Source organism: Cervus elaphus, chromosome 19 (genome assembly GCF_910594005.1).
Source record: "Cervus elaphus chromosome 19, mCerEla1.1, whole genome shotgun sequence".
NCBI classification, from domain to species: Eukaryota; Metazoa; Chordata; class Mammalia; order Artiodactyla; family Cervidae; genus Cervus; species Cervus elaphus.
Window position 1 is genome coordinate 6035238 of NC_057833.1, and position 72089 is coordinate 6107326.

General features: G+C 39.3%; 1 non-coding gene and 1 pseudogene across 1 annotated transcript; one reads left to right on the plus strand and one right to left on the minus strand.

The window, feature by feature from the left end:
• The first annotated feature begins 18192 nt into the window (after positions 1-18192).
• Positions 18193-18264, plus strand: TRNAC-ACA. The gene has a single exon. It is a non-coding gene; the product is annotated as a tRNA-Cys (tRNA).
• Positions 18265-44571: 26307 nt separating this feature from the next.
• Positions 44572-44871, minus strand: LOC122676290 (annotated as a pseudogene).
• Between the last annotated feature and the right edge of the window lie 27218 nt (positions 44872-72089).

The following is a 72089-nucleotide window of genomic DNA, read 5'->3' on the forward strand; positions in this document are numbered from 1 at the left end:
AGAGAAACTATATTTAGTCTGTGATGATTTCTAGGGCTGGACTTGTCTGGTGGTTAGAAGGGAATTGAGATTCAGTTCCAGAGAAGAGCAAACTTTCTTTCCTATGATTGAAAATTGGTTGCCTTGAAAAGTAATGTGTTCACCTTCATTGGCTATGCCGTGTGTTGTTGGAAGTACTAATATTGTAAAGAGTGTGCATGTCTTAGATGGGCTAGGATAACCACTAGGTTTCCTCCTACTTGGAGATTTGATGATCAAAGGTGCTCCTCTTAGCATAACAGAGGCCTAGAAAAAAAATTAATCCTGACCTTCAGGCACCTGAACTTAGTTTGGAGAGTCACACAAAAAAGAAAAAAATCATTTTCCTCATGCTAAAAAGCACCTTCTCTTATGTTCAAGTTGTCACTGATCTCTCAGAGTTTCTCTATGCCATTTAAAATTATATAGATGGTATATCAGCTAACAGAGTGCTTACTATTTATAGGATCTAGTGATTCTAATAGTCCACATGTATTAAATCACTGAATCCTCCTAACAAATTCACAAGATAGATATTATTATCTTCTTTTTACAACGTAAGACATCAAGGTACATGAAGGGTACATATTCTACCAAGAGTTACTGAGTCAGTAAATGATGATGAAAGGGTTTGAACCTAATTGTCTGTCTGGCTCCAGAACCTGTACTCCGGCCATGCAATGGAGGTGATGATGATAATAATAGAATTAATATTAGCTACCAAAAACCAGTTATTTTCTGTTTGTAGAGCTAAGCCCTGTACTATGTTCATGATGCTTATCTTCTCTAACCTTATCCACAATCCTGGCAGATATAGCTAAGGAATCTGTATCATAGCATAGCTATGTATTTTGTCTCAATGAATGGCTGATGGATGAAGGATTTGAACCCAGCATGTGTAATTTCCAAAGTCTTGTCCTTAAATACTGTGCTCTTCATATCATTTAAGGCAGCTGTGGTCTACCTATTTCATGTCATTATCTTCTTCTGGTGTGGTCCAACTCTATTTTGTTTCCTCTGTCCTAGGTAAACCTACTTCCAATGTTCATCCATGCTGGTTTAACAAACTGGCAACCCCAAAGTCAATCAATACATAAGATCTTGAACAGCAACTCTGCCTCATGGGATCACTCCCAGCATCTTGTTCTGGTTCTCTTTTAAGCAACTTTGTACCAATTTCTGGGCGACATTACCTCTCAAGAAGAAATAGTCAATTGATTAGAGTTCAAAACTCTAACCTGAAGGGAAAACAAAGGTGGCGTAAGATTTTAGGCATGAGTCAATCTCTTATTTTATATTCCTAAGACCACAAAATTTATAACTGGTTAGTATTTAGATAATTTATTATATATAATCTGGCTCTGACTACCAAATTCCTTTTTACTGCTACCTTAAGATTTGATGATATTGATAAATCTCTCCACTCATTTTTCCTTTTCTTGGCTGCATGGCATATGGGATCTTAGTTCCCAGGCCAGGGATCAAACCTTGCATTGGAAGCACAGAGTCTTAACCCCGGACTGACAGGGAAATCCTCATTTTTCCTTTTCATCACTGTTTAACAATTGGTTTTTAATAGCCAGCGCTTGGTCAAGTCTACTGTTCTGATGTTGCAATTCACGAAAGAAAAAAAACAGGTAAAAAACAAACCAAGAAAACACTAACAAAACAGCAGCGTTCTCACTTCTTTTCTAGTGTAGCTCTAGAGGGTGAGGTACTGACGTGTCCTTGCAGACTCTGGTGGCCAGGACAACAACCAATCCCACGCCAGCCATGCTGAGCATGTTCATCAAGAGTGCTGCTGATAAGGCTTCCTGTTTCACCTTTTAGTATTTTCGTCTTTCACCAGAAACTGATGTTCAGTAATAATCAGTTGTCAACAGAATCTTTCTTCTTGATTTTCTTTGCTACATTAACTTGTCAAGGTTGAGACTAATGATTTTCTCATGACTCTGAATTTCCTGGACTTGTTTACTCAGACCAATTGAACAGGTCATTTCTACAGAAATTTTAGAATCTCAGTAAATAAAACTGTGTTAGTTGACAGTGCCAAAGATTATGAATGCAATTGATAAGGAATACAAAAAATGAGAATATATAAGCATATTTTCACCATCTGTGCTCCTAGATGAAGGAATACCACAGGCAATACTATTCAAAGTGAAACATGAATGAAATTTGAATTATATGATGTTTTAACAACAGATTTTCCTTCCTTGAAAATGCCATACTCCAATATTAAAATTAATTTGCATTCTTTAAAAACAAAGAGACTGGCATAGGTGGCAGTGTATTTTACTAGATGGGGATAAAAAAAAAATTGCCTCAGGGTTTGTGATTATCTTAAATAACACACGCATACAGACTCTCATGAAAATCAACAACTTGGTGTAGTTTTTCTTAGTTTATATATAATATGTCTTAATTTCTACATCATTACACAAGTCCAAATTAAATCAATTTTTTACATATGTTAAAAACTCTATTTTTTAAATTGATTAATTAATTTTAATTGGAGGATAAATTGCAATATTGTGATGGCTTTTGCCATGCATCGACATGAATCTCCCACAGGTGTACACGTGTACCCCCATCCTGAACCTCTCTCCCACCTCCCTCCCCACCCCATCCCTCTGGGTTGCCCCAGAGCCCTAGCTTTGAGTGCCCTGCTTCAGGCATGGAACTTGCAAAAAAGGAAAAACTCTTCCCCTAGGCACCCAACTGAGAGAAGATCTAACAGTGACTCACAGACATGGGGCTCATACTTAAGACAAAAGAAGCTAAATCATAATATTGAAAGAAAGCCAAGGGTCAGGGGAGCCTAGTAAAGTTCAGAAACGGAAGGCCAGCACTTGACTGTGAATCAGGGAGCACCGTCACCTCTGGAAAGTGCCCACACACTCAGAAAGCTGGAATAGGTCAGGGGGCTCCTACCCAGGCTTAGAAGGTATCTGCTTCAGATCCTGGCTCAGTCAGGAATACCTACACAGCTAGGGCCAAGTGATTAAATCTTTCTCAGGCTCATATTCCTCAGATGGTTGTTGTTCAGTCACTAAGTCGTGTCCGGCTCTTTGCAACCCCGTGGACTGTAGCATGGCGGACTCCCCTGTCCTTCACTCTCTCCTGGAGTTGGCTCAAGATCATGTCTATTGAGTCAGTGATGCTATCTAACCATCTCATCCTCTCTTTCAATGAATATTTAGGATTGATTTCCTTTAGGATTAACTGGTTTGATCACCTTGCAGTCCAAGAGACTCTCAAAAGTCTTCTCTAGCAACACAATTGGAAAGCATCAGTTCTTCAGTGCTCAGTCTTCTTTACGGTCCAACTCTCACATACTGTATATTGAGTAGGGATAATAACACACCTTTTCAGCTCATTATGAAAATTGAGTAAATGAGTTCTAAGTGCCAGACATCATGGAAACCCGAAACGGTTACTCTCTCTTACCAATAAAAAAACAGAAGAAGCCAATTGAGTCCAACATGGGATAGTAACTTACACTTTAGCAACTTAGTATGGGGTATTTTACAGTCTCTAACTTATTCACAACCACTTTTGCATGACTCAAAACACTGAGTTGTCCAAAGTAGCTTGTGTTCCTCAGGAGAATATTCCAATAGTGAAGCCTCGTGGAAGGTGGTGCCTAGGAAGGGAATGGATACTTACCGAGTTTGGCTTGTCTATTCTCTATTCTGTACATTGTTTTTACTAGCTTATGGACCACTGAAAACCCCACGAGGCAATGCTGTTATGTCAAAAGTGGGGTTCTAAGAGTAGCTGAGACATTCAAAGTTAAGGAAGAGTGGAATTCAAAGAGTTGTTCCCAAGGCAAGCCATACCATCTCTAACATGAATGACTATAATGCATAACCCATTTTTATAAAATCATAGATCACAAGATTGTAGAAAATTACAGTAATGCTTAATTTCAAAACCAATATTGACAACAACCAAGGGTAACATGTTTTATTAAAATATAAAAAACTAGTTTAAAACATAAATATGAATAACTGAAACTTTTTTAAGATTTAAAAAAGAGCTAAGAAACCTGAATGTCTTCTAACTGCAAACTGTTAAGACTCTGCCATTAACTAAAGCTGTATTTTCACTTTTGTTCTTCTTTTGGTGAACTTTTGTCTGAATTCAGATAGCAAGATTTCTGGACTAAAGGAAAGTCTGAGTCTGAAAGGGGTAGTGAGTTTGTTCATGAGAAATTCTTAGTCACTGATGACCTTATCAGAGCAAATCTAGATACACTCCTGATATCTACTAACCAAGAGCAAAGTCTCTGCCGCTCTGCAGCAGCCCCAACTTCCTCTTACAGACAAACATTTTTCAGCCCCAGCCCAGCCCCAGATCCAGCCCCATCTCCAACTTAAATCTAGGCCCAGATATACTGCAGAATGAGGCACAGTCCCAAGCCCAGGCTTAGGACTGGACTTGGTCCCAGCCCCATCACAGGTCCTGGTCCCAGTGGCAGTCTCTCCCAGCCCAAGTCCACCCTAAGACCTGGGCCCAGGCCCAGGCCCAGTCCTAGACCCAGACCCAGACCTCTTAGACCCAGGCTCAGTATCCCCAGACCCAGACTCAAGCCCAGTCTCAGGTACAGGCTCCAAGCTTGGCTCCTGAACTCTAGACTCTTTTCTTTGTCTTTTGACTTGGGATTCATTATGCTCAGGCAAACAGTGTTTTTAAGAATGGACTGGGGGAGAGATAGGGGTGTAGTTGAATTAGTTTCATTTAATTTCCTGAAAAATTCAATGAAAATAAGACAATTTTTAAAAATTTTTGGTAATTTTGGAGGAAGCTATACAGGTGTCTTTTCTGTTTATGGGTGTTTTGTACATTTGAAAGTGTTATATATTAAAATTTCTTCACAGATGTTTCAGTGTTTTCGTTCAACGTGACACCTGACTCTACATAAGCTGTGGTTGTTTTTGTGAGCCTGACCACTCAGAGTATGTTTATATCATTTTAGTGGCACTGATTCTGTTTGGCTTTATTCATTGCACACAGATCTGGGATCAGTGCAGGTGGGGAGGAAAGCTGAAAGCTCCCATTCTCAGATAACATAAACCTTTAAGCCCAGCCCTGTGTCCTATAAGACTCTCCCCCAAGCCACAGGTTGAACTTCTTTCTCTTTTGATTGAGAAAACTATCCTTAAATCTTCATTTTTTTTTTTCTTGTGGTTTCTCCTTTGATATCTTTTACTTCTTATAACTCTGACTCCTGTCCCAGTAAACTCTGGCTTCCATTATTCTTATTTGTGCAATTAGATTTTTTAATCATGTGTAGGGACTAATTGACAATTTATCTCCAACTCTATCTAACCCCCCTTCTGTGGCAATAGATGCCTGTATTCCATGATCGGGGCATCAGAATATTTGGGGAGGTGTTGGGAAATTTCAGACATCTCCAAAATGCATCCAACCACATTTACCTCTCTACCTCCTGTTCAAAGAATATTTACTTTTCTGTTTACCTGCCCATTTTTAACACTTAGATTGTCAAAACTACTGTTTTTGTTCAGAATCTATTTCTTGAAAACATCCTCATAACTAGGCAAGAGTTTGTGGATCATTGAATGATTTCTCACCTCCCTCCTCTGGAGGTCACTGCGTATTTATATAGAAGGCTTATGAGACTTTTCTTCATTTCTTTGGGGTAAATAGTCGATTCCAGGTTGTTTTCATTGCTTTCTGCTCTTTTTCTTCACAGCATTGATGAAGATTATTTCGGGGAAGAGATTCCGTATATACTGGTATTTGTTGAAGAGCAGATGCACTTACTTCTCTTCACATCCTTTTAGACCTATGCTGGGGTCTACTGCTACTTGTTCATCCGCTCCTAGCCCAGTTATACCCACTGCTGCAATATCCGCCTCCCCCTTGAATCTTGCTCTGCCATGTCGAAGATCACTTCACATCCTACGTATCCCACTTGTAAGGACAGTCCAGATTCCCAGGCAACTCTCTTCTGTCTCTTCTCAAGAACACAGAAACCTTTTGAAAACTTGTCTGTGTTAGTCTGAATTAGTGAGGGACTTGGCATACTGTATCTGTGACCATTTCTGATGAAATGTCTCTGATTCTACCCTTCTATTGCTAGATGATGATGATGATTTTGGTTGGGAACAGTTACACTGAGAGGACATCTCTGTGGTTTAAACTCTCTTGGGCTTCGAGGAAAATTTGTCTTCTCTGATCCAAACCTCCCTGCAGTCTGCATTTGCCCCATCCAAAGCTTAGTTGGGCTGACAATGGGGTACTGTGTGTTGTTTCAGTCACCCTCAGTTTCTATACTCTACCTCCTTCTCCTCAGATAACACTCACCTCAGATAACACTTCCCCTCAGATAACAGTCACTTATTAAACTTCATCTCCTTTAGCGTGGGAAAATACATTTTTCTTAGCAAGCTCCTCTCCACCTCTAACTTTATCCTCAAGACTCCATGTTCAACAGTCTCCAGAGGCTTAGCCTTTCGTGGCTTAAAAATACTTTGTGATCTCAAAAACTTGGCTCATGAAAGTCTTGGCTTTCAAAATGCCTGGTTCAGAGGAGTTTTAACATATCTCTTCAGGACCTCGATTGATTTTTGCCTTCTCAGCTGCACGTGTCCCTCTTCGAAAGGATGAAAGTCACTTACTTGAGAGGTGGAAATAGGGGCAGCAACCACAACATATAGGAGGAAAAAAACAATGATCTTTTCCCCAAAATTATATCCCACAACAAAAGGTAAAAAGCAGAGTATCAAGCACTTGGTAGCTAAAAAGTACTTGTTTTATCTACTCCCCACCTTTTGCTCAAATTCCTAAATAATTTGCATTACTCTTAAGATAGCTAGTGTTTATAATGAGTCAACTGCCCAACTTCTTGCCATAGAACACTGTCCCAGGAAACGGAAAATTTTTTTCTACTCAGTTCAGTTCAGTTCAGTTCAGTCTCTTAGTCATGTCCGACTCTTTGTGACCCCATGAACCACAGCATGCCAGGCCTCCCTGTCCAACCACCAACTCCCGGAGCTCACTCAAACTCATGTCCATCAAGTTGGTGATGTCATCCAGCCATCTCATCCTCTGTCATCCCCTTCTCCTCCTGCCCCCAATCCCTCCCAGCATCAGGGTCTTTCCCAATGAGTCAGCTCTTCACATCAGGTGGCCAAAGTATTGGAGTTTCAGCCTCAGCATCAGTCCTTCCAATGAACACCCAAGACTGATCTGCTTTAGGATGGACTGGTTGGATCTCCTTGCAGTCCAAGGGACTCTCGAGAGTCTTCTCCAACACCACAGTTCAAAAGCATCAATTTTTCGGTGCTCAGCTTTCTTCACAGTCCAACTCTCATATCCATACATGACCACTGGAAAAACCATAGCCTTGACTAGATGGACCTTTGTTGACAAAGTAATGCCTCTGCTTTTTATTATGCTATCTAGGTTGGTTATAACTTTCCTTCCAAGGAGTAAGCGTCTTTTAATTTCATGGCTGCAATCACCATATGCAGTGATTTTGGAGCCCAAAAAAATAAAGTCTGACACTGTTTCCCCATCTATTTCCCAAGAAGTGATGGGACCAGATGCCATTAAGTTAGTTTTCTGAATGTTGAGCTTTAAGCCAACTTTTTCACTTTCATCAAGAGGCTCTTTAGTTTTTCTTCACTTTCTGCCATAAGGGTGGTGTCATCTGCATATCTGAGGTTATTGATATTTCTCCCAGCAATCTTGATTCCAGCTTGTGCTTCTTCCAGCCCAGCATTTCTCATGATGTACTCTGCATATAAGTTAAACAAGCAGGGTGACAATATACAGCCTTGACATACTCCTTTTCCTATTTGGAACCAGTCTGTTGTTCCATGTCCAGTTCTAACTGTTGCTTCCTGACCTGCATATAGGTTTCTCAAGAGGCAGGTCAGGTGGTCTGGTATTCCCACCTCTTTCAGAATTTTCCACAGTTTATTGTGATCCACAAAGTCAAAGGCTTTGGCATAGTCAATAAAGCAGAAGGAGATGTTTTTCTGGAACTCTCTTGCTTTTTCTATGATCCAGTAGATGTTGGCAATTTGATCTCTGGTTCCTCTGCCTTTTCCAAAACCAGCTTGAGCATCTGGAAATTCATGGTACATGTATTGCTGAAGCCTGGCTTGGAGAATTTTAAGCATTACTTTACTGGCATGTGAGATGAGTATAATTGTGTGGTAGTTTGAGCATTCTTTGGCATTGTCTTTCTTTGGGATTAGAATGAAAACTGACCTTTTCCAGTCCTGTGGACACTGCTGAGTTTTCCAAATTTACTGGCATATTGAGTGCAGCACCTTCACAGCGTCATCTTTCAGGATTTGAAATAGCTCAACTGGGATTCCATCATCTCCACTAGCTTCGTTTATAGTGACGCTTTCTAAGGCCCACTTGACTTCACATTTCAGGATGTCTGGCTCTAGGTGTGTGATCACACCATTGTCGTTATCTGGCTCGTGAAGATCTTTTTTGTTCACTTCTTCTGTGTATTCTTGCCACCTCTTCTTAATATCTTCTGCTTCTGTTAGTCCATACCATTTCTGTCCTTTATTGAGCCCATCTTTGCATGAAATGTTCCCTTGGTATCTCTAATTTTCTTGAAGAGATCTCTAGTCTTTCCCATTCTTACCACTAGTGCCATCTAAATGCTAAATAGCAAGATTCCTCATTGATTGATTGGAAAATATGAATTAGGAATTATGTCCTTTGAGGGTCATAGTCTTATAAGGAAGATAATACATGTAAAATGGTATATGGACTGTAAGATATATATCAGCAATAATACCTGACAGGGCTTGTTCTGCCCCACCTAAGTTGGTCTCCAACAAGAGTCCTCCTGCCCAATGTTGTTCAAGCCAACAGGACAAGGGTAAGTTGCCTCCAAAACAAAGGAAATCTTTATTTTTATGTCAGAGAATGAGGGGGCACCAGCTGGAGCTGTAGAGCCCAGGATCTCCCCAGACAGGCTGTGGGTGGGGCTGCTTCACCAGGGTCCTTTCAGCAGTTTGGGGGAGGGGGGGTGGCGGTTTCTGTGGGGCGGGTGTAGCTGCAAAGCTCATGTTCCAGATCTCCTAGTGTTAAGCACAGCGTCTCTGCACACATCAGGCCTGCTGCCGCCATCATAAATTGAGTGTGTCTTGGGCAGCTCTTCTGCCCTTGCCTGATGAGCTGAAGTGTCTGGCAAAGCTCTTTCACACTAGGAACTCTGGCCTGAAGTTCACCAAGAAAGGCCTCTATGAGCAAATGAAACAAGATGAAGCACAAAGGAAAAAATAAAGAAGGCTAGACTTTATTACCTAGATTCTATTTTTATTTCCTGGGAATTGTTAGTGGGGCCTGCTGGTGACAAATTTGAGATGTACCCCCTCATTACCCATGTCTTTAGGGTATGCCTGCTCTCCCACGTTGCTGGGTTGACAATTTTTATTTGCTGTCAGGATGACTGAGTTATCACCTGAACCTTATGTCTGCACACATTTTGACCTTAAGTCTGCCCACATTTTGACCTTAAGTCCTTCCATAACCTTCCTGAGGTTGGTCCCGTTACCCTAGGTGTTCCTACTTACTTTTATTAGATATTGACTAGAAAAGGAAAGTGGTGTGGGTATCTAATGAGCTACTTAAGACTGCAGTACTTCAGGTCTGGGGTCGTTTGGATGCAAGTAACAAGAGATTCTCATAAAGTACTTCAGGCAAAATTGAGAAAATTATTAAGAAGGTGTAGGGGCTTCCCAGGTGGGCTCAGTGGTAAAGAATCCACTTGCCAAGCAGGAGATGTGGATTTGATCCCTGGGTCAGGAAGATTCCCTGGAAAAGGAAATGGCAACCCACTCCAGTATTCTTGCCTGGAGAATCCTATGGACAGAAGAGCCTGACTGACTCTAGTCCACGGGGTCGCAAGGAGTCAGATATGATTGAGCAACTCAGCATAGCACAGAGTTATTTCATGGACCCAGAGGAAGAGCATTCAGGCTCAATGAGAAAACTACCTAGTGTTTTATCTACACACACTGGAAGAGGGCTGGTTTTTGCAGCTTTCACTGAATTTAGCATGAGCAAATCTAGAGTTTATCTTTAAAATGAGGAGACGCTGGCCTGGATGAAGCACAAGCTGGAATCAAGGTTTCTGGGAGAAAGATCAATAACCTCGGATACGCGGATGACACCACCCTTATGGCAGAAAGTGAAGAACTAAAGAGTCTCTTGATGAAAGTGAAACAGGAGAGTGAAAATGTTAGCATAAAACTCAACATTCAGAAAACTAAAACCATAGCATCCGGTCCTATTACTTCATGGCAAGTAGATGGGGAAACAATGGAAACAGTGAGAGACTTTATTTTTCTGGGCTCCAAAATCACTGCAGATGGTGACCGCATAGAAGTTAAATAAGCAGGGTGACAATATACAGCCTTGACATACTCCTTTCCTGATTCGGAACCAGTCTGTTTTTCCATGCCCGTTTCTAACTGTTGCTTCTTGACCTGCATACAGATTTCTCAGGAGGCAGGTCAAGCGATCTGGTATTCCCTTCTCTTTAAGAATTTTCCACAGTTTGTTGTGATCCACACAGTCAATGGCTTTAGCATAGTCAATAAAGCAGAAGGAGAGGTTTTTCTGGAACTCTCTTGCTTTTTCTATGATCCAGAGGATGTTGGCAATTTGATCTCTGGTTCCTCTGCCTTTTCTAAATCCAGCTTGAACATCTGGAAGTTTTGTTTACGTACTGTTGAAGCCTCATTGGAGAATTTTGAGCATTACTTTGCCAGCATGTGAGATGAGTGCAATTGTGCAATAGTTTGAACATTCTTTAGCATTGCCTTTCTCACAGCCACTCTACTTGTTTTTACTGGTGAATTTAACCCATTTATGTTAAGGGAGATACTGATAAATGAAGACTTAGTACTGTCATTTTAGCTTTCATTTTCCTCTAATCTGCATTGTTTCTTTTCCCCTGTGTTTATTTCTATTTTGGCCTGGCAGTTTTCTATAATATTTTGTCAGCTTCCATTTTATGTTTTGTGTCTCTGCTCTAGATTTATGTTTTTTGATTACCATGAGATTCACATAAAATGTCTCATGGGTAAGATAGTCCCTTTTCTGGTGATAGCATCTTTTCTTCAGTTGCCTGCATGGCTTCCATCCTTTTCCTATTTGCCTTTTATGCTTTCTTGTCTCAAATAACCTCCTTCTAAGGCTGAGTTTGTTACCAAATGAAGTAGCTATAAAAACAGAAAAACGGAAGCAAAATATCATAGAAAACTGCCAGACCAAAGTGGCAGACACAAACAACCAGGAAAAGGAAACAATGCAGATTAAAGGAAAACAAAGGCTAAGGAGGACGTCAAGGCTGTATACTGTCACCTTGCTTACTTAACTTATATGCAGAGTACATCATGTGAAATGCTGGGCTGGATGAAGCACAAGCTGGAATCAAGATTGCTGGGAGACATATCAGTAACCTCAGATATGCAGATGACACCACCCTTATGGCAGAAAGTGAAGAGCAACTAAAGTGCCTCTTGATGAAAGTGAAAGGGAGTGAAAAGTTTGGCTTAAAACTCAACATTCAGAAAACTAAGATCATGGCATTTGGCCGGATCACTTCATGGCAAATAGATGGGGGAACAATGGAAACAGTGAGAGTTACTTTATTTTGGGGGGCTCCAAAATCACTGCAGATGGTGACTGCAGCCATGAAATTAAAAGACACTTGCTCCTTGGAAGAAAAGCTATGACCAACCTAGACAGTGTATTAAAAAGCAGAGACATTACTTTAACAACAAAGGTCCATCTAGTCAAAGCTATGGTTTTTCCAGTAGCCATGTACAGATGTGAGAGTTGAACTATAAAGAAAATTGAGTGGCGAAGAATTGATGCTTTTGAACTGTGGTGTTGGAGAAGACTCTTGAGAATTCCTTGGACTGCAAAGAGATCCAACCAGTCAATCCAAAAGGATATCATTCCTGAATGTTCATTGGAAGGACTGATGCTGAAACTGAAGCTCCAATACTTTGGCCAGCTGATGAGAAGAACTGACTCATTGGAAAAGACCTTGATGCCAGGAATGATTGAAGGCAGGAGGAGAAGGGGATGACAGAGGATGAGATCGTTGGATGGCATCACCGACTTGATGGACATGAGTCTGAGTAAGTTCCAGGAGTTTGTGATGGACAGGGAAGCCTGGCGTTCTGCAGTCCGTGGTATGGAAGAGAGTCAGACACAACTGAATGGTTGAACTGAACTGGTAGTTAATTTCACTGCTTTTTTCCTCCTTAACCTTTATGCTATAATTAAATGTTTAACAAGCATTCTGATATTGTTTGGTCACTAAGTCACATCCTACTCTTTGCAACCCCGTGGACTGTAGCCGCCTCCCAGTTCCTCTGTCCATGGGGTTTCCCAGGCAAGAAGAGTAGAGTGGGCTGTCATTTCCTTTCACACCCACATTCCTGCTCTGGCAGCTTCATTGCTCAGTCACCGGGGAAGCCCATTCTGATACAGAGCTGTGGGGTTTTTTGGTGTTGTTGTTTTCTTTTTTTAATTGTCTTTTTATCATCTACTCAAATTTTCTGTTCTTTTACCCTTTTGTTTCTGGTGGAAGAGTTCCTTCCCACATTTTTTGTAAGGCAGGTCTAGTGATGATGAACTCCCTCAGCTTTCATATATCTGTTAAAACATTTCTCCATAATATCTGAAAAATAAATGCTGGGTAGAGTATTCTTGGCTGATAGCTTTTACCTTTTTTAATTTTCTCTATGTCATTCCACTCTCTCCTGGCCTGTAGAGTTTCTGCTAAGAAATTTATTGATAGATTAATAGGAATTCCTTTGTGGGTTACTGTCTTTTTTTCCCCTGGTTGCCTTACATTTTTTGTCATTGACATTTGATAGTTTTCAAATAATGTGTCTTAAGAAGGTCTTTTCACATTGACTAAATAGTTGTTCTTAGCATCATGAGCTTGTATATCCAGTTTCTTCTTCAGATCTGGGAAGATCTGAACTGTTATTTCTTTAATAAACTTCCTGTCCCGTCCTTCCTCTCTTCTCTTGGGATAACTGTTATCCTTAGGTTACCTTTCTCAATGACGTCAGGTAGTACCTGTAGAATTTCTTCGTTTTTCTTTAGATCTCAGTTATATCTCCTCTTCTACCTGAATTATTTCTAGATTTTTACTTTTCAGCTTGATAGTTCTTTTTCCCTATGGTCTGCTCTATTTTCTATGTTTTCTAATGCTTTCTTTATCTCATATTTTTAGTTCTTTCATTTCATAATATCTGTTCAGGTTTTTATCAGAGTTTCAGTCTCTTTGGCAAAGCATTCCTTCTGTTCATTAATATTATTCATGAGCTGATTGAATTGCCTTTCTGAATTTTCCTGTAACTTGTTGAGCCTCACAACTATGTTGAATTTTCTCTCAGTTAGACTGCAATGTTCCATGCTTTTTAAGTTTGGCTTCTGAAGAATTGTCATTTTCTTTTTTATGGCACGGTGTTACCGTGGTTCTTCATGGTGTTTGATAAGCTGCTGTTCTGCTGATGGTCCCTTTTAAGTAGTGAAAACATTTCCTCTCTAAGTAAAGTGTTTTTTGCTTTTTTTTTTTACTTGTTTCTATTTATAACAATCCAACAGATGGGTAATTAGCGGCCTTTCTTTTCTCTTTCAGCAGATGGCACTATAGCACAAATTGTTGATTCTCTTACCTGGGCTTCCTCCGCCTGCTCTTTGAGAACCAGAACTTTCCGCCCTCCAGCACTTCCGTCAGAGGCGTCACTGTGAGATGCCCTCGTCGTCACTGCCTCTGGCCCAGGATTGCTGGCTTCCTGATGTGCCAGTGTCGCTGCTGGCACTGGCGTTGCTGCCGGGGACCCCAGGATGGCAGGCACCTCCGCTGCGACCAGGATTGCCTGGGCGGAGGGAACCAGGCGTAGGGGAGGGAGAAAGGTGTGCAGGGAGCCGGGGTCACGGGTCGTTGTGTTCACAGATGCCACCTCTGCAGGCGCCACTGCAGTTGCAGGGATGGGGGTCCCAAGTCCCACTGCTGCTGCCGCCCGGCCCCTGTGGTCGTGAGCGCCGCTGCAAGCGGGAAGCTGGCGTCGCCTGCACGGCTTCCCTGTTGCCCCTGGGTTCTCTGGGACTGCAGGTTTGCCTGATATGGCAGGGAATCCAAGGTTTCGGGCCCCACTTCTACATTTCCCCGGGTTCTGCCTCTTCCATGTGTTCAGTCCACCCACCGCTTGATATACAGATGTGCGGAACTCACCAATGTCCTGGTACGAGGAACTTTCGTTGAGTAATGGATGTTTTACTCCTTATGTGAAGGGGAGAGACAGAATGTCTCACAGTACCGTGATGCTGGTGTCACACCCAGGAAACTCTCTTTACCAAGACATCACCATTTGAATTCTACTACTTTCAATAAGCATTACACATCATATGTGGCTACTGGCTCATGAGCCTTACCAGGAGTATTATATTTTTAAAAATTAAATATGTGGACAAAGAAAACACTGCCATTTGCTAGTCGTGGCTAAAAGCTCAATCTCTCATTCATAAGCTAGACTTTTTGGACCTGAAGTGGGGTACATGGTTAACTTCAACGTATACATTTGGAGAGTCTTTCGAAGAGTAGACTGGTAACATTCCTTACTTGTCCTAAACTGGATGGGATAATACTATAGATTTAGTATTTATAGTATTACCTAGCCACAAGTTCAGTTCAGTTCAGTCACTCAGTCATGTCCGACTCTTTGTGACCCCATGAACCGTGGCACACCAGGCCTCCCTGTCCATCACCAACTTCCGGAGTTTACTAAAACTCATGCCCATCGAGTCAGTGATGCCATGCAGCCATCTCATCCTCTGTCATCCCCTTCTCCTCCTGCCCTCAATCCCTCCCAGCATCAGGGTCTTTTCCAGTGAGTCAACTCTTCTCATGAGGTGGCCAAAGTATTGGAGTTTCAGCTTCAATGTCAGTCCTTCCACTGAACACCCAGGACTGATCTCCTTTAGGATGGACTGGTTGGATCTCCTTGCAGTCCAAGGGACTCTCAGGAGTCTTCTCCAACACCACAGTTCAAGGAGCATCAATTTTTTGGTGCTCAGCTTTCTTTATAGTCCAACTTTCACATCCATACATGACCACCAGAAAAAACATAGCTTTGACTAGATGGACCTTTGTTGGCAAAGTAATGTCTCTGCTTTTAAATATACTGTCTAGGTTAGTCACAACTTTCCTCCCAAGGAGTAAGCGTCTTTTAATTTCATGGCTGCAGTCACCAACTGTAGCAGTTTTAGAGTCCAGAAAAATAAAGTCTGACACTGTTTCCACTGTTTCCCCATCTATTTGCCATGAAGTGATGGGACCAGATGCCATGATCTTAGTTTTCTGAATGTTGAGCTTTAAGCCAACTTTTTCACTCTCTTTCACTTTCATCAAGAGGCTCTTTAGGTTCTTCTACACTTTCTGCCATAAGGATGGTGTCACCTGCATATCTGAGGTTATTGATATTTCTCCCGGCAATCTTGATTCCAGCCTGTGCTTCTTCCAGCCCAGTGTTTCTCATGATGTACTCTGCATGTAAGTTAAAAAAGCAGGGTGACAATATACAGCCTTGACGTATTCCTTTTCCTATTTGGAACCAGTCTGTTGTTCCATGTCCAGTTCTAACTGTTGCTTCCTGACCTGCATATAGGTTTCTCAAGAGACAGGTCAGGTGGTCTGGTATTCCCATCTCTTTCAGAATTTTCCACAGTTTATTGTGATCCACACAGTCAAAGGCTTTGGCATAGTCAATAAGGCAGAAATAGATGTTTTTCTGGAACTGTCTTGCTTTTTTGATGATCCAGTGAATGTTGGCAATTTGACCTTTGGTTCCTGTGCCTTGTCTAAAACCAGCTTGAACATCTGGAAGTTCACGTTCACGTATTGCTGAAGCCTGGCTTGAAGAATTTTGAGCATTACTTTACTAGTGTATGAGATGAGTGCAATTGTGTGGTAGTTTGAGCATTCTTTGGCATTGCCTTTCTTTGGCATTGGAATCAAAACTGACCTTTTCCAGTCCTGTGGCCACTGCTGAGTTTTCCAAATTTGCTGACATATTGAGTGCAGCACCTTCACAGCATCATCTTTCAGGATTTGAAATAGCTCAACTGGAATTCCATTACCTCCACTAGCTTTGTTCGTAGTGATATTTCCACTTGACTTCACATTCCAGGATGTCTGGCACTAGGTGAGTGACCACACCATCGTGATTTTCTGGGTCATGAAGATCTTTTTTGTATAGTTCTTCTGTGTATTCTTGCCACCTCTTCTTAATATCTTCTGCTTCTGTTAGGTCCATACTGTTTCTGTCCTTTATTGAGCCCATCTTTGCTTGAAATGTTCCCTTGGTATCTCTAATTTTCTTGAAGAGATCTCTAGTCTTTCCTATTCTATTGTTTTCCTCTATTTCTTTGCATTGATTGCTGAGGAAGGCTTTCTTATCTCTCCTTGCTATTCTTGGAACTCTGCATTCAAATACTCTAGCCATAAGAGGATGACTTAATCATTTGTGTTGTCCAGAGTTCAGCCAGAAAAGGCACATGCTCTGCAAGACAGTTTTGACCCTCAGACCACTGACACCCTCCACTGGGGTATAAATTGATTGGACCTCTGACATTTGCGGTGGACAGAGACCTGACTGAAAGTCTGGGCCTTCCTCCAGAGGTTTTACCAACAGCAGGTGAGGGTTTTACAGCTTTACTTCTAGTATATATCTAGATAGAAAGGCAGAACACAAAAACAGATAGCCTTTGGGAAGATTTGCAGGTACAGATGAGAAATGAGCCTTCCTGACATCTTTCCTCAATGTGTGAGAACCCTATTGTTAGAATGGGAGAAGTTATCATTAATGAAAAGTAAATGATGATGTACTAATGCCCAATGCACGGGCTATGGAAGCAATTGATATTGCTTCAGAAATACTGCTCCTTTGTACTGAGAGTGACTCATGATGATTTGAAAGTGGTACAAGATTATTTCAGTGCTTCAGGGAAGAAACACATCAGGGCTGATCAGAAGGTGTGTTTTGGCTCCATTAGGGCAGAGGATATTTATGCAAAATGTGACTCCCTCCCCCAGGAAAAACTGCATGGCTGAGTTATACACACACACACACACACACACACACACACACAAATAACACCCAGTTAAGTCAGCCTATTTAGAAAATGATCCAGTTCTCAAATTCTGTGATCAGTATGCATTGATTTTCTTTCTTTAGTAGCAAAAAGACAAAATCTGGACAGATGTTTCCAAGTTGTGAATCACTTTATAATTGCTATGTCCAGGAAATTCCAAATTGAAATCCACCCTATCCCCTATTTCCTTTCCAACTAAATGGGATTTTTTTTTTTTTTTAACTCAGTGAACTTAGGAACTTTTTTTCCTTGATAGAGATCTAAGTGTCCCCTTCATTCTGAAAGGGGTTCATAACCTGAGAGATTTAATAAGATTTTATTAATCATCCTAGGAACTCTCCAAGGGGGGAAATAAAAAGGAGGGGACAAAATTCCACATTAAGACATGAAGTGTCGCTGAGAATGCGGTTATTGGCTTCCCTTTTCTATCCATTAATGGAACAAATGGAGTCTGACATCCACCCACTTCTCTTTGTGGGCTGTTTGTCACTCACTGAAGGAGAAGCTAAAAAAGGTTTTTGTCTGTTGGCTGTAATACTGATTCCTCATAGCAACGAGATAGAAAAAATGCAAGACGCCCTAAGCAAAGCTTTGTTATGGAATTTAGTTTTGAATAGGCATCAAATAGTTTATGGGTGAAATGGAACCCCTTGTCAAAAAGTGTGTAAGTTTGGACTTCATCCTGTACCAACTCCACTGTGGATATCATGGAGCCAGAGACTCAGCTATGAGGGGTGTTTCTATGAAAGAGGTTCTTAAAAGCGATCTATCAACCAGGAACCTTCAGGGAAGAAGCTCCACAACCCCACTATCACCCAGAAGCTCAGGAAACTTGCACAAAACCCATGACAAAACTTTATTATCACCCATCTTCACAAAATCGTCTGTGTCATTAATTTGCATATCAATAGAACTTAATGATGGTTCCTAGACAAAAGAGATGCTCAGAATATTTGAATGGAATTTTTCTATCGATGAGCTTCCCTGGTAGCTCAGATGGTAAAGCGCCTGCTTACAATGCGGGAGACCCAGGTTCGATCCCTGGGTTGGGAAGATCCCCTGGAGAAGGAAATGGCAACCCACTCCAGTATTCTTGCCTGGAAAATCCCATGGACTGAGGAGCCTGGTGGGCTACAGTCCATGGGGTCGCAAAGAGTCGGACACGACTGAGCGACTTCACTCTCACTTTCACTTTCTATCGATGAGGTTATTAACATCTTTATAGAATTGGTGCTACTTAAAATGTTTCTCAAGTATTTTAGTTTCAAAATCTCTCCCTTTAAATAAGAATTTGTTGTTATAAATGATGTGGTTGAGCACTGTCCCGGGACTCTGCTTCTGCCGAGTTTCTTAAAAGGCTGAGAACAGAAGAGCAGAGAGCAAGAACCAGCAGTTTTCAGAGGTTAAACCCCTTTGGAGACCCTGCATAGGAGAGCCAAAACCTGAGGTTTAGATCCTCAACTCCTCATTCCTCTCGAGGATATAAAAGAATTGAGGTGAAGAAGTCAGGGAGTTAGACGAAGGGTTGATTTGACAATTATCTGGAGGAGGGGGAGTTTCAAGGAGAGCTTCAGTGAGACCATTGCCATTTAAAACAACAGAATCATCTGACTCATGCTTGAGGATAAGAGTTTCTGGGGAGGGTTTGGCTCCACAGAGCACTTGTAGCACTAGTTTAGAGGTTTCCAATCGCTGCACTTCCCAAAGTGATTGCTTTTCTACAACAAAAGAACCTAAGCAGGGATATTGGCTTGTGGTCTCAGTTCATGGAACCCCGCCCAAATTGGTTTCTGCTGTAGGGGTAATCTGACCAGAAAGAGGCTGAGGGGGAGATTGTAGATTTTCAGCTGGAGAGGCACTGCCCAGCAATGGAGCTGAAGCTGGAGTGGCTCAGTTAGGACTTGCTTTGTAATTTACCGGGTCCTGGCGCTAGTGGTAAAGAACCTACCTGCCCATGCAGGAGATGCAAGCGATGGGGGTTCAATCCCTGGGTCAGGAATATCCCCTGGAGGAGGGCATGGCAATCCACTCCAGCATTTTGCCTGGAGAATCCCATGAACAGAGGAGCCTGGAGGGCTACAGTCCATAGGGTCACAAAGAGTTGGACATGACTGAAGCAACTTAGCACACAAGCATGCAGTGAAAAAGGAAAATGCAGGGTGCTCTTGTTCAAAATTTAAAAATTTCAAGATGGTGATGACAAGGCATTAAACCAAGCTTGAGGCCCCCCTAAGTTTGTGGTCCTGAGAATCTGCACAGGCCTCACACCAGTTAAGCTGGCCTTCGACCTAGTGGTAAAATCACACAGCTCTCAAGGTTCCCAAAAGTTCACTCAAGAGAAATTAGGCATAAACTTCTTCCACAGCCAGAGAAAATCAGTGCGGATCACAGATTTCAGTGAAAGACATCTCTGTACCTCTCTTCCCTCTCTTTCTTTCAATCCTCCAGGAGTCAGAGGCAGCCTAGCAAGCAGCCAGATGAGCAGAAACTAGGCAGAGAAATCAACCTGAACGTGTGTCCCCACCCCACCACCTCTCCCCACTGCAAGAGCAGACAAAATGGAGACAATACACGAAGTTTGGAATTTTTAATATTTTATAAGATGGACATTTTACTCACTGAAATGAGATAAGTTGAGAAGGAAACAAAATAACTTGACAATTTTTTTTTAACTTCTGAGAAATTATGGGACTTGTCCAAGATTTATCCAAGATGGTCATGAAAAAGAGGTCAGTTTTGACAGTGAGTTTACAGGACAGTGATAGGAAAGAATAAAGATACTTTATGAATGTGCCTCCAAAGAATTCTGCTGGCTCACTGTATGGTTACATACAGTATTTTATTTACTCACTCAAACTTTTCTGGATAAGCACACATGCACACAACCATGGGTGTCCACATACATAGATGAATTTGGGGATATACATCCATGAACCTAATAGGTTATTTGAGGAGAAGACATTGAACTTATGACTTAGTTGAGCAATGTTTCAGAATTATATCATTACAAGCCACAGCAAAAATAGAGCTGATAAACAAACAAAAATGTGTGCATCGAAAATAATTGTTGTTGTTTTTCCTACATGGAGAAGTTGTCTAGGAATCTGAACTGTGGAGGTGAGGTGTGACTCTAGACCAAGGAAGAAATACTAAAAGGGCATTTTGGTGGTGTTTGAGTTAAAGTTATAATTAAATCAACTGCAACAAACAAGAAATGTGCTTTCACTGCCCTCAAGTGGTTTTGGTTTATCACTGCACGTTCTCTATTTCAGCTACCAGGGAAGCCCTCAGTAGTCAATATTTCCATCAAATTCACATCACAGAGACTATTTGAGAGAAGAAATCTGAAAAAAAAAAAAAAAACTTTAATTCTCAAATATTTGATAACCAAATGTTATTAAGCAGCTTTATGTAGTTGTGTTAAAATATGTGCACTCTCTAAAACAATTTCAAAATTGTTGGTTTTGTCATCTTTTTAAATTTGTGTGTGACTGCTTCATGAGCTCCAAGTTAACTGGTTAGGGTTTAGGTAGGGAAGGGGTGTGGGTATAACTTTATACCCACATGTTTCCATGTTAAACATGAAAACAGTCTTACTCTATGCAAACATTCCGAGAGCTTATGCTTCCTTCCCCTTCTATCAACACCTCACCAGAAGCTCACTGGTACCCTCCCTGGGTGCCGGTATGTGCAAAACTGGCTGGTCAGTCCACCTTGTTGCTGCCTTGGCTTCCCCTTGATTCTTTCAGATGCTGCCAACCCCTTGAAAACCCTGGTTTAGGGGAGTTGCTTGTGGCTTCTACTCCCTGCGCATCTATTCCAGACTCTGAAAGGACATTCTAAGTCTTCTGGTTTTCTTTTTTTTTTACAAGCATTTTTATTTTTTCTTTTTCCCCTTTCTCAACTCCCTCCCCATCCCACCCCTCTGGGTCATCCCAGTGCACCAGCCCCGAGCATCCTGTATCATGCATCGAACCTGGACTGCCGATTCATTTCACATATGGTAATGTACATGTTTCAAGGCCATTCTCCCATATCATCCCACCCTCGCCCTCTCCCACAGAGTCCAAAAGACTGTTCAATACATCTCTGTCTCTCTTGCTGTCTCGCATACGGGGTTATTGTTACCATCTTTCTAAATTCTGGCTTTCAGTAGCCTTCTTCCTCACCCCCTTCCCTATACCAAAGAAGCACAGGAAACATCTAGATGCCCTTACATCACAGAAAAGCCCCTGTTAATGCAAAGGATCTGTCTTGGGCTCTGTTTTTTCCTCAGACTTCTTGTGCCTCAACTGTTAGCTCCATCAGAATTTCCTGGAAGATTTGTTAAAACACTAATGTCTGGCCCCACGCTAGAGTGTCTGATCAGTAGTCCTGAAGTGGATTCCAAAGACTTGCATTTCTAACAGGTTCCCAGAAGATGATAATGCTGCTTATTCCAGAACCCACCTTTGTGAACTACTGGCTTAAACCAGTATTTTCTCAATTGTTCACCTTAAGGTACAGGGAAAAACCAATAAAATGTATATTTTACACAGGGGTCAACCTCAGCTGTAAGCCTTTATTGTAGAGAAAGCTCTTGGTCTATTTTGTTGGTTGGTCTTCCCACCCACTCTGGCCAGAGCCACGGGAGATCTTTCTTAGATCTACATCATGAGAGCCAAGTGGTGAAAGCCATAACAATGTTAAGACCTCTCTGAGAGGTCCATGGCTCTCAGGACTTTCTCACTAGTCCACACCCAGCTTCCAGCAATTTGTAAAAATTAGCGTTTTGATGTTCCAACCAGCTGATGGGGCTTCCTGGTGGTACAGACGGTAAAGAATTTGCCTGCAATGCAGGAGACCTAAATTCAATCCCTGGGTCAGGGAGATCCCCTGAAGAATGGAATGGCAACCCTCTCCAGTATTCTTGCCTGGAGAATTCCATGGACAGAGGAGCCTGGTGGGCTACAGTTCATGAGGTCGTGAAGATTTGGACACGACTGAGCAGCCAACATACGTACCAGCTGATAGCCCTACTGGTTTCTGCTCCAGGTATGACTCTCTGGATTCATCCATGTTTTATTTTCCTATTGCTTCTGTATCAAGGTGCCACAAGTGTGATGTCTTAAAGCAACACATGAAATTTGTGTGGGTCTCACTGGGCTAAAATCATTGAGCTATTTTTTTTTTTCCCCAGTTTTCTCTTATTCTAAGGACAAGAGCAACGACTTCTAAGTTCTTTATGTAATCTCGACCAACACTAAAAGTAGTAATTTTTCATACTGGATCCATCGTTCTCACATAGCAGTAGCTGATTCTCATAGTTTTTGTCTTCAGCATTAGACACATAAGTTTAAGAGAGAGGATGTGAAAGGAAGATGATCTCTCCATTATAAAGACTTTGCTTTAAATCTGAGGAATTTAGAGCAAAAAGTAGGCTATAAAAGATTTACATTTCACAGAAATCAAAAGTAGTCTTTCACCTAGTCTTTTGAAAATAAGAGGACAGTTAAAGAAGACAAGAAGACTTATCACTGAATCATAATGTGAAAGTTATGTGTTGTATCATCTATTACATGCTTTTCATTTCAATGAAAATGTATATTCTATTTCAATTAATTGGGTTAATCTGGAAAACTTAAAATCCTAGAGCACATTATTTCAGGGAAATTTTTAAAAATGTGTGTATATCATTTAAATTACTTTCTAGTCATAGTCAAAGAGCATGTTTAAATACAATCTAAAAGCTAAGGGTTTAGTGGTGACCTTAGAAATAGGGGAAAAGATTTGAAAATTATGCCTGTACTGTACTATTGCTGTACATAATGAAGAAAACAATTGCAAACTTACATGTGGGCGTGCAGGTGTGCTGGGGACTTAATATGATTTCACTGAAGTATGAAAGGCATTATTGCATTATTGTGCATGCATTATTAATCACCAGGATTCATCATTTGATGATAATTGTTCAGTTCAGTTCAGTCGCTCAGTCGTGTTTGACTCTGCGACCCCATGAATCGCAGCACGCCAGGCCTCTCTGTCCATCACAAACTCCCAGAGTTTGCTCAAATTCATGTCCATCGAGTTGGTGATGCCATCCAGCCATCTCATCCTCTGTCATCCCTTTCTCCTCCTGCCCCCAATCCCTCCCCACATCAGGGTCTTTTCCAAAGAGTCAACTCTTCGCATGAGGTGGCCAAAGTATTGGAGTTTCAGCTTCAGCATCAGTCCTTCCAATGAACACCCAGGACTGATCTCCTTTAGGATGGACTGGTTGGATCTCCTTGCAGTCCAAGGGACTCGAAAGAGTCTTCTCCAGCACCACAGTTCAAAAGCATCAATTTTTCGGCACTCAGCTTTCTTCACAGTCCAACTGTCACATCCATACATGACCACTGGAAAAACCATAGCCTTGACCAGACGGACCTTTGTTGGCAATGTCTCTGCTTTTTAATATGCTGTCTAGGTTGGCCATAACTTTCCTTCCAAGGAGTAAGCGTCTTTTAATTTCATGGCTGCAATCACCATCTACAGTGATTTTTGAGCCCAGAAAAATAAAGTCTGACACTGTTTCCACTGTCTCCCCATCTATTTCCCATGAGGTGATGGGACCAGATGCCATGATCTTAGTTTTCTGAATGTTAAGCTTTAAGCCAACTTTTTCACTCTCCTCTTTTACTTTCATTGTTAGGTCGTTAGAATAGGAATAAGGAGTCCAGAATGGTGGTGGCTAAAGGCAAGGAAAGGAAAAGTTCAAGAAAATAGAACAAAGGAAGTTCCGAACCGGAATGAGGACCTCAGGTAAAACAAACAGCACTCCTGGATAGTGCAATTTACATAGGGCAGGCCCAGAGCGGGGAGAAAAGACATATAAAAAGAGGAGCCAAAGGGCCGGGGGTCTCTCTCTTCTCTTCACGCCTTTTGGGTCAGCATGCCCTCAACGCCTCAAGGATGTATTTTCCTTTGCTTTCTAAATAAAATGGAGCTGTAACATGGAGCCGTAACACTGGTCCTTCCGAGAGCTGAAACACTAGTCTGTCACCTCAAATTTTTGTTGTGATGAGACAGAACCGAGGAAATTACACACTCCCCTGACATCTATGGTGCCATTTCTCGGATCTAACTCGGCTGAAACCACCCCAGTGTGGCCCTTGCAAAGCGGAGGCCAAGCACAGCAGGAGCCCCACTGGCGACAGCTCCTGCACTGGAAGCTGAACGCGAAGAAAACCCAGCGCAGGGGAAGTGACAAGAAGGCCAGCGTGCTGGAAATGAGGACTGCGGCAAATGAACTCAGCAGAAGGCTCAGGCAGCTCAGTCTCAGATTCCAGAAGACTGAAGGTGGGAGGCCCTCGCTCCTATGGCTGGAAGGACATATGCCTAATAAAATCTTAATTCTTTTACAATCTCTCATTTCTTGTTTCCTCGAATCCCCCGCAAACAGGCGAGTGTCAGCGGGGGCAATTGAGGGACTCTGGAGAGGTTACTCCTCAGCGTGTCCTAAAGGCTCCACTATCTGCTGGGCTCCAATAGCTGTTACCCAAGCTGGTAGGGGTTCTTCTGTCCTTAATCTTCTTTGTGCCAAGGATCGGGCCAATGAAAACTGTGAGCACAGGTCAGGTATTTAGCAGATTTTCCGGCAGGTTATGAAGGGGATTCCTCAGCATGTTTTTCCCACTGCTTTTTCCTTCTGCCCTTCAGTTCCTCTCTCCCAGGACTTGAGCCTGGACAAAACCCATGATGCCTGGTTTCAAGACCTAATGAAGCTCAGGCTCTGATGTCTCATTGCAAAAAAATTCAGTTAGAGACACAGCAATAGGTAAGAGAGATGGATTTGTTAGGATTCAGAGAGAAGCACATTCCGCAGGGTGTGGGCCATTGCAGAGGGCAAGTGCTTTGGCAGTGGAATGTGGTGTGGCTAGGTTTTTACAGCTAGGTGAATTCATATGCTAATGAGTGGGAGGGTCATCCCGACCACTGGAGAACCACCCATTCCTACCTCCTTCTTTTGACAGTGCCTTGGAGCTGTCCTGCCCCTTGGGCATGTCAATTGGCTTGCAGATTGGGGATTAAGGTTTAGTTGAATTGGACTTGTCATCTTAGACCCATCTGATTTTAATTGGTTTATGTTATGTCCGTGCTGTACGTCATTCTTTCAAAAGTTGTGCCCTGCTCCCTTCCCTCCCATTTCATGCTCTTCCTGAGCCCCACCCGGGCCCACAAGTTTGCCTCTACAATCTACTGGAGGGACAGCCAAAGATAGCTGGCCCCTGAGAGGGAAGTACTACGTAACATCCAGTCCTAGATGTTCAGGCCCTCATCTTCCATGTTTCCTACAACTGTGCAAAAACAGCATCTCTCAGTGGACCCGCTAGGGCTGTTGACAGGCACACAATGCCTGCTAGAAGTCCATCTGTTGGCATCCCTTCAGGGGCAATTGGGCTTCTGAGGATAGTGTTTGCCAATTTGGGAGTTAGCCCTGCAGGCCATTTGGGCCCAAACCCTTGCCACCTTTCTCCTAAAGTTACAAACATACCCCTGGATCAAATCTCCACTCCACTTTTATAGAACATCTCGTCTGTTGCCTCTTATCAATTTGTTCTTAAGCCACTTACTAACTCCTACAACAAGGACCCTGCCCCTTTGTAGGCAACATAGCTCCACCCTGCTTATTATTAAAATACTCTTAATGTCCCTGACAGGACCAGATAACCCACACCTTTGTCATTACTTCTGCTATCACCTAAAATGGGTCTATGACAGTGAAATGTTTACCACTGGAGACACCCTAACCCACTCTTACAGAGGACTAGGGGAGGAAATCAGTGACTTATATTTCCTTAGAGCAGTAAGAAGATAAGGCTTATTACGGCTGCTTCATCAGCTTCCCAGTCTCAGGGCACAGGCTTGGATTGCTTTACATCATGATATCTATTCCCACCTGTGGTGGACAAACTGGCAATGAGTTAAAATTACAGCCCCTTAATCCTACCCAGTACTGGTCACACTGGAGACCTTGGGGATGCCCAACTCCAGTCCAGGGGTCCCAGGAGGTCGACCTGCCTTGACCTGCCTAGGGATCTGGTCCTAAAAGATTGTCATGCTTCAACCTGCTTGGGGACCTGGCAGTCCAAGGGTCCCAGGAGGTTGACCTGCCTTGACCTGCCTAGGGATCTGGTCCTCAAAAGGTTGTCATGCTTCAACCTGCTCGAGGATCTGGCAGTCCAAGGGTCCCAGGAGGTCGACATGCCTCGATCTGCCCAAGGACCCAATTCTCGGGAGGCCGACATGCCTTGACCTGCCTGGGGATTCGATCTCCAGGAGGCTGTCATGCCTCAGCCTTCCTGGAGATCTTAACCCTGACCCGGGGATGCCTGGCTCTCAGGTTGCAACAGTACTGGGTAGGATAAGTTTCTAAAAGAAGTCCACCCATGGAAATTGAAGGAGGCCTCTTAGTTTTTTTCTTTTTTCTTTTTCTCCCTGTCATGACTGTCTTTCAGATGGGAAATAACCAATCCACTTCCTGGCAGACACCCTTGAGATGCACCCTTGATAACTGGAAGCTATTTGATCCTCTAATTTTATGGAGAAGTCACTTAAAATTCTTTTGTGCCATTGCATGGCTCTGGTATCCTCTGGGGGACAAGAAACACTGGCCTGAGGATGGACATTTAAATTACAATACCATCCTGCAGCTAGAATTATTCTGCAAAAGACAAGAGAAATGGACAGAGATCCCCTATGTCCAAATTTTCTTCTGACTAAGAGATATGAAGGAACTCTGCCATAAGTATGGGATTGTTGTAAAAGTGAGCCTACTAGGCAAATGGTGTTAGGCACAGACAACCAAGAGAAGGAACCCCCCTCCCCCGTGAAGGCTCACCTCCCACAGCTCCTGAGTTGCCTGGTACACCTTCCTTGTATCCAAACGTGCCCCCATATCTGGGAGCACCCCCTCCACAAAAGCCAACTCGAGTATGTCCCTTAGTTGAAACTGGAGGAGAATTCGGACCAACCAGGGTCCATAAGCCCTTCTCCCTCTTAGAACTAACATAGATCAAACAAGACCCGGGAAGCTATACAGATGACCCAGGCAAATATATAGATACATTCCAAAACTTTACCTTGGCCTTTGACTTGATGTGGAAGGACATCATGGTCATATTTAATCAAACTTTATCTGACTCTGAGCATACTAGGATATTAAAGGAAGCCTGAAGGTATGCAATAAGGCTTCACATGTCAAGTGATAAATACCCAGTAGGGGAAACTGTAGCCCCTTCCTCAGATCCTAACTGGAATTATAATGACCCTGAGCACATCATTTTCTGATCTGTGTGAAGGCAGGGCTGAAAGCAGCCCAGCAAAAAGTAATCAGCTATGCCCGGGTCTCAGCAATAACTCAGGAACCCAATGAGAACCCCATTGCCTTTCTGGAAAGCCTAAAAGAGGCTCTACAAAAGTTTACCAATCTGGACTTAGACTCTTACGAAGGACAGGCAATTTTAAAGGACAAATTCCTGCCCCAGTGTGCATCAGACATCAGGATAAAGTTACAACAGCTACAGCAGCAGGACCCTGCCGCCTCTTTAGATGAGATGGTCCAGACAGCCACCAGTACCTTTTATAACAGAGAACAGGAGAGGGAGGCCAAGGCCCAGGAGAGGGAGAAAAGGAAAGAGACAAGGCATGCCCAGATGCTGGCTGCCCTCCAGAGAAGGAGGCACACCCCGAGTCCTTGAAGGACAAGGCACGAGGCAAATGCCTAATCTGTAGACAGGCAGGGCATTGGACCAAAGAGTATCCAAACCGTGACAAGTCTCCTACAACAGCTTGCTACAAATGCCATCAATTGGAACATTGGGCGGCACTCTGCCCTCAGGACCCAAGAGGCTCAAGGTCAAGCACCAAGTCTTCCCTCACGATGATTCAACAGAACTGAAGTGGCCCACTCCAGCCAGCCTGCCTGTCACAGATAACCATCACGGGGCTGGAGCCAAGGTTGCAACTGGATGTGGCAGGTAGGTCCAAGAATTTCTTGGTTGACACGGGGACTACCTACTCTATCCTGACCTCCTACTCTGGAGCCTTCTCCTCCCAAACCTGTTCCATTTTGGATGCTACAGGAAAACAGTTACTAAAAGATTGACCGAGTACTTCTTTGTTGCTGGGATGGACAAGTATTTTCCCACCAGTTTCTGGTGGTCCCTGACTGTCCTACTCCCTTATTGGGAAGAGATATACTCACTAAACTGGGGACCACCCTTGTGATGGGAAGCTTTTCAGCCCCTAGAGCCCTACAGTTTCTGGTTACTACTGAAGAACCCATTACACCCTCTCCAATAGAGAGGAACCAAAAACTATGGGAGGACAAAATTAACCCCCAGGTGTGGGACCAGGGGACTCCTGGAGGAGCCCACCAAGCTGAACCAGTCAACATTGTTCTCAAGATCCCACTCAATTTCCTAATGGGAGATAATATCCGCTCAGAGGAGAAGCTCGGGAAGGACTACAGCCTCTAATAAATAAATTTCTTGCCTGTGGGCTATTGGTCACCACCAATTCGCAGTGTAACACCCCCAATCCTCCCTGTAAAATAAAAGGACGGAACCTGGTGAATGCTTCAAGATCTCCAGATCATAAATGAAGTTGTAGTCCCCCTCCACACCACAGTACCCAATCCCTATGTAATCGTGGGAGAAATCCCACACAGTGCCAAGTGGTTTATAGTCTTGGATCTCAAAGATGCATTTTTTTTTTCATACCACTGGCTAAAGAATCCCAATATCTTTTTGCCTTCAAGTGGGAGGCTCCAGGAGAAAAACACCAATAGATGACTTGGACAGTATTACCTCAGGGGTTCAGAGATATCCCCCGCCTGTTTGGACTGGCTCTTAGCCGGGATCTCCTAGATCTGGACCTGGGACCTAATGGGGAAATATTACAATACATAGATAAACTACTAATCTGCTCTCGAGATGAGAAAAATGCTCAACAACATGCAAGTTTTGGCAGAGAGGGGATATGAAGTCTCCCGTGCTAAGGCACAGATGGTCGAGACAAAGGTCACTTACCTGGGAGTTCAGATTATCTCCAGTCTTCAGGAAAAGTAGAAAGGGCCAACCAGTTCTTAAAATCAGTGATAAAAAAGATAACCCAGGAGACCTCCCTGGGATGAAAGGTGGCTTTACCAATAGCTCTCCTCCATACCCATATTGCCCCTAAGGAACAGGTTGGTCTTAGTCCTTATGAGATGCTATATGGGAGACCATTTGTTAATGTCAATGACCTCTTCCTGGATCAAGAGGCTCAGACCCTCCAGTCTTATATCATGGCCATTGGGCAATTCCAATAGGATATATGCTTGTGGGGTATTAAATAGGACCCAAAAGATTCTAAAGAGTCACCACTATATGCTCCAGGGACTCAAGTCCTAATTAAAGTCTGGAAAGATGGGTCACCAAAGGCTCCACTCCAGCCCACATGGAGGGGCCCCTTCCCTGTAATACTTTCTACCCTCACAGCAGTCGAGGTACCAGGACATGACTCCTGGATTCACTACTCATGAGTCAAGCCATGGAAGAAAACAGAAGAGGACACTCAATACACCTGTGAGCCCCTGGGAGATCTCAGATACCTATTCACCACCACAAATAAGTGCCATTCTAATGAACATCCCCAAAATAAAGTTTCTGGGGATAAGGTTTCTCAGGACAGCTCTCAAGGGTCAACACAGCTTGGCAGGGGTTGTACTCCAAAACAGACAGGAAGTAGATCTTCTGATTTCTGAACAAGGAGGGACTTGAGCCATCTTGAATGAGACATGTAGTTTCCGGGTAGATACCTCCAGCTAAGTTAAAGAAAGTATCACTGTCCTCAAGAAAAACATTCAGACCCTACAGGATCTCAAAGAATGAGCTGAAGTGTTCTCAGGGTGGCCACAATCTCTCTTTGGGGGATCCTCCTGGTGATGGAAATTTGGAGTTGGCTAATGCCCCGACTAGTCCCTGTCATCACCATATTGATGCTGCTTGTGATTTCTCCGTGTATTATCAATTGTCTAACCCATTTTGTCTCTGCCCAGGTCAACAAGCTACAACATGCAGTGCCAGTTCAACAAGGATATATAAAACTACAGCCGACCACAGAAAATATCACTCACCCTTAGATGGACAATGATAGAAGGACTCTGAGGCCTGAGACTAGCAAGAGGGGGGAGGCCCAATGCCCCTCGCCATCCCAGTTCAGCAGGAAGTAGCCAGAGAGACCTCGTTGCCCCTATTCCCAATTGGGCCTCCCATCTCTTGAGGGGGAAATGTTAGGTAGTTAGAATAGGAAAAAGGAGTCCAGAATGGCAGTGGCTAAAGACAAGGAAGGGGAAAGCCTGAGAAAATAGAACAGAGGAAGGTCCAAGGACTGGAGTGAGGACCTCAGGTAAAATAAATAGCACTCCTGGCTAGCCCAATTTACATATGGCAGGCCCAGGGGGAGGAGAAAAAACACATAGAAAGAGGAGCCAAAGGGCTGCGGATCTCTCTCTTTTGTTAGCATCTTTTGGGTCAGCATGCCCTCATGCCTCAGGATGTATTTTCCTTTGCTTTCTAAATAAAATTGAGCTGTAACACGGAGCTGTAATACTGGTCCTTCCGAGGGCTGAAACACTGATCCGTCGTTTCAAATTTTTGTTGTGATGATACAGAACTGAGGAAATTACACACTCCCCAGACATAATTATGCTCTTTTTTTTTTTTTTTTTAATTTTTGACGTGTTGATATACAGTTTTCATTTACTTCTGATAAAATATCTCAAAGTCTTCCCTCTCTTGTCTTTCTAAAGTATAACCACATAGTTGGCTGGGGACTTAGGAAATGTGATAAACTCTGATGCATCTGTTTCTTTACCAGAGTGTATTTCATAACCTATATATTGTATCAGAGGGTGCAAACTGACAGCCTCAGATAAAGTTTAGTCTGCAGATACATTTTCTTTGGCCCATGTCTTTTTTTTTTTTTTAAATAGTTTCTAGTGTTCAACAAACAGAAGGCTGCAATTTTTAAGTTTTGGATTTTTAGCTTTTGTATTCAGACCATACTTCCACCAATTAAGAAAAGACTGATATGAGGATGAAGTCCCTTCTTGGGGAGGGGCCCAGGTGGGCCCTCCTTCCCCTTGGGAAGGCACAGGTGGGTGTGCCTCTTTGATTGGCAGCATGCCTACTACTCTGTATTGTATGGCATCCAGTCTATGAATTAATATCCCTGTAGGCATTAGAGTTTGTATAGCTGACGCTTTCTTCTACCGCCTCAGTCACTGGTGAGATCACTAATATCTAGCAATATCTTATACTTGGGGATGAGGGTAGACTTACATAGAAGAGCCCAGCCATAGAAATTTAATTTTCACAAACAGCTGAATCTTTATCAGCTTGTAATTCTGGGTATGTATGTGTGTGCACATACATGCTCAATCATGTCTAACTCTTTCCACCCCATAGACTGTAGCCCACCAGGTTCCTCTGTCCATGGTATTTTCCAGGCAAGAATACTGGAGTGGGTTGCCATTTACACCTCCAGGGGATCTTCCCAACCGGGAGATTGAACCCGTGTCTCTTGTGTCTCCTGCATTGGCAGGCAGATTCTTTACCATTGTGCCACCTGGGAAGCCCCTTGTGATCATTGGTATGCTCTAAAACTGTTAAGCCACAATTGAAAGGAAGTCCTATAGCCAGATAATATCTGACTCTTTTTTTTTTTTTTTTTTTGTAGTATGATTAGTTATACTATAAAAAGTATTTTTAAAGTTCAGTCATGATTCTTTGGACTCATAAACACAGACATTCAAACCCAGATGAGTTTAAAGCTAAAAGCCAGGAGTGAGGGTTGGAAACTAAGAGACATTCAAGAAATAGTAAGTAATGAGAACAGCTGACTGGGTACTGGCTGCATCCAATCTCATGCAAAGTATCCCTGCTTCTGAGAGGATTTCTTACAATGCCTCTTCTTCACCCACCCACCCCACCTCTATTTCAGTTAGTTTCTCCTCCCAATCGTAATCTTCTCACTGTGGCTACTCCAGCCCCTGACCTTTGTCAGTCTCCATTGGTTGGTCGTCTGAGGAAGGTCTCGGATTGGTCTAGCTCCTCTTTCAAAACCAATTGCATAAATCATAAAGCAATGTACAACTTCTGGATTGTTTGCTTTGGGCTAAGCTTTGGGCCTTGATTGCCTTGTCCAATTAATCACAGCCAATGATGTGTTAACATCCTTATAATCATCATCACTGTCATCTCATATCATCACAGTCAATACCATTGCTAGCACTTAATAGATACTTACTATGTGCCAGACAACCTCCTAAAAGCTCTAGACATGATTCATTTAATCCCAATAACAACTTGGGAGGCAGACACTATTTTGACCGTATTTTATGGATGAGGCCAGAGAACATGGTTGTGCATACTGGGCAGGGACTTGAAGGCAATGGAATCCTCCCTTCCAACCAGCTGAGGATGGGACCAGCATTAATACACGTGTCTAGAACAAACCATTTTCCCTTTGGGCTTGCAAAATTGGTTCACAGAGAATTACAGGGCAATCCCTTCATTGAGAAATTACTAAAACTGGTTTCAATTCACTCTGTTTGCACAGTTGTGCATCTCTCTAAGTGTTTTATGAGCTGGTACAGTCAGCGTTTGAGACAGGACAAATCCAGAGGCAGATTTTAAGGTATGTAAAGCTCTTTCACTCCCATCCCCTTTTTCTGAGCTCCCTCATCACATAGAACTCCTTTCTTCTCTCTTCCCCTTTCTTTAGCCTCTGCTGTTGCTAGCTCCACAGAGGCTGACACTTTAGTTCCCTTCTCTGAAGACTCCATCTCACCCTAAGATTTAGACCACATTGTGAACACAGGACTTGACAAGATCAGGCAATGGCCAGGCTGGGGTCACAGTTGAGAATAAAAGTTGCTGCTCAATCTAAAACACCTGGATAGTCACAGGTTTTCTGCAGATGTTGTGGTGAATTCAAAAAAAAAAAAAAAAAGAGGGAGGACCTCAGTTGAGGACCAGCAATCAAATCTGAGTCAAGGGCAGCTTGATGGGTGATGCACACATGTTTAGATGCTCCATGAGGGAGGAACTAAGGAGTAAGAGGCAAGTTGGAAGCCAGAGGGAACTTGGGGTGAGTGAACACAGTGGACAAATTCAGCTAAGAGGATGTTGTGTCAGCTATCTTATAACCACACTCAGCTGGGAGTATTGGGTGTTTGCACACATCACAGACAAAGCTTCTTAAAGATACCTACACACTCACTGGACTACTGAAAACCACACGCCCCCAAATTTCCTGCCACTAGTTGCTCTCAGGGGTCCTCCACTCTTCCTTCCTTCCTCCTTTTTCCCCCCTCTCTTCCTTCCCTTCTTTCTTCTTACATCAAATATTTATTAAGTCCTTAATATATACCAGATCATTCAGGTATTGGCAATCTAGTGGTGAATAAAACAGTAATACTCCTTACCCCAAGGAGCTCACATGCCAGAGATGAAGAGAGACAAGAAAAAAAAAGTCCTACTGCGATTCCTATTGCCAACATTTGTTTGATATACTTTTTGGACATCAAACCACACCTGACCAAGGAGCCTCCATTAATACAGAAGTTGCCTAGCAGCCTCTCAATAAGCCCAATGGGTAAGCATCACACTAGTTTACAACTTCCTCTGAAATACCTTCTTGTCCCATGTTTCTTGGTGGATGAATTATGCTTCCTGCCTAGTTTCTAAGATTTCTTAGCATCTTAAGGTTTTTTCTTCCTATCCTTTTTCTTCTTAGTCAGTCTTCAGAAAATAGTCTCATGTCAGCCATGTGTCCTTTAATATGAATTTGAAACACTGTATTGCCCCTCCTAAGGATTTGGCCATCTTCCTTCTTAGTTTGAAAGCTTGAATGAAGTGGCTTGTCCCTATTAAAGAAATTTGAGAAGTTGGGTCTTCAATGAAGTAAACAGCAGAGAGAAAGCCTGTCCAAATACACACCTTCTTTACATTTAAAGCTGGCCTTCATTCAGTATTTCCTCTGGTTTTAATTAGAAGCAAAAAGTACTTCACGCCTCCTAAAAATGCTCAAGGGTAATTCAGAACTAAGCTGCTTTTACCTAATACTACCAAGTTTATACTTCCTAATTAACAGCTGTTTGCCAGCAGTTCTTCATTAGCAGTACAGTGTCAGTTTCCAATAAGGGTGGAGGGGTGGGGTGGAACTCCTGACAGTGAAGCCAGTCTTTTAGGGAGGAGACAGCTCGAAATCCATGACCATTCTCACTAAAGGGACACTGAATAAATAGGAAAGGCATCCAAATAAGCTTAAATAAGCTGAAAAGAGCAGTGTCTGCCAGTGCCTTATGTTGAAGTTAGGGGAGAGCACACCTATTCATTCCTGACACTTTAAGCCTCATTAACTAGATACTGCTTAGGCCAAATTAATTGTGTTAAAGGAGAAAGCACCCGTCAATGCATTTAACTGTGTCCCTATTATTAGAACCTTTACATCTTATATTCTGTGTACGGTGGAGACAAGACTTTATAAATGATCAGAAAGGTATTTCTTGTATGTTTAAATCAGACTAAAAAGTGTCCAACTATGTCCTAATAGCAACCCAGTCTCTGAAAATAAACTCTGTCTGTTACTTGCAATGCTGGCTTCACTGAGAGTCTATTTTATGTGGTTTTTTCCATGCCTAGAAAAAAAGAGGTGTGGTTCTTCCTGCAAACACTTTTGAAGATCTATTTGATGATTTTGTAGGATCTATAAAGTGCCTAAGGATTACTCATGTATTGCTGGCTTCAGAGTAACTAAGATGACTGTAGTGATTGTTTTTTAACTCTCTACAGATGTTAGAAAATTTCAAGTCAAGTGCTTCATAAAAAATATCACTCTACCTGTGCCTGTTTCCTTTATCTTAATGAATGGAATTCTTTTTAAAACTTGGACTTGTGCATGTTTGCTTACTCTAGGCAATAATTAAGATTAATTATTGTGCAAAGCTCCAGAAAATTGGAACTGAGTTGCTGTATTTCATGAGCTTCTATATTAAAAAAAAAAAAACAAGTTTTTTTTTTTTTTCCTGCTTAGATTGTTCCTTGTATTTTATTGACGGATGGATAACGATCCTTTCTTAGGGGAGATGGGGAGAAAGGAATAGGACAGATTTTTCCCTGTTCCAACATTTTCTTATAAAATCAGAGTCTGTGAAGCAAGAAGTAATAATATAAGAAGCAGTGATACAACCCACTTTCCTCAGGTTTTCCTTTCCCACATTTTACACCAGGGAAATTGATGCCCAGAAAGATGACATCATTTACAAAGGTGACAAATTAATTGGAAAAAGGATAAGAACTAGGATCTATGTTCTCCAGACTTCTGGTCCAGTGCTCTTATCACTTAGGAAGAACAATAGTGGGAGGAAGGCCTTTATGAATAAAACATAAATGTAGTGAAATTTTTTAGATCTGTGCATGATGCATACAGCTTTTAAAGTAAAGTCTTTGGCATAATTACAGAAGGAATAACTGACCTTATCCCTGAAATAAAGAGAGAGAAACATACCTAACTTGAAATATTTTGCTAATTATATATGGAATATTTTGGAGAGGCTAGAATGGCAGCCATCACTTTACTTACTGGCAGTTGGCTTTGGATTCATCTCTCTGCTAATGAAATCTATACTGGAGCAAGCATGTTTATTGGGTATTCCAAGATCCAGAAAACAAAACTTCTCTATTCAAGCCATGTAACTATCAGAGTTCCTCTTGGAAGTAAGCAGAACTGACTCTGGATGAGCTAAATCCAAAAAGAATTTCTCAAAAAGGTTACTAGATATTCACAAAATTTCCAGGAAAACTAGAATATTAAGCACAGGAAAGGAGTAGGGACCAAGAAAGCCTGAGTACCAGGAACACAGCTAAAATTGCTCCTCGGAAAACATCAGGTTGGGCATGATGGCCATACCTGAAGGACGCCAGACGTTACCCTTGTAAGTCCTGGACATTGCCTGCCGCTGGCCTCATTGCCAGTGCTCACCCAGGGACTGTCATCGCTGCTGCCTACACCAGGACAAATCTTCGTCCCTGTATCTTCACATCACTTGCCCTAGTGTAGGTTTATTGGTTGAGACTGTCTGGCAATATTAAGGTTACGATCCTTTATTCTGGCTGCTACAAAAGCTGTCATAGCAGGCACCTGCCACTTATGACTTCTGTGGACATCAAGAGTAATGGGTAATCCCTTACCCCGTTCCTTCCTTACTCAGGAAGGAAAGGGGTACACATGACAGGCAACCAACACCACCGAAGATATCAGCCTGTCAGATACCCAGAGCAAATTCCGTTCATATCGTTCAGTGAAGAGGCAAGGGGTACATGACCATTTTTCAACAACATCTACATAATAAACAATTAAAATTATAAAGAAGAGGAGGTGCATAACCCAATGAATGTATAATGAAGAATGCCCCACCCCACCTCCAAAATCTAAACCAAGCCTTCCACTATCTGGCTGCATGACCTTGAACAGGTCCCTTCACATCTCTGGTTCTGTTTCATCATCTTATAAATGAGAGAGTTGAACTAAACAGTCTTAAGATCTCTTCCTGCTGTGACAAGCCTCTAACTCAAACCTAAGTGTATCAAGAGGGCGGGTGGCTTAGTCCTTTGTCCTGGTAAACCAGATCCAGTTAGCAGAAACAATCATGAAGTTGAAAAGGAGGTTTGTGCAGACAGACAAGAAAGAAATCTAAGGTGTTTTTTGTTTGTTTGTTTGTTTGTTTTTAAATTTCATCACTCATACTCTGATTGAGACAAAGGAAATATTTTAAAAATTTCTTACCAGCTAAGAGGTAGGAGACCATATCCTGGAAAGGCAATTGGAGTAGCTAATTCGGATTTGCTAGTGAGAATCTGTACTGGTAAAACAAAGAGGATACAAGAGCACTGGGTAGGTCAGGACTGTGTTTTTTTCTGCTCCAGCAGTGTCACCAATTTAAATGCTGTAATTTTCAATGATTTATCTTCAGCATCAACCGACAGGCTTTGATTTTTAATGCCAAACTCAAAGCTTTAAGAAAAAAATCAATAAGCTCTGAAAGTGAGGAAAATTTCTTAAAATCACTTGAAAAAGTATTAAACATTCTGGAGTTACTTCCAGAGTAATTAGTAATGTATAACAGAAGCCTTGTTAGGACATAATAGCGAAGAGGGTCTGTTTATCTTCCTCAAATCATAACTCTGTACATCTTTCATTGTTTGCAATAGGAATCCTGTCACTTTCATGAAAGCACAGGGATAAGAATTGTATGGCTATATTTTTAAAGGAAGAACATGGCTTGGAAAACTGTAGTCTGGTATCTGCCCAAATTCTGAGTAGAGTTTGCTTAAAAAGGAAACTTCCTATGGGTTAAATAATGTAAGAACCTGTAGTGACAATCCTTGCCACTTGATCTTTTAGGTAGATAACCAACCTCGAAGTCACTTCAGGGTCCTTCATAATTAGGGAGCAAAGAGGACTTCAGGAAAATTGTGTGTTTTTAAACAATCTTGAACAGCATTCTACTTTTAATTTTCTGAGAAAAACTCTCATAATTATCAGACCATATTTTACCATGACTCTGTCTTCCCCAAATGTGAAATTTATGAATTGGAGCAATCAGTCAATACACAACTCTTATGATATGCCCAAGATAATGAATTTATATATCAATAATCAATTTCATAATACTACATATACAGATCAGCTTCCTAGAAGAAAATCCTGGAATATGTATCAAATTAGAAAGTGTGTACAGAGAATAATTAATAGATGTACTAACAATAAAACATTTGGAAAGATAACACATCGACTTAAAGTATAAACACTCTGAGGACCACCTTATATTCCCATTTATACTTTATAGTAAATGATCTGAATGGAAGGCAATAAGTAAAAAGTACAAACGGTCCTCAATATTTATGCTCATTTTTGAAGTAAGTTAAGTAGTTTCAGATAATTTTCAAGCAAAAATAACTATGCTTTCTCAATCGTTAGTCACAGGAAAAAGGAAATAAGAACATTAGGAAAATTATTTAACCAGCAGTTTGTATTAAAACGTTTTAACTTTAAAAATCTGTTAAATATTTAAAACCAAATAAGCATATGGCAATCCAACTCTAGACAACAGAAATTTGGTTATAGTATTTAATATACCTGCTAAACCACAAATAAAGGTTGTAGTTTCTTTTTAAATATTTTTTTCTATTCATCTTTGACATTTAGAGTCGATTAGCTAATTATTGGGTGTGGATGTCTGTGGCTTGAGCTTTTCTCCTGAGAAATCAATATTTATTTAATGATTTTTTAAGGCAAAATCATCGTCTGTTTTTTCGGGGTGGTCCCAGTACTTTCCAGTTGTAAAAGAAGCTCGGCTGAGATTCAAGAAATTCACATGGGTTCAGGTTAAATTGAGTATTTTTGTTCTTTTAGAATTGAAACTTGGGCTGGTGAGAGCCTCTAGTCATTTTTTTCCCTCTAAACATAGAGCTATGTTCTTCTGGAGAGTGATCACTATTAAATCTAAGGCAAGTTTTAATATGAGTCTTTTTTCCTTCCTGTTAAAACACGAAGGTGTATCCTTAAGACTCCAATCTCCAGTCCCCACACAAAGATTACATATTCTGAGCCAAGATTAAGAAGGTGAATAAATTCAACACTAACAAAATGAGTCTTTGGCCTTTGCAAAATCAAGCCAATGAATCCTGAGCCAAGAAGAAGAATATGTTTTCTGGTGTTTAAAGTCAATTTTTTTCAATTATTTTTAAAAATACTCCTTCAATTAGAAAAGCATAAAATTCAACTTTAAAACAGTTTTAAACAGCCAATTCGTCTTTAGATAAGCCTAAGAAAACATAAGGATTATCAGCTTCACTTTACAGAGGAAAGTGATAACAATCATGCACTGACCCCATTGTCCATACAAAGTAAAGCCCTGGAGAAAAGGCTAGAATTGAAGCAATCTTGGCATCTGGGGTAAGTTTAGAAAAATAGGAAAGCCACATTAAAACAAAAAGAAAGAAAAGTTTTTAAAAAGCTAAAAACAGACCAGCTATTGACTTCTGGATGTCAGTGGCAACAAGAGAAAACAACACATGTGGATTCAATGTTCTTTCCGCAGACAGAATCTCAGAAAAACATATTCTCTGACAGATCTGACCAATTACGTTTGACTGTAAACCACTGTCTAACACACCCTACCACATTCCTGTGCCTGGAAAAATAAGAGGATGGAGATGAATAGACCTAAAAGATAGATCCAGACTTCAAGAACAGTCAGAAAATTACCAGTGACTGAAATAAAAGCTCACATTGCATGGATATCTCACCATTAGCATGAACACTTTCATTTGCCTGGAAGAAAACCAACTAGATATTTCATGACCTCCATATTAATTATTGAGATGTAAATGAGAAAAGTGTATCTCACACTTACACAATTTACAGAGAATCACCCAGCAGGAAGGGTAAAAATGGGTTTGATATTGGCTGTCTTCTGCTAGTGGTAAAGAACCTGCCTGCCAATGCAGGAGACACGAGACACAAGTTCAATCACTGGGTCAGGAAGGTACCCTGCAGAAGGATATGGCAACCTGCTGCAGTATCCTCACCTGGGAAATCCCATTGACAGAAGAGCCTGGTGTGGGCTACAGTCCATAGGATTGCAGAGTCAGACATGACTGAGCAATTGAGCATACACATCGACTGTCTTTGTTTTCTGCTTATGTGATCCCTACCTTAATTAGAGGCATTCACAATCAGCCAGATTCTAAAGCTTGTCCAGAAAATATCAAAGAAAAAGCCCAGAATGGACCTCTGAACCTGAGACTCTTCATTAGATTTTTTTTTTTTTTTGCTGCCTCATATCTGTGTGATGTTGAAATTAAACTGTCTAAATGTTTTGTCTCAACAGCCTTTCAATAATGCAGTTAGGTCATGGGTCATGTTGTGATCTAATAAACAAGAGTGGAAACACAGAGTCCCCCTCTTAGGAAGATTTCACAGTCTAATGCAGGAAGACAGAGAGGTAATTAACTATGATGATACAGTGCAAGTGCTGAGAGACAGGAATGCATAGAAAATGTTAAAAAGCACAAATATTTGCATTAACATAGCCTGGTAAGGTGCGAGACACAGAAGTATTCCTCAAAGAGGTTACCATTTTCGTTAATCTTGAAGAAACACTGGTGCAAGTAACCAAAGCAAGGATGTGACTCAGAAAAAGTCCTTCCAGGCAGACTGAGTGCCCTGAGCAAGAACATGGAGCCTAAGAAAGCATGGGAATTCAAGAACCTATCAGTTGTGGCATGAAAAAAGGAACTTCATTTTGTTCACTGATTTACCCCCAGTGCCTAGGAAACTACTAACCTTAAAGTAGGTGCAAATTCATGAATGATTAAACAAACAAACCCAGTCATTTATTATCAGCCATTTTTGACTGTTGAATGGAGAGGCAATATTATTTTATTTATTTTTTTGGTCATACCACCAGCACACAGGATCTTAGTTCCCCAGCCAGAGATCAATCAGCCAACCCCTGCAGTGGAAGCAGGGAGTCTTAAACACTGGCCCACCTGGGAAGTCCCAAAGGGGCAGAAGTTGAAGCAAGGAGACTAGTGGGGAGACTTTAACATTAAACTAAGTACAAGATGATGGAGGGTTCCACAAGGGCGGTGGCAGGGAAAATGAAGGAATGCGAGAGCATTTGAGGTGTATTTTGGAAGTAGAGTCAAGGACTTTGATATTTAGAAGAGTGAAGGGATCTAGGAGCACCATCACATAACAGAAGGCAGCAGGAGTTGTGTTTTCTTCAAATCTGACGGTAGTAATGGGGGTAGAAATAGATCCAAGTAAGCAATAGCTACGGAGCAGTAGTATTTAAGTAACTGAGGTACTTAACTGATGTTGTGTTTCTTCTAACCTGACTTTAATTTTGTATCATAAGAAAAATATAAGTTAATATTCTGCTTAAACACTTCAGCAATTATATGTATTAAGAATTTCTTTTAAAGATCATAAGTGTATTTCTTAGTGTTAGGCTTATGGATGATTTTTACTTTCTTCTTTGTATGTTTTGATGGAATATTTCACAATGATCACTTAATTACAGCGTGGTCATATTTTATGCAATGGATGTATCTCTGAGACTCTTGCATAACAAAGACTTGCAAAATTTAAGACTCATTTCAGAAAAAAGCACAGCTGTTATTTCTGTTTAACACCTATAGTGGTGCCACTATTAGTACAAACACAAGTTACAATTCACTACTATTTTCAAAATATTTTGGAGAGTATAGAGATTAGTATCATTTCAAAATTAATGAATAAATAAAAATGATTTTATAGTAATGAACATTAATACTAGTCAAGTTACACATCAAAGACACCACATTATACTTTCTTAGAGAGAAAAATCTCTTTGCTCTTTGAACAGTTGTATATTTGAATAGGGAATATCCTCTTATCTTTGAGTTAGGGTTTTTATTTGCATGATTTACACTCGTTTCAGATAAGAATGCCTTGATCAGGCACCATAGCCACCTGCTGACATATCAAATTGTAAGTGAATTACCTGAGAGAAAAATAAAGCCCAAATCTGCTTGAAAAATAAAAAATCAAGTGGGTAGTAAATGTTGCCAATATCTATCTAAATTTCTAGATGTTAAGCAACACATGAATCATGATTATTTTTGTATAATTCTTTAAGCAAAAACTGAAATTTAAAAGTTTGATTCTTTAGTTACAGTTATCTCTATAGTTTCCATCTCATCCAATCTCTGAGAAGTCAAAGGAATCCATTGAGTCTATAATTGAGAGATGCCAGAGTCATCTCACTGACGATCTGCAGACCAACTGTACCTTCTGTCTTCAAGAAAGGAACCCTGAGGGACTTTTATCCATCTGAGTTATGTATGTGTGTGGGGAGAGGTGTAGTATGGGAGGGAAAATTGGTATGGGGGTGGTTTGAACATTTCACTAAGCACATGTCTGAAGGAATCAAAAAATTAGATGCTCAATAAAACAAGGAGCATAGACATCGGGAGGTCAGACCACACATCATAAACACAACTCATTTCTACCTCTACTTCCTTCCTTTTCAGAACATAGTAATCTTCTTTCGCATCCTAGTTCAGAATCATCGAAGTCTTTGACCCTGTCCATTAGTAAGAAGCCTCTAAAATCTCTCCAAAGAACTAAGAGCACTTATTCTCTTCCATCTTTCAGTAGAATGCTACCAATTTTCCAAAAGAATGTTCCAAATTGCTCTACTTTCTAAAGTAGCCTGTGGTTGACACAACAGAAACACTTGACTAGAATCCTTCTGTAAAGAGCCATCCCTCTTCCATACACACATTCCTTCATGAAATGTGGGAAGAGGGAGTCAGAAGAGGCTTCAGAAACCTTTTTGTGAGGTGGTTTGTGGAACGCAGCGTAGACACATATAAACCTTAGACCGGCATACAAATATATCCTTGTTTACCCGGGTTGGAATCCTGAGCTCTCTGAAGTCGGCCATTCATGAGAAGGTATTTCATTATTCATAGGCTGGTTACAAAATATGTACTTATTTTCCAGGAAATGTAAGTAGAAAAAGACATGCCCCTGGCACTAAATAAAACCCTATCTGTGCAGAAGACATTCGTGGCTCCAAAAATCCTCCTGTTTAGGTGCCAGAGCTGGTCAGAGGCTGGCTTACGTGCTGCATAAGTACTTTCTTCTTGCACCATGCTTGAGTACAGTCTGATAAATAACCCTCGATGTACATGAGTCTTAGCTATATTATTATTCATCATTTAGAAAATGTGCATTTTTGCATGTGTTTGTTTTCATCTGGGATTTTATTTTCCTATCTTCCAAATTTATCAAATTCTAAAGTTTTAATATACCATGCAAAATCTACATAAAATGGTTATATCAGAGCTCTTGATGCATTCCTTCTGCTGACAATTAGTGGTTTACAAGAAGAACAAATATTCATAAATACTCATTTTTGGCTTTTCTGGGAAATATTTGCCATCATTTTCACGTCACAATGTGATCTGTAGTTTAAGTGAACGAGTTTCATTAAAATTGTCTAGACTTATCAGACAGGATATCTGAGCATGCAGAAAAATTTTCAACTTCACAAACACCACACAGTTGTTATTTAAAACCCCAAACTCTCTGATTTTCCTGCTATAAAATGTAATAGGAATGAAAAAAATTCACTAATGGGGCTCTCAGTTTTATAAAAAATAGTGTTTCTCCAAGGAAGCAAAGCAGGATTATTAACATACATTTTTTTAAATGATTCTTCAAGTTCTCTATTAAAATATTACTAACAGTAAGATTTGAGGACAGCTTTTCTGACTACATTGTTTAAGTCAACTCAATACAGCATACTGTCTCATCACAAACATAAGAAAAATAGACTGTTAATAAGATGTCTTTTGATAGGAAAGATTCCAAATACTCATGAAATACTCATTGGGGTATATCCATCTATATTTTAAGATATCAGATTTACTTTTGATGAAAAGAAAACAGGTTAACTCCAATTTATTCTTACTTAGATGTTGCCATAGAAAGCCAACAAGGGAGAAATAAAGGGTTGCTTGCTAAAAATAAAAATAAATAGGTACAAATAAAAGTTTCAGTTTTCAACAAGAGGAGCAAAGGACTTTTAAATGCTCTTTCCCTACCATCTCAACCCCAAAACCAGAGACCAAAAGTCTGTGGGAAACTGTTAATTTAATGAGACAATAAAGCATTTCAGAACTATGATTATAGTAGTCTACCTGTTTAAAGGAAGATGTAAAAAGCTATTTTCTGTTACTGATGGGATAATAATCATGTTTGAAGTCCATTGACCTCTGGGGATTTTAGCTAGGTGCTCAGCTAGCTTCCCTTGTGGCTTAGCTGGTAAAGAGCCGCCTGCAATGTGGTAGACCTGGATTCAATCCCTGGGTTGGGAAGATCCCCTGGAGAAGGGAAAGGTTACCAACCCCAGTATTCTGGCCTAGAGAATTCCATGGACCATATAGTCCATGGGGTCACAAAGAGTTGGAAATAACTGAGCAACTTTCGCTTCACTAACTAGCTAAGGCTCTTCCCACGTGACTCAGACGGTAAAGAATCTGCCTGCAATGCAGGAGCCCTGGGTTCGATCCCTGGGTTGGGAAGATTTCCTGAAGAAGGGCATGGCAACCCACTCCACTATTCTTGCCTGGAGAATTCCATGGACAGAGGAGCCTGGCGGGCTACAGTCCACGGGGTCATAAAGAGTTGGGCATGATTGAGCAACTAACACTTTCACTTTTAGCTAGCAGTCTACCACCAGAATTCTCCAGTGGACCAAGGAGAGTCTACACAGTAAAGTATTTGTCTGAGCAAGCCTCTATTCCAACTTCCTGCTCCAAAAATCCACTTAATATGTTGTTCTCAATAGAGGACATTCAGTTCAGCTCAATTCAGTTCATTCACTCAGTCGTGACTGACTCTTTGTGACCCCATGGACTGCAGCACGCCAGGCCTCCCTGTCCATCACCAATTCCCAGAGTTTATCAGATATTAAACTGATAAGAACAGATACTACACTTGATCTTAGCCAAAAAGCCAAGAAGCGGTAAACTAAAATATTTGAATGTTTGCTCAAGTTGTGCAACCATAGCAAGAAATTCATAGATTGTTTTTAAAAAGCAAAACATCTGAAAGTATTTCAGTTATTTCATAACTAGGCATGGCTCATCTTTTGGATGAATATGGAGTTTTAAATTTTTAATAAAGATGTTGTCTTTCAAGAAGTCAATGATCCCCTCTCTTATCTCTTTTTTTCTTGTTTCATTTAATTATTTTTTAGAGAAGTTTTAAGTTTACAACAAAATCAAGTAGATGGTACAGAGATTTTCCATACATACCTTACCCCACACATGCATGTGCTAAATCACTTCAGTTCTAATTGATGAATCATGTTATATCATAATTGCCCAAAGTTTATAATTTACCTTAGGCTTCACTCTTGGTGTGATACTCTTGGTGTAGAACACTCTTGGTGTTCTACAATCTATGAGTTCTATGGGTTTTAACAAATGTGTAATGACATATACTAGCTGTTGGGGTCTCATACGAAGTATTTTCACGGCCCTAAAAACCCTCTCTGCTCTACCCATTCATCCTTTTCCCCACTCCAGCCCTACTTACTACCCATCTTTGTACTATCTCCATAGTACAATAGTACATAGTACCAAGCACATTGCCTTTTCCAGAATAGCTGGAATCACACAGTGTGTAGCCTTTTCACATAATGCTATTGGACACTTAATAGACAGTAGAGTATAAATATAACTCGTGTGTTATGGTTTGTGACTCTGCCGCAGTACTTACTTTATTATTGTGATAGTCTGAGATCAAATCTGTCATATCTCTGAAATATGCCTGCATTTCATTGTCTGGATGGACCACAGTTTATTTAATCATTCACCTTCTGAAGGACATCTTGGTTGCTTCTAAATTTTGGCAGTCATGCAAAAAGCTGTTATAGACATCTGTGTGCAGGTGTTAGTCTGGATAGACATTTTCAGCTCCTTCGGGTAAATACAAGGGCTGAGTTTGTTGTGTCATGTGGTAATATGATCTGTAAAACACAGGTGAAACCTGTGAATACAGCCAATCCTTCATATTCACAGATTCCACATCTGTGGATTCAACCAACTATGGATCGAAAATATTTGAAAAAATAAATTCCAGAAAAGCAATTCCAGAAAGCAAAATTTGACTTTGCCCTGCACTGGCAAGTATTCACATAGAAGCTACACTGTATTGACAACTATTTATATAGTATTTACATTGTATTAAATATTATAAATAGTCTAGATATGATTGAAGGTATATGGGAGGATGCTCATAGGTTATATATAAATGCTATGCATTTATATGAGGGACATAAGGATCCATGGATTTTGGTATATTTGGGTGAGGGGAGTCCTGGAGTCAATTCTCAGTCAGATAGCAAAGAATGGCTCTACATTTAGTTTCCTAAGAAACTATCCAGCTATCTTCCAAAGTGGCTATACCATTTTGCATTCCCACCAGCAATAGATAAGAGTTCTTGTTGCTTCACATCCTTGTCAGCATTGGTTTTTAGTGTTCAAGATTTTGGTTATTCTAATAGATGTGTAGTAATATTGAAGTTTTAATTTGCTTATTTGCCACTGTATAAGGCACATCTCAGAGATATTGCAGGTTCAGACCACCAGACCACCACAGTAAAGTGAATATGGAAACAAAGCAAGTCACATGAATTTTTGATTTTCCAGTGCACAGAAAAGTTATTTTTACACTATGATGCAGTCTATTGTGCTCAATAACATTATATCTTTAAAAAACATATATTTCAATTAAAAAATGCTTTATTTCTAAAAGGTCTTCCCTGGTAACTCAGATGGTAAAGAATCTGCTCGTAGCACATATTAAACCTGGGTTTAATCTCTAGGTCGGGAAAATCCCCTGAGAAGGGAATGGCAACCCAATCCAGTATTCTTACCTGGAAAATCCCATGGACAGAGGAACCTGGCAGGCTACAGTTCATGGTGTGCAAAGAGTCGGACATGATTAAGTAACTAGGTTTTCTTTTTTTTATTTCTAAAAAGTGCTAACCATTATCTGAGTCTTTAGCAAGTCATGGTAGTGACATCAAAGATTACTGACCACAAGTCATCATAACAGATATGATAATAATAATAAAGTTTGAAATATTCTGAGAATTATCAAAATGTGACCTAGAGAAATGAAGTGAGGAAAGGCTGTTGGAAAAATAGCATCAGTAGACTTGCTTGACATAGGTTTGCTATAACCTTTCAGTTTGTAAAAAAAAAAAAACAAAAAACACACAGCATCTGCAAACTGCAAGAAAGTGAAGCACAATAATATGAGATATGCATGTGTCTTCTGGGGTAAGGTCTCTTAAGGTCTTTGTCCCACTTTTTAATCAGATCATTTGTTTCTCTATTGTCATTTGTAAAATATAAGTTCAGTTCTTCATTAGAAGTGTCTTTTACAAATATTTTCTTTTAGTCTATAACTTGTCTTCTCATCCTCATGCCACCATTTGTTTGTTTTTTTTTTTTTTTGCAGAGAAGAAGTTTTTAATTTTATGAAGTCCAGGTTGTGAATTAGTTCTTTCAATAGAATTTGGTGTTGTAAACAGGCATCACCATACCCAAGGTCACTTAGGTTTTTTCCTATGTCATCTTCTAGGATTTTTATGGTTTTGTGTCTCACATTTAGATCTGTGATCCATTTTGAGTTAACTCATAACATATATAAGGTCTGTGTCTGGGGTTATTTCTTTGCATGTAGAAATCCACTGCCTTTCATTGAACAGACTATATTTGCCCCATTGTATTTCCCTTCCTTTGTCAAAGATCAGTTGACTATAGAGATCTATTTCTGTATTCTGTGTTGTGTTATATCAGTCTATTTGTCTATTTTGTTCACCAACCATAGTTTTTTTAGCTATGGTACAAATACACAATGGAATATTACTCTGCCATTAAAAAGTTCTTTAGTAAATCTTAAAGTTGGATACTGTCAGTCTTCCAACTTTGTTCTTCTCTTTCGATATTGACTTGGATATTGGCTATTCTGGGTTGTTACCTCTCCACATTTAGCTCTTTAACAAAAAAATTAAAGTTTTCCTAGAAATCACCCCCCAAAACTCCCTCTTAAATTTACTTCATTGGCAGGACTGTATCACATGGTCATTCCTAAGTAGTATTAGAGATTGGGGGAAAATATATATCGGGCTCTTTCATCCCCTATTGAGAAAAGAGAAGAAAGGACAATAGTTTTAATGGCTCTTGGATAAGCCAACCATCAGGGTCTGCTAAATTAGGAATAAGGTAAATTACCATAGCCTGATAATAGGGGTTTGCTATAGGAACTGAGGAGTAAAGTCAGCCTTCTTTTTACGGAGGGGAAGAGTTAATAAGAGCCTCTGCTACTGCCTTTCCTCCAGCTCCTGTGATCCCAAATTTTACACCCTGTTATACTGCCAGCTTAAGCCACTGACACTCAAAGTAGTATTTTCCTAAATACGATATCATTAACACAATGTATATAGTCATGGATAGTTGATGCCTTAAAATCATTATTTTATATTAAACAGCAATGTGAATGAGTAAAATATAAATACATAAATCAACATGGAAAACTTTTACAGAGTTTTGAGTCAAGGAAAAAAGGCACAAATTTGTACATGCCATATGATTCCACTTACATAAGGTTCAAAGATGAATAAACTTTATCTATGGTGTTACAGGTTCGATCCCTGGGATGGGAAGATCCTCTGGAGAAGGAGGTGGCAACCCACTCCAGTATTCTTGCCTGGAAAATCGCATAGACAGAGGAACCTCTGGGCTACAGTCCATGGGGTCACGAAGAGTCGGACACGACTGAGTGACTACCACTTTCACTTCTGTGGTGTTAGAAGTTCAATAGTGACTTCCTTTGGGGACAGACTAGTGACTAAAAGGGAATATATGGGGAATTTCTGGGATATGATAATATTTTGTCTGTGTATATAAGTCCTGTTTGCAAAGATGTATTTGTTTTGGAAAATTTATTTAGGTATACACCAATGATCTGCATGTGTGTGTATGTGTGCATGTATCTTCAACTAGTTCAGTACAGTTTGCTCAAAACAAACAAAATTGTGATAAAGTCATTTAATTTGAAGTACATTATAGCTTAGAATTTGCCAATAATTTCTGGAGATTTTAATACTTAGGTTTTTCAGAGACCTACCTTCATGTAGTACCTCTGTTTAATGAAAGCTGCATTTCTTTCGGAATCAGGCTGATTTCATTTCAACTGGTTGTCCAAGGTGAACGATTTAGAAGAAAAATAAACAAGTAAACAAACACACACATTCATATATTCATATGCATATGGGATGCGTGTGTAAGAGTTTATCAAAGTTCCATTCTAAGTTCTTTTAATTCCCACAGAATATTTACATAAAATTGATCCAATTTAAGTTGCATATTTTAAACTCTAGCTCAAGAAGTCTGTAAGCATATTTTCTGTGTAAATTTCTATACATAGTATTAGTATCCTCCATAGAAGGAATGGGGATTTCTGCCAAGTTGAGTTAAATGCACAGAGCATGACTTTTCAGAACACTGTATCTATTGTATTACTTGGTGAGAATACTATTACTTATATTCTCACTGCAAAATAGTCCTAAAATATATTCATGACTTACACAGAAAGGGGCTAGAACTCTAGTCCTACTAGTGTCATAGTAAAACTCCATTCTCTACCTGTTATGCAAAATAATGATTAATTTAGATCTTAAGATAAAGTGTGTCTCTTTATAGGTAGATATAAATTAGCAATAAAAATATTTTACAGGATGTAGCAAGAGAAGCAGATATTCTAAAGACTGATCTGTAATCTGCAGAGAAACTTATATGAATTTTATCTATTTATTTTTAAAAGAAAAACTTTCTAGCTTTAAAATATAGAATAATCTTACATTTTAAAGGATAGAATAACCTTAAGGATCATGAGAAAGGACATACTGAGATGTGAAAACAGTGGGTGAAAGAGTCTTCTATAAAAGACACTGGTAGGAAATAAACAAGTCGGACTATAATTGGTTGCTATGAACTTTCTCCCCTTACCCACTTAAGCTCCAATTCTAGTCCACTGGGCAAGGTTTCCTTTCTCAGCATAGCCCCAAATATGTCCTTGACTGATGCCAAACTGGGCTTCCCCCAGCTCAGTTGGTAAAGAATCCGCCTGCAATGCAAAAGACCCTGGTTTGATTCCTAGGTTGGGACATCTGCTGGAGAAGGGATAGCCTACCCATTCCAGTATTCTTGGGCTAGCCTTGTGGCTCAGCTGGTAAAGAATTTGCCTGCAGTGTGGGAAACCTGGGTTTGATCCCTGGGTTGGGACGATCCCCTGGAGAAGGGAAAGGATACCCACTCCAGTATTCTGGCCTGGAGAATTCCATGGACTATATAGTCCATGGGGTCACAAAGAGTCGGACACGGCTGAGCAGATTTTGCTATGCCAAACTGCACAAAAACAGCAGTAATGGCAATTCTGGCTTCACAAACTGGCCCTTTTAGGCCTGAGTAGTGTTTCCCAAAATGTATTAGTAGTACTCTTGAAGCAGTCTCCTGACTTCTGTACCAAACAATAGCTCATTTCTAATCTATAATTTTAGTAACATGAAGGAGATCTTTCTAGTATCATGTAAATCTATGAAATAGTCTTCAGGAACATATATGCAACATGAAATTATATCCTCAACCTCTTAACAGTTGGAAAACATCACACACTACCACAATTCAATGGTGTCATTTTAGTTACACATGGTTAAACAACATACCATAGTATAATTATATTTTGGCATCAGGAGAGTCAAGAATTGAAATCTAGAATGTGTTAGATGGAAAAAAATTATGAACAAAGATTCTATTAATATGTCAGGTTGCAACATTGTGAACAAGTGCAGTAACTCAGTTTGGGGATCTCAAAAAATTTATTTACTATGCAGTTTTCCATTTGTTTTATTAAAAGTATATCATAGAATGGACTTGTGAATACTGTGGGGGAGGAAGGGAAAGAGATGGATGGAGAAAGTAGCATCAACATATATTCACTATCAGGTATAAGATGGATAGCTGGAGAGAAGATTCTGTGTAGCACAGGGAGCCCAGTATGGTGCGCTCTGATCACCTGGAAGGATGGCATGGGGGGAGGGGAAGGAGGCTAGGGAGGGAGGGGATGTATGTATAATTATGGCAGATTTGCATTGTTATATGGCAGAAACCAATACAACATTGTAAAAAAATTTTTTTAATATATTTAAATTTTAAAAAGAGGGAAAAAAGTATATCATAGAGAAGAGTGTATGAATATGTATTTTGGCTTAAGAAGTTTTAATAAATCATGCACCTTTGTGTTTGTTGTCAGTTCTTTCAAAATTCCCCTGTTTTCCTCTCCCCAGTTGCATCACCTTCTCACCCTCCACCCAGAGGTTGTTATCATTTTGCCTTTTATAGTAATCATCCAGTTTTCTTTTATACTGTTCATACTGTTCATGGGGTTCTCAAGGCAAGAGTGATGAAGTGGTTTGCCTGTCCCTTCTCCAGCTGACCACATTTTGTCAGAACTCTCTACCATGACCCATCCGTCTTGGGTGGCCCTATGTGGCATGGCTCATAGTTTCATTGAGTTAGATAAGGCTGTGGTCCATGCGATCAAATTGGTTAGTTTTCTGTGATTGTGGTTTTCAGTCTGTCTGCCCTCTGATGGAGAAGGATAAGAGGCTTATGGAAGCTTCCTGATGGGAGAGACTGACTGAAGGGAAACAAAGTCTTGTTCTGATGGGCAGGGCCATGCTCAGTAAATCTTTAATCCAATTTTCTGTTGATGGGCAAGGTTATGTTCCCTCCCTGTTATTTGACCTGAGACCAAACTATGGTGGAGATAATGAAGATAATGGGACCTCCTCCAAAAGGTCCCAGGCATGCACTGCTACTCTCAGTGCCCCCAGACCTGCAGCAGGCCACTGCTGACCCACGCCTCTGCTGGAGACTCCTGGACACTATGCTATCCAATATGCTACTGGAGATCAGTGGAGAAATGACTCCAGAAAGAATGAAGAGATGGAGCCAAAGCCAAAGCCAAAGCAAAGCCTATTGTGGATATGACTGGTGATATTACTGATGCTGTAAAGAACAATATTTCATAGGAACCTAGAATGTTAGGTCCATGAATCAAGGTAAATTGGAAGTGGTCAAACAGGAGATGGCAAGAGTGAACATCAGCATTTTAGGAATCAGCGAACTGAAATGGACTGGAATGGGTGAATTTAACTCAGATGACCATTGTATCTACTACTGTGGACAAGATTCTCTTAGAAGAAATGGAGTAGCTGTCATAGTCAACAAAACAGTCTGAAATGCAGGACCTGGATTCAATCTCCAAAACAACAGAATGATCTCTGTTTGTTCCCAAGGCAAACCATTCAATATCATAGTAATCCAAGTTTATGCCCTGACTAGTAACGCTGAAGAGGCTGAAGTTGAATGGTTCTATGAAGACCTATAAGACCTCTAGAACTAACACCTTAAAAAGATGCCTTTTTCATTGTAGGGGACTGGAATGCAAAAGTAGAAAGACAAGAAATACCTGGAGTAACAAGCAAATTTGGCCTTGGAATATAGAATGAAGCAGGGCAAAAGTGAATAGAAATTTGCCAAGGGAACCCATTGGTCAGAGCAAACATGCTTTTCCAACAACACAAGAGAAGACTCTACACATGGACATCACCAGATGGTCAATACTGAAATCAGATTGACTATACTCTTTGCAGCCAAAGATGGAGAAGCTCTATATAGTCAGCAAAAACAAGACTGGGAGCTGATTGTGGCTCAGATCATGAACTCCTTACTGCCAAATTCAGACTTAAATTGAAGAAAGTAGGGAAAATCACTAGACCATTCAGGTATGACCTAAATCAAATCCCTTAGAGTGGAAGTGACAAATAGACTCAAGGGATTAGACCTGATAGAGTATCTGAAGAACTACGGACAGAGGTTCGTGACACTGTACATGAGGCAATGATCAAACCATCCCCAAGAAAAAGAAACACAAAAAGGCAAAATGATTGTCTGACAAGGCATTACATATAGCTGAGAAAAGAAGAGAAGTGAAAGGCAAAGGAGAAAAGGAAAGATATACCCATTTGAATGCAGAGTTCCAAAGAATAGCAAGGAGAGAGAAGAAAGCCTTCCTCAGTGATCAGTGCAAAGAAATAGAGGAAAACAATAGAATGGGAAAGTCTAGAGATCTCTTCAAGGGAGAGATTTCATGGGAACATTTCATGCAAAGATGGGCTCAATAAAGGACCGAAATGGTATGGACCTAACAGAAGCAGAAGATGTTAAGAAGAGGTTGCAAGACTACACAGAAAAACTATACAAAGAAGATCTTCATGACCAAGATAATCATGATGGCATGATCATTCACCTAGAGCCAGACATCCTGGAATGCCAAGTCAAGTGGGCCTTAGGAAGCATCACTATGAACAAAGCTAGTGGAGGTGATGGAATTTCAGTTGAGCTATTTCAAAACCTAAAAGATGATGCTGTGAAAGTGTTGTACTGAATATGCCAGAGAATTTGGGAAATGCAGTAGTGGCCACAGGACTAGAAAATGTCAGTTTTCATTTCAATCCCAAAGAAAGACAATGCCAAAAAATGCTCAAACTACCGCGTAATTGCACTCATCTCACACACTAGAAAAGTAATGCTCAAAATTCTCCAAGCCAGGTTTCAACAGTATGTGAACTGTGAACTTCCAGATGTTCAAGTTGGATTTAGAAAAGGCAGAGGAAGCAGAGATCTAATTGCCAACATCTGTTGGATCATTGAAAAAGCAAGAGAGTTCCAGAAAAGCACCTATTTCTGCTTTACTGACTATGCCAAAGCCTTTGACTCTGTGGATCACAACAAACTCTGGAAAATTCTGAAAGAGATGGGAATACCAGACCACCTGACCTGCCTCTTGAGAAATCTGTATGCAGATCAAGAAGCAACAGTTAGAACTGGACATGGAATAATGGACTGGTTCCAAATCGGGAAAGGAGTACATAAAGGCTGTATATTGTCACCATGCTTATTTAACTTGTATGCAGAGTGCATCATGAGAAACCCTGGACTGGATGAAGCACCAGCTGGAATCAAGATTGCCAGGAGAAATATCAATAACCTCAGATATGCAGATGACACCACCCTTATGGCAGAAAGTGAAGAAGAACTAAAGAGCCTCTTGATGATAGTGAAAGGAGAGTGAAAAAGTTGGCTTAAAGCTCAACATTCAGAAAACTAAGATCATGGTGTCTGGTCCCATCACTTCCTGTCAAATAGATGAGGAAACAGTGGAAACAGTGACAGACTTTATTTTGGGGGGCTCCAAAATCACTGCAGATGGTGACTGCAGCCATGAAATTAAAAGACACTTGCTCCTTGGAAGAAAAGTTATGACCAACCTAGACAGCATATTAAAAAACAGAGATATTACTTTGCCAACAAAGGTCCATCTAGTCAAAGCTAAAGTTTTTCCAGTAGTCAAGTATGCATGTGAGAGTTGGACTATAAAGAAAGTTGAGTGCTGAAGAATTGATGCTTTTGAACTGTGGTGTTGGAGAAGACTCTTGAGAGTCCCTTGGACTGCAAGGAGATACAACCAGTCCATCCTAAAGGAGATCAGTCCTGAATATTCATTGGAAGGACTGATGCTGAAGCTGAAACTCAAATACTTTGGCCACCTGATGTGAAGAACTGACTCATTTGAAAAGACCCTGATGCTGGGACAGTTTGAAGACAGGAGGAGAAAGGGACGACAGAGGATGAGATGGTTGGATGGCATCACTGATTCAATGGACATGTGTTTTAGTAAACTCCGGAAGTTGGTGATGGACAAGGAGGCCTGGCATGCTGCAGTCCATGGGGTCACAAAGAGTCTTACATGACTAAGCGACTGAATTGAATGCAACTGAATTTTCTTTTCATTATAAATAATTTTACTGCTTATCAATATATCTCTTCCCTCTATGGGCTTAATGAATATAAACTATTCTATAGCATCTTTGTCAAATTTATTTTATTCAATTGGTATGAGATTTAGGGGAGATTCATTTGTGTATGTAGATGTCTTTCGTTCAGTTACCCCCCTAAGTAGTATTCCATTTTAAGATTATTTTCCATTCTGTTTTTGATGGACATTTTGGCTTTCCTGTAACTTGTTATTAACATTCTTACATATTTACTCCACGAATGAAATCTGGGGAGCACACATTATGTGTACATTCACCTTTCCTGTGGAATGCCAATCTGTTTTTGAAAGTGTTTGAGTCAATTTGTACATCACACTACAATTGTACCAAAGTTCCTATTGTTCTATGTGTGTGCTTATATTTAATAGTGTCAAATTTTTAACTTTTTGCCTGAAAATTTGGGTGAGAAATGGTGACTCCATGGTTTTAACTTGCATTTGCTTTTTATTACTAATGACATTGAACATCTTTTCATGCTATTGACTAGTTTTCATTTCCTTTTTGGTATATGCTATTTGAGGCTACTTGATTTTCTATTGGTTGTAACTTTCTTAGTGATTTATATGATAAATTTATATAATCTGAATTCCAGGTTTTTGGTTGTTATAGATAGTAAAAACTTTCTTCTTTATTTGTTTTTATTTGCTTTTTACTTTCTTCATGTGTCTAGATGAAGATACGTTTTAAACCTTAATGTCAATGGATATATCACTTTCTCCTATGAGACTTGTACATTGCATATTATAGTCAAAAAATCTTTCAAACCTTATTTAAAATAACTTTTAAACTCAAAATCTTTAAGATATTTCATGTTTAGATATTTAGTACACTTGAAGATGATTTTTAATGTATAAAGTGAGCTAGAAAAATTGACGTTTTTTTCTTTCTCTGATAGTCATTCCAGTACCATTATTGGAATGTCACTTCTTTCTATACATAACTACATGTTATCCTTGTAATATATCAAGAATTTATATAACGATGGTGTGTTTCTGGACTTTTTAACTGGTTGCAATGTTTTATCCTATGCACATACTGCACTGTCAGTAAATTACATACATTTTACTATCTACTAGGGAAATCTCAATTATGTCTTTTTCTCTAAGATTTTCTTAGTTATTCCTGGCCCTTAAACTACCAAATAAAATTTTCTAACCTGCAAATCAAATACAATAGAGAAACATTTGACAATATGATTGGCGTTGCTTGAATTTATTGATTAATTTGAGGAATGTTAACAGTTTTGCCATATGTTATCTTCTAATTCTAGTACATATTTATTTAGATCTCCTTTAAGTTGTTTCACTGAGATTTAATAATATCACACACAAAGGTCTGGCACATCTTTTGTTAAAGTCATTCCTAGTTACTTCCTATTTTGATGTCATCATAAATTTGTTGTTGTTATTTGCTTTGTTTTTAGTAAGAACTTCAGAACAGTTTTAATTTCACAACAAAACTGAGTGGATATACAGAGATTTCTCATTTCCCTCCTTATCCCCACACATCTGTGATCTCCGTTATCAACACTACTTACTAGAATGGTATGTTTGTTACAGTCGATGAATCTACATTGACACATCATAGTTACCCAAAGCTTATTATGGTTTACTCTTAGTACTGTAATTCTGTGAGTTAGAACAAATGTATGATGACATGTATCCATCATTATAGTATCATTACAGAGTAGTTTCACTGCCCTAAAAATTCTCTGCACTCTATTCATCTCTCTCCCCACTCAAGCCCTGCTAAACAGTAATCTTTTTATCGTTTCTACAGCTTTACCTTTTCCAGGATGTCACGTAGTTGGAATTATACAGAGTATGATCTTTTCAGACTGATTTCTTTCACTTTGTAATATGCATGTAAGGTTCCTCTGTACCTTTTAATGTTTTGATAGTGCATCTCTCTTTAGCACTGAATAACGTTCCATTGTCTGCATGTACTTCAGGTTATTTAGTCACTCACCTGTGGAAGGACGTCTTGGTTGTTTCCAGGTTTTAGCAATTATGAATAGAGCTTCTATAGACATCTGTGTGCAGGTTTTTGTGTGGTTGTAAGTTTTCTGCTTCTTTGGGTAAATACCAAAGAATGCATTTGCTGATTCATATGGTAAGAGTATGTTTAGTTTTCTAAGAAACTGTCAAACTGTCTTCCAAAATGGCTGCACCATTTCACATTCCCACCAGCAATGTATAAGAACCTACTGTTCACCTCCTCATCAGCATTCGCTGTAGATGTTCCAGATAATGGCCATTGTATTAGGTGTGTGGTGGTATCTTGTTTTAATTTGCATTTTTCTGATGTTTTATGATGTGAAACATCTTTTCATATGCTTATTTGCATCTGTATACTTCCTTTGGTGGGATATTGTAAGGTCTTTTGCCCATTTTTTTAAATCCAGCTAATTTCTTATTGTTCAGTTTTAAGAGTTTTTTGTATATTTTTATATAACCTTTATCAAATGTCTTTTGCAAATATTTTATTCAAGCCTATGGCTTATCTTTTCATTCTGTTGCCATTATTTTTCACAGGGCAGAAGTTTTAAATTTTGTTTTTTTATGTTATAAACATTTACAAATTCCCCTTTGAAGACTGCTTTAACTGAATTCCATAGAGTTTACTATGTTCTATTTTCATTTTCATTCAGTTAAAATATTTTCTAATTTTCTTTGAGACAGGCTATTTGAGGCATAGATTATTTTGAATCATGAACTTAAACTTTCAAGTGTTCAGGGATTTTCTTGTTTTCTTTTTGTCATTTGTTTTTAGTATAATTCCAGTATAGTCAAAGAACATGCTTTGTATGTTTTCCATTATTATATATTGGTCAATGTGTGTGTTATAATCCAGAATCTCATCCATCTTGGTGAATATTCCATGTGCTCCCAGAAAGAAAGTGTATTTTGCTGTTCTTGGATGGAGTTCTATAAATACGAAGTAAATCAAGCTAGCTGGTAGCATTATTTTGTTCTATATCCTTGCTGACTTTCTTTTAAGTACTTTTATTTATTGCCGAGAAAGGACTGTTGAAGTCCTCAACTGTAATTTTGAATGTCTCTATCTTTTCTCTTAGCTCTGTAGGTTTTTGCTTTGTATATTTTGAACATCTGTTGTTAGGTTAATATACATTGGGAATTATTATGACGTTTTGGTAAATCGAAGCTTTTTTTTTTTCATCATGTAATGTCCTTTATTCCTGGCAATGTTTTTTGCTCTGAAGTCTGCTTTGTTATATTGGCATAGTCAGTTCAGTTTTCTTCTGACTAGTTCTTGCATAGTATATCATTTCTCATCATTATTTCAACCTACCTATAGCATTATATTTTAAGTGACTATTTTTAGAAAGTAATTAAAAATTTTGTTAATTTAATTTTCTAAATTTGTTCTGACCATCTTTGCTTTTTAATAGGTATCTTCAGATCACTTATATTTAATATAACTATAGATATGTTTAGATTTAAAACTATCATTTTTTGTTTGTTTGTTTTCTGTTTTTTCTGTTTGTTCCCTTTACTTTGCATTATTCTGCTTCCCATTTCCAGTCTCCTTTGGGTTAAAAAATTTAAGACTAATTCAAGACTATATACTTACTCTTTCTGTCGCTCATCCTTCATTCCTCAAGTCACAAGTACTTTTCTTGAATCATTTTCCTTCTTTCTGAAAAGCTTCCTTTTAGAAAATGCTTTCAAAGCAGATAGATATAAATCTCTCAGTTTTTCTTCATCTGAGAATATTTTTAATTTACAGTCACTACTGAAGAATACTTTATTTAGATAAAAATTCTAGGATGACAGTTTTTTCTTTCAACATTTTAAGAATTTTATACCAGTTCTTTTTTGCTTTTTGTGGTTTTCTGATAAGAAATCTCAGTTGTGCGAATGTGCTTTCCCTCTTTAGTTGATGTGTCATTTTTCTTTGAATGCTTTCAATATTTTTTCTTTATCTTGGGATTTTAGCAGTTTGATTATGCTGTATCTGGCATAGATTTCTTTGGGTTTACCTGGATCAGATGGTAAAGGAGACCTGGGTTTGATCTCTGGGTTGAGGAGATCCCCTGGAGAAGGGAATGGCTACCCACTCCATTATTCTTGCCTGGAGAATTCCATGGACAGAGGAGCCTAGTGGGCTACAGTCCACGGGGTCTCAAAGAGTCAGACATGACTGAGCGACTAACACTTTCGCCTTTTTTTTCAATCTTAGCTTCTTGAACCTCTGGATTTATGGTTGTTGGTATGTTTCATTTTGTTTGATGTTTTTCCCCCAAACATGGGAAGATTTCAGCCATTATTTAATCTTTTTTTCATCACTATCCTATTTCTCCTATTTTTCTGGAACTCTATTGGTATATTGTTATGCTTCCCAGTAATTCCTGAGACTATTTTTCTCAGTGTTTTTCTCTCTATTGTTCAGATTAAATTATTTATATTGTTCAGTCTTCAAGTTTACTGAATGACTCTTTCCTCTGTCATGTTCATCCAGCTACTGAGCCCACTCAATGGGACTGGGGAAGGGGGAGGTGGCTGTTATATTTTGCAATGTTAAAATTTCAATTTGATTCTTAATTCCTTCGCAGAAACTTTTTAGTTTAACACTTACTGCACAAGTGTTCATGATTGCTTCTTGAAGCATTTGTATAATAGCTACATTGAAGTCTCTGTCAGATATTTCCAACATTTGTATCCTCATAACATTGGTGTCTATTGATTGTCTTTTCCCAGGTGAATTGAAGTATTTGTGGTTCTTTCTATGCCAAGTCATTTGAGACATATTGTGAATTATTTTAAGAGACTTTAATTCTTATTTGAACTCTATGCAGAATATTGGTGTTTTTGTTTTAGTAAGTTCAGACCACATGTCCTAATCTACACCTTGTGAGCTATGGTTTTAGTGTTAAGTTTTTAAAACCATTTTTATGCACTTAATTCTCTCTTGGATGTGTGCCACATAGTGGTCAGTCCCAGACCTACTCTAGCTTATTAGTTTAGTTTTTAAAACCATTGGGATGAGATTTATGCATATACAGATTAAGGAGAAGCCCTGATTTTCCTAAATTATATTTTTGGATCACTTTTATAAGCTCCTCCCTCTCCATGATCTCCCCCTGTACTTTGATTTCCAGGGGCTTCAGTTTTTGGTGGGGATCTCTAGTGAAACCACTTATCATCCTCTGTGATGTACTTCCATGATGGGACCCACACTCTGGTTTTACTGGAATGAGGACAGAGAGACATATAAAGCAATGAGCCAGTCCTATCCTTTTGAAGCTACGACTACAACCAAAGGAGAAAAAAGTGTCCTTCCCTCAGAGCTTTAGCCTTTTCAGCTTTCTGTATATCTCTGTCTTTCCTGCAAAAGAGTTCCCTGAAGACTGGGGCAAGAAAATAGGACCAAGCAGCGAGGGAAAAAAATAATGATGAATTTCTGTATTTCCTCTCAGCAATAGGAGTTCCTGTTTCTGGTCTTCAAGATGAGAACTAGAGAGCTTATCCAAAAGCTCTCAGTCTGCCACAGGTCACACTCATGAGTTTACAGCTGCACTGCATTCAGGCAAGAGTACTGGAGGAAAAGATATTGTAAACTCACTGTCTATTCAGTGTTACTTTGAAATTGTAGTGTTTGTCTCCATCCTGCATACTGCAAAAAAATTTTAGGCTTGCCACAATTAAAAGACACTTACTCCTTGGAAGGAAAGTTATGACCAACCTGGATAGCATATTTAAAAGCAGAGAAATTGCTTTGCCAACAAAGGTCCATCTAGTCAAGGCTATGGTTTTTCCAGTGGTCATGTATTGATGTCAGAGTTGGACTGTGAAGAAAGCTGAGTGGCAGAGAATTGATGCTTTTGAACTGTGGTGTTGGGGAAGACTCTTGAGAGTCCCTTGGACTGCAAGGAGATCCAACCAGTCCATCCTAAAGCAGATCAGTGCTGGATGTTCATTGGAAGGACTGATGTTGAAGTTGAAACTCCAATACTTTGGCCACCTGATGCCAAGAGCTGACTCATTTGAAAAGACCCTGATGCTGGGAAGGATTGGGGGCAGGAGGAGAAGGGGATGACAGAGGATGAGATGGCTGGATGGCATCACTGACTCGATGGAGATGGGTTTGAGTAAACTCCAGGAGTTGGTGATGGACAGGGAGGCCTGGCGTGCTGTGATTCATGGGGTCACAAAGAGTCGGACACGACTGAGGGACTGAACTGAACAGTTGATCCATGCATTCTGTCCTGGTTTCATAGATGCACTCAGTAGGAAAGGTGAAATGTGCTTATTCATGCCATCTTATTCTTTATAATTTCATACTCCTTAAAAAATTTGTTTCACAATTATCTTACAATTATCACGTTTTATTTCATTTGCCATGCCTGACAATTCCTATATATAAAGTATTTTCCTATTATTGTTGCTACTGCCTCTCTACTGTGACTTGTCAAGATTTTCAGTTCTCTGGAATCCGATTAGAAATTCTTTGAGAACTAGGTTAAAAGTAGACATTCAGAGAATTTCTCTTAGTTTTTAGAAGTTAAGTGCATTACGTATTTGAGGTAACAGAAAATTAAAATGTTGACCTGAGTTTGTTCAGATCATACTAATATGAATTCTAACTCCAAATTGGTGTAAGATAGGCTTGTGGTTATGATATTTTAGAGGCAGACATATGTTTTTTCTTTTGCTTTTTCTGTTTTCTTTTTTCAGTGCTGAGATTCAAGATAATACATTTGTCTTGAAATTGAGGGAAAGAGGCTTGTTGGATGTGTCCCCTTTTAGACTCCTCACCTGATAAAGAAGCCCAGAGACCCATTCCAGTCCCTGATGCCATAAGAGGCCATGGGAAGCCAAGTTCAGTGCTTCCACTTCTTCAAAAGTCACCTGAAGAGTCCTGCCTTCAGATGGACTTTGACTTGAGTATTTCTCACTTTCCTGTGAGTACCTCTCCGTATTTAAAATGTATATTTTAATTTATCTGGTACTCTAGTTGTCTTCACTGAATCTACCGAATGAACTAAGTAGCCATATAATTGGAAATGGAACTTTCTACATGTTTGTTTTAATGGTGATTTTTTTCATGTTTTTGGAATAATCAGTTGACTGTATTTGTGCATCTAATTTTTTAAGTGGTAGAAAAACATTTTTACTTTTTAAATTTTTATTTTCTTGTTTAATTATACTCAAGGAAAACAATTTGACAGTATAGTTTTCTTTGTATTTTTAAAATCTGATTATACCAATGTTATCCTAGTGTTTATCTTAAAATTCTATTATTTTAAAACTGCTACAACTTATAAAACTAAGCATACTCTTACCAGATGACTCATCACTCAAACTCCCTGGTATTTACCCAAGGGAGGTGAAAACATGTCTGCACAAAAGTCTGTTTATGAAAGCTTATTTCACAATTGCTAAAACTTGGAAACAGTCAAGATGTCCTTCAGTAAATGAATGGATAAATAAACTGGTACATCCAGATAATGGGATATTATTTAGCATTACAAAGAAATGAGTTATCCAGTCATAACAAGACATGGAGGAACCTTGAATGCATATTACAGAGTGAAAGAAGCCAATCTGAAAAGACTTCATACTGAATGATTCCAACCATATGAAATTGCCTCTGGAAAATGCAAAACCATAGAGGCAGTAAAAAATTTAATAGTTGCCAGAGGTTAGGTGAGAGAGAAGGGTGAACAGGCAGAGCACAGAGGATTTTTAAGGCAGTAAAACTACTCTGTAGGATACTATAATGGTGGGTGTACGTCATTATGCATTTGTCCAAACCCATAGAATATAAAACATGAAGTGTGAAATGTAACATAAAACTGTGGGCTTTGGGTGATAACGATGTGTCAATCTATGTTCACCAATTATGAAAAAAAAAAAGCACCACTATGTAGGCGATGTCAATATTGGGAGAGGCTATGCTTGTATGGGGGTAGGAGCTATGTGGAAAACTATCTTTTACTCAGTTTTGCTCTGAACCTAAAAGTACTCTAAAAAATAAAGGTACACAGAAAATTCTGTTATAACCGCACTATGTAGATATTAGCCTCAACTAATTGCTGAGTAAAAAAAACATAAATCATTTACCATATCATTATCTTTAAACATAATATTAGATGTTAAGAACAAGATTTGAAAGAAAAAAGCTTGCTTATCCTATTGTATAATTTAATAATTCATTCTATCAGGAAATCTAGTCATTCTCTAATTAGGCTTCCCTTTTGGCTGAGCTGGTAAATAATCCGCCGGCAATGGGCAGACCTGGGTTCGATCCCTGGGTTGGGAAGAGCCCCTGGAGAAAGGAAAGGCTACCCACTCCAGTATTCTGGCCTGGAGAATTCCGTGGACTGTATAGTCCTTGGGGCCGCAGAGTCGGACACAACTGAGCAACTTTCACTTTCACTTCACTTTTCACTTTCTCCAATTAATAGCTAGAAACTATGTAGATTGAGTTATTGTTTGTCAAATTAAATTATAAGCTCAAATTATTTGTGGAATTGCAGAAGAGTATGGAACAAACTAGTTCTCCATTCTATTCTAAGTACCTGATGCTTTTTAAAATAGAAATTATTAATTTTTCATAGCTCTGTAAAATTATTTTAGCTATAAAGCTGTTATAAATAAAAGGATTTCTTTTTATCCTCTATTTTCTTATACTATATTTTCTTTTATACTCTATTTTCTTTTCTTATACTCTATTTGTAATCTATTAGTTCTCATTATATGCTCTTTCTATTTTAAATTTCTTGGTTATTAACAGAAAACTATTTTCTAGTAGTCAGAAAAGACTGAGCAGAGAGTTTCTGACTTAAATTATCCAGAAAACTCCAATCAGTTTTAACATACTACATGCTTATGTGTAGCTTATTAGAACTTTCAATATATTGGCATTCTTCCTTTTCACTTATAATTTATATTACTCATTAAAAATCTCCTAATTTTGATAACTTGAAGGCACGTAACTGTGGAAATGCCTGAAAAAATCTAGAAGAGTAAGCTATTCTATAAAACATAATTTGTACTGATTGAACATGTATGTATTATAATAAACTAAAATATAAAGCAGCAATTACGATGAATAATGTTTATCAAATTATATTTGTGTATTGTATATTATACACACATGCAATATATATCTCATAGCATATAATTTGATAGAAATTATTCAATTAAAATTAAATACAACTATTATACCCTAACATATTATAAATATAACAATATATTAACATTTGGCTAGCAATAGAAAAACCTTAATGAATACTGAAAGCTGATTAATTTAATGAAGTTTGAAAAAGCTAATGAAGTTAAGATTTCAGTCCCATTTTTGTGATAGAAGGACTTACAATTTTAGTGACACATCTTAGTTTATGTACCATAAAAGTTATAGCATATTAACAATTGCAAGTTCTGAACTATGATTAGTATAATGTTGAATAACTAGTAAGATTATTCTGTTTATTAATGACCATTATTTGTAACATATTATCTTTTTTACAGCATAATTAAAATACTGTCAAGCTTATTTATTAACACTTTAAGATAATATGGAAATTTGAGAGTAAGCTACTAAGGCGCTCACAAACCCTAGAGATATAACATTTTCAGTCAGTTCGGTTCAGTCGCTCAGTCGTGTCCGACTCTTTGCGACCCCATGAACCGCAGCACGCCAGCCCTCCCTGTCCATCACCAACTCCCGGAGTTTACTCAAACCCATGCCGGTGGAGTCGGTGATGCCATCCAGCCATCTCACGCTCTGTCGTCCCCGTCTCCTCCCGCCCCCAATCGCTCCCATTCTTTTCCAATGAGTCAACTCTTCGCATCTATAATTTTAAAAAGTTAGCAAAACCGCAGGATTTAGGGGTTTACTGATGTATGTCATCTTTTTGACCTTACTATGAAAAGTGACTTTAAACCACAGAGGCTTTTGGTGAAAAGCACTAGAGTTTGACCTGATGAGTGCTGAAGTGATTCCTTTATTTAACTATTCCCAAAACAGATTATGTATTAAAGAAAAAAGGGCTTGTGTTTTAGTTAATGACTATGAGTTCACCGTCTTTGCCAAGAAAAAAAAAATGCTTACAAAAGATTGAGGAGAATGGAAAGTGATAAAGAATGGAAAGTGATAAACTTTTCCATAATGTTGTCATAATTAGATTATATAATTTTATATAATTGACTAGTCACTTTCTAAATTTCTTTATTAAAAGAATAAAATTTTTGTCAAGGATATGTCCCTGGTACTATGCTTCATTTTTATTATAAAAATCATAAAGTAGAGTTTAAATACTCAAACTTAATTTAAAGTTTAATAGAACATATATCTGTAAAGCATGATGTATCTGCTTTGAGAGTACAGAACATTATACCAGATATTTGAGATTTTTTTTTTTAATAGAAAGTGTTATTCACTTGCAATATGCTCTCTGTTTTCAATAATTTGACCTCTGAAAAATGTTTTGTGGACCAGTTAAAGCACAAATTGAACCAAGGACTCATCTAATAGGTTTTTAATCTTTTGATTTTCAAACAATAAAAAGATAAGATGGGTGTGATATTCTTTGCAAGAGTGTCTCTCTTGTCATGGTGAAATACCATAGTAGTAAAGTATTCCCATCTGCCTATCTTAGAAAATGTTTTACAAATATTATCTGAATCAGTTGCATGTGTATAAGCAGCTTTTCTTATCTGAAACAGGGGGCTCCTCTAAACATTTAAGTAAATGTGTATTTCACTCATAGCATATATTGTGTGTATGCTATAGAGAGATTTTTAAAATTCCAAGTTATGGAGAATTGCTACACCTTAACCATATGTCTTAAATCTGAATATTATAAACTATTATGAAATGACAACATTTATATTTATTACTCTTTTGATTTGCTTCATTTCCTATTTTTTTCCATGTAAGTTATCATATATATTTGTAATTTGTGGACCAAATCACCAAATAGATAATTTTTTTTTAATCTGACTTCATTTTTCTTCTTTGAAAATTTAGCTCAATCAAAATATTATAAATGATCCCTTCAGCGTTCAAGATGTTAATTCAGTTTATAATCCAAAATCTTCTGAAGATTCAGACATGTGGATATTTATCAGTTTTCTTCCAACAGAAATTGTTTTCAATATGACTAAGTGTTAACATCCTGAGAGTTAGTTCACTGTTCAGCCTCATTTTTGTTTATTTTACATAAAACCATCTTTTTTCAGTCCTCTATTATCACCTCATCAGATATTATCCTCACAGATGCAGTAACAGAACTAAGTGTCTTTTATCTTTACTTCTAGGAAGTTCGTCTAGGATCTAAGAGATTTCTTTAGGCCAATTAAGAAAACAGCTTCAGTTTCTATCCTACCTCTTCTGGAGCCGTATTTTTTCCTACATGATTCCTTCTGAATCCCGTATGAAATCGTCTTCCAAGTATCTCCACCCAACTTTTATTTTTTTTCTGCTTCCTGGAATCTAATTAGTAAAAATGAATTGTAAGAGATGCGTTGACTGAATGTAAGTAATGTATATTTATTAGCTTGTCAAAGCATCCATGGTTGTAGAGTGGAGCACATCACTTTAACCTAGAGCTTAAACTAATGAGTTTATTTTCCTCTTTCTTTTTTTTAATTTGATGGATAAAACTACTGACTAGGTCACACTATAGGCAAGATCAGAAATCCCTGAGTAAAGTCTTCCCTAGAAAGTTAGTGCAATGGGTTGCCCTGAGATAAGAGGGTGCCATGTTACGAATGGTCAATTACCAGAGGCTAACGGAGAGAAAGGATGTGGGTTTACGAGGGAGCAAAATTTTAAACAATAACCAAGAGCTCCAGAAGCGTGCTTGCTTCTGGAAGTAACCCTGTGTGAGAATGGGGAGAGCAGATCACCAAGAGCTACAGGGCCTTGGACACGAATCAGTAAGGTACCAGACAAGACTATTCCCCAACAGACTTTTCTTCTGTGCTCATAATATCGGCCTAAGTAAGAATTCTGCATTGACCACTGCTGCAGGTATATCAAAGAACCTAAATGTAACACACTAAAACTTAGCCATTTTGAAGAAAATATGTTAAACTTGTCTTCATGATCTTGATCTAAGGAAGAATTTTAAGACTCTAAAAGAATATCTTATTCAAGGAAAGATTGGCAAACTAGATGATGCTAATATTAAGAAGTTTTGATCTCACAAGGAAAGTGAAAAAATAATGGAAAATTTATTCAAAGTGCATAAATTCCACAAAAAATTATCATTCAGAATATATAGTGATTACTTACTAATCAGGAAAATGCACATTCACAAACCAAAGAGAAAATGGACAAAAGATATGAAAAGGAAATTCATAAAGTAGAAAAACCAACTGGCCAATAAACATATCATAGAAGATGCTCAAACTCATTGAAATACAAGAAAATGCAAATAAAAATCACAACTAGAAACTATTTCACACCAATAAGTTTGGTAAATACTAAGCAGTCTTGCAATACCAAATTAATGGAAATGCAAATTAATGGGAATTCTCATTGCTGGTGGTGGGACAATGATCTGGGATAGCTACATTGGAGCACAATTTGATGAAATGTGGTAAAGCTGAGTATATAAATATGTGTCATAAACCAACAGTTTCACTCTTTGTTATATGCTCCAGTGGATTTCTTACATATGTGAGCAAGGAAATTTGTAAAAGAAAACTGATAGCAGCATTGTTTGCAATTACAAAAACTTGGAGAAAAATCCCCTAAATATTCAGCATGAAAAATAGTGTTTTCAAATAATAGAATACTATTCATCAGCAACAATGAAAAAACCCATATATATGAATCCCACAAATATAATGTTGAAGCAAGCTGTTGTAGAAGACTTGATACAGTATTCCCATCCATATTAAGGTTAGAATAATAAATATATTGTTCAGGGATGCAGTCATACAAATATAAGTCCATAAAAATATAAAGAGAGGTTGAATGAATATTTCAGAAGAGGCTGGGTTGTCGAGGAGCATGCTGTCAAAGCAAATTCAGTAAAAAGTTTTCAATTCTATCAACAGTATTTAATTTCAGATTGAGAGTGGAAAACAAGTATGGCTTTATTCTTTTCATCTTTTTTCTCTCTTATGGATGACTACAAGTGGATTTTAAAATTTATCCAAGATGATAAACTTTCCCTTTTAATAGGTAAATTTCTTGTCACTTTTCCTTTTTGTTCCTGTTTCTTTTTTTCCTGCTGTTAGCGCTTCTTTGTTTTTCTTTTTAATTTTTAACTTATCTATCATTCTATTTATTTTTGGCTGTGTCAGGCCTCAGCTGTGGCACATGGGCTTCAGAGCACAGGCTTAGTTGCCCTGCGGCATGCAGGATCTTAGTTCCCTGACCAAGGATTGAAGCTGCATCCCCTGTATTGGAAGATGGGTTCTTAACCACTAGACCACCAGGGAAGTCCCCTTAGGGCTTCTTTGGAGTGACAGTTTTCTAAAGACAGATTTGTTTGTTTTTCCTTTGCTCATTTAGAATCAGTAGATTCTATTCTTAAATTCTTAGAAAACATTAACATTTTTCTAACGAAATCTTAACTCAACAATTCAGTCTTTCCCCTGAAGATGAAAAAGGACCCTACCATATTTTAACTTACCAGTTAATAAGCCCTTTATTATCCTATTATAAAGTAATTGAGCTATTTATTCATTTATTTTTGTAAGTAAACACTACCAAGTAGATTTTTTTAAAAACAAAATATTTGATTTACCAATATAATTTATCATTGTCTTTACTCACTGTTATTTCTGTTGTTGTTCAGTCACTCAGTTTTGTCTGACTCTTTGTGACCCCATGAACTGCAGCACACCAGCCTTCCCTGTCCTTCATTAACTCCTGGAATTTACTCAAACTCATGTCCATTGAATCAGTGATGCCATCCAACCATCTCATCCTCTGTCCTCCCCTTCTCCTCCTGCCTTCAATCACTCCCAGCATCAGGGTCTTTAATAATGAGTCAGCTCTTCACATTAGGTGGCTAAAGTATCGGAGCTTCAACTTCACCATTGGTCTTTCCAATGAACATTCAGGATTGATTTCCTTTAGGATTGACTGGTTTGATCTCCTTGCTGTCCAAGGGATTCTCAAGAGTTTTCTCCAGCACCATAGTTTGAAGGCATCAATTCTTTGGCACTCAGCCTTCTTTGTGGTCCAACTCTCACATCCGTACACGACTACTGGAAAAAACCATAGCTTTGACTAGACAGACCTTTGTCAGGAAAGTGATGTCTCCACTTTTTAATATGCTGTCTAGGTTGGTCATAACTTTTCTTCCAAGGAGCAAGCATCTTTTAATTTCATGGCCGCAGTCACTGTCCACAGTGATTTTGGAGCCCAAGAAAATAAAGTCTGTCACTGTTTCCACTGTTTCCCCATCTATTTGCCATGAAGTGATGGACCGGATGCCATGATCTTCGTTTGTTGAATGTTGAGTTTTAAACCAGCTTTTTCACTCTCCTCTTTCATCTTCAAGAGGCTCTTTAGTTCCTCTTTGCTTTCTGCCATTAGAGTGGTGTCATCTGCATATCTGAAGTTATTGATATTTCTCCCAGCAATCTTGATTCCAGCTTGAGTGTCATCCAGCCCAGCATTTCACATGATGTACCCTTCAGTTTAATAAGCAGGGTGACAGTATATAGCCTTGACGTACTCCTTTCCCAATTTAGAACCAGTCCATTGTTTCATGTCTGGTCCTAACTGTTGCTTCTTGACCCACATACAGGTTTCTCATGAGACAGGTAAGGTGGTCTGCTATTCCCATATCTTTAAGAATTTTTCACAGTTTGTTATAATCCACACAGTCAAAGGCTTTAGCATAGTCAGTGAATTGGAAGTAGATGTTTTTCTGGAATTCCCCTTGCTTTTGTATGAACCAACAGATGTTGTCAATTTGACCTCTGGTTCTTCTGCCTTTTCTAAATCTAACTTGTGCATCTGGAAGTTCTCACTTCATGTATTGTTGAAGCTTAGCTTGTAGGATTTTGAGCATTACTTTGCTAGCATGTGAGATAAGTGCAGTTGTACAGTAGTCTGAACATTCTTTGGCATTGCCCTTCTTTGGGTTTGATATGAAAACTGACTTTTTCCAGCCCTGCGGCCACTGCTGAGTTTTCCAAATTTGCTGGCATATTGAGTGCAGCACTTTAATGGCATCATCTTTTAGGATTTGAAATAGCTCAGCAGGATTAGCCCCACTGGCTTTGTTTATAGTAATACTTCCTAAGGCCCACTTAACTTCATATTCCAGAATGTCTGGCTTTAAGTGAGTGATCATACCATCATGGTTATTCATATCATTAAGACTTTTTTTGGTGTAGTTCTTCTGTGTATTCCTGCCACCTCTTTTTAATATCTTCTGCTTCTGTTAGTTCCATACCACTTCTGTCTGTTTTTCCTGCACCCCACAACTTTCCTTTTGGTTCATTTTTCTTCCTGCTAAATGTTTCAGAGTTTATTTATACATATTTAAGAGTCATTTCCTCTTTTCTTAAAAACAAACATAGCTTTGATTTTTCCTGAAAGCACGGAGGGGAGGGTAGAGGGGAGAAGGTTAAGCACCTTTCCCTCTTGAGATAACAAATTGTGTTTGATCTAAGCCAGTTGGGATCATTGCATTCTCTTTGGTGGGTGAATAATGTAAAATTGAGCATTGTGTTAGTCATGAAGAGAGCAGCATATCAGGATAATATTTAGGAGGCTTTTTCTATTTCTGGTTAAAATGGAAGGTCTAATGAAGAAAGCCTGTTACCTCTTCCTGCCTTCTTTCTGCATTCAGTGTGGAAGTGATTCTGGAAATTCAGCAGCCACTCGTGGCAATGAGGTGGTGTATACGAGGGTTATGTCTGTCTGTATGTCATCTATCAAGCATGGTGTTACAGACCTTGGATCCTATCAACATCAAATACAGAATATTCCTATCAGACATTTGTGTCAGCATCTTCATTATTCTCATTTTAGACTTCTATCAGATGCTTAAATATTTTACTTAGAATGACAATCTTATTTTATTTAAGTTAATTTGCTATTTCTTCTTTCTTTTTTATCATGGCAAAGTATATGAACCATAGTTACCATTTTAACTATTTTAAAGGATAAAGTTCAGTTTCATTAAGTACATTCGCAGTGTTACACAGCTATCATGGTCATTCATCTTCAGAACTTTGTTTTTTTCTTTGCCGAAACTCTGTAGCCATAAAATACTAACTTCTCATTCCCCCTTCCCTCTAGCCCCTGGCCACCATTCTACTTTCTGTCTCTATAAATTTACCAGCCTAGTACCTCATATAAATGTAATTATATAGTAGCTGTCCTTTTATGACTAACTTATTTCACTTAGCATAAGGTCCTCAAGTTTCATCCATGTTATAGTATGTGTCAGAATTTCCTTCCCTTTAAAAGCTGAAAAATGTTCCTCTGTGTGTGTGTGTTTGTGTACACTGCATTTTGTTTATTCATTTAAATATTAATGAGCACTTGGATTGCTTCCACTCTTGAGTGTTGCAAATAATGCTACTTTGAACATGAATGTACAAATATCTGTTTGAATCCTTGATTTCAATTGTTTTCAGTATGCGTGTCCAGAAGTGAAAGTGTTATATTGTATAGTAATTCTACTTTTAAGTTTCTGAAGGCCTGCCATACTGTTTTTCAAAGTAGCTGCCCTATTTTACATTCCCAGTAGCAGTACACAAGTGTTCTATTCTCTTGTAACCATTCTCTCTTTGATAATAACTTTTTGTTTGTTTTTGTAACATAGCCGTGCTAACTGGCATGAATGTTGTCTTTCTCATGATTAGACATGTTGTGTTTTGTAATATTCCGCTGGTAGGCTCATTTTGTGTGCAACGTTATTTGAGTATTTGGGGGGTTGTTTTTATACTCCACTCCCATCCCTCTGTGTACCTGCCCTTGCCTGGCAGATTGTGGTGGCACAGACCCAAGGTTTCTCAATCCAGTGCCAATACTTAAAATGATGACTAAGGGCACTGTCCCTGGCTGAATTATTACTCACTCTGTCTTCAGTTACAGATCACAAGGATGAGTCAGAGTGCTTTCACTTCCTCGGGTCCTTAGTTTTCCTATAAGTAGATTTCCAAACATATCTTCTTTTCCTTCTCCTTCCATGACTGAGAGAACTCTATCATACCACCCTCCATCTCCTAACTTTCACAGCAACCTTGACTCCCGC